The sequence below is a fragment of the Hemicordylus capensis genome, chromosome 4 (assembly GCF_027244095.1).
Source record: "Hemicordylus capensis ecotype Gifberg chromosome 4, rHemCap1.1.pri, whole genome shotgun sequence".
Taxonomy (NCBI): Eukaryota; Metazoa; Chordata; class Lepidosauria; order Squamata; family Cordylidae; genus Hemicordylus; species Hemicordylus capensis.
The window spans coordinates 2,129,565-2,201,221 of NC_069660.1; the positions used below are offsets into that span (position 1 = coordinate 2,129,565).

At 48.4% G+C, this 71,657-nt stretch overlaps 1 protein-coding gene across 1 annotated transcript; it reads right to left on the reverse strand.

Annotated features, from left to right (window-relative positions):
- Positions 1-22,325: 22,325 nt before the first annotated feature.
- On the reverse strand, positions 22,326-30,178 carry LOC128322499 (protease inhibitor-like). The gene is made up of 3 exons (XM_053243858.1): positions 30,048-30,178; positions 28,406-28,573; positions 22,326-22,460 (listed from the first exon to the last, which is right to left on the reverse strand). The coding sequence occupies exons 1-3, from the start codon at positions 30,118-30,120 to the stop codon at positions 22,441-22,443; spliced, it is 261 nt and encodes an 86-aa protein (XP_053099833.1). The 5' UTR covers positions 30,121-30,178; the 3' UTR covers positions 22,326-22,440.
- Between the last annotated feature and the right edge of the window lie 41,479 nt (positions 30,179-71,657).

The window sequence follows — 71,657 nt, forward strand, 5'->3', positions numbered from 1 at the left end:
AAGTAGAGGATAAGAACAGGTTATATCTGCATATACTCAAAAGGAAAGGACTCTGAATTTAAAATGACCTCCTGATTTCTAATATACACACACAACTTGAAAAAACAACCCCTAGTCTTGGATTCACGTAAACATAACATTGGTCTTCTTCCTTCCTGTGAGCAGCAGGAACAGAGTCTTTCCAAGAGAAAAAGAGACCTGAATCCTAGGAATGTGTGAATCAATTCAAATTCAAATAGATTCACCTCAATTCTGAGCAGTTTGAAGAATTTGAATTGAATTACCCCAGAAAGAGCAAATCTATTCAAATTTTATAAATTAGAATCAATTCAAGTTTGATTTGAAAATTGTTTGGCTCCTTTTAAAACCATTCAGGGACCCTGATAGATTAAAAGCTAAAACAGGGTCGAATCGATTCAAATTTGAATCAAATTTTCAGAATATGATTTGAATTGAATTTAAAAACTCAATTCATGCACATCTCTACTGAATCCAGACTTTGCCTGCTAACCAACACTATAGCCCTTTTACCTAGCAGGTTTAGTCTTCTACATCCACCAATCAAAAAGAAATCATCACCAGTCTTACAAACCTTTCTGCAGACTCCATGAAACTGCTGTCGATGTGTAAGTCAACTGCAAATTTGAAGTTAATAAAGTTCAGTTTAAAACCTTGTTAGATGTTTGCCTTCTCAAGTAAAGCTATCCGAAATCATTTGATATTCTATTCAGGGAGAGAGAATCTTTGCTTACTTGCTTGCTCATCCGCCCGCGAACACGCACCCTCCTTAAGTCCTCTTCCTCAGTTCAGGCTGGCTGACAGGACTGTGTGACTGAGAAGATCCCTATCAGATGCAGAGATCATCCACATGCCTCTGTGATGCTAGCGGCAACATTGTGCAAGATCAAAGCCAATTCCAGAACAATGAAGGATCGTTTGGCAGCGAGGCAGAATTGTGCTGGGAATGCTGTAGGAAAAGGGGGTCTGGTCATGGGAAACCGTTCCTCCTCTCACTCTGCAGGGGAACAGCAATTGCCTGGGACAGAGACCTTCAGGGAGAGCAGGGAGCCCTTGAGCGAACAGCTTGCCCAGTACTCTAGAGAATGTTGCCCACTCTGATGGAAGTGAACCTTGGTGCTGCTGGGGGAGCTGTATTTTGCATCTCTCCCCGCCCACAGTATTTTTCACTATATTAAGATTTCCAGGAGGAAATCACCTGCAGAGGTTAGGTCATGTTGTGGGTAATTACTTAGGGAGCAGAGTATTTCGGGAGATCACTCACTAATTGCAGCAGAAGTTAATAGGGTCTCAGGGACAACAGCCTCTAAATGATAAGCATGGAGATTCATGTAAGGTTGAACTAATCTACTTTATTCAGAAGCATGTAATGATAGGAAAGACCTATATCTAACTTCTGGCTACATGTGGTTCGGAGAGAGACCTTTAGAAGCATGGTGCTCAGAGAGAGAGCGAGAGAGCTAGAAGCATTCTGAGAAGGAGGAGGCGGAAGAGGAGGTCACTCCCAGGAATTTCGAGAGTACATCTATCAATTGAGGGGTCATAGAGGCAGAGGTAGACAGGAAGGAGAAGGAGACCCAGCTGATTACCTCTGCTCCCAGTGCCCCTAGTGGGCATTAGGGTTACTGGTTCAAATGGCTGATGCCATCTGGAGTTGGATCTCCAACAAGTCGGACTGCATTCAATAGGCTTTACTCCCTAGAAAGCACTTTTAGGATTGTAGCCCTAGTATTTGCCTATTGTAAATATGTTGGCACAGCTGACCCGACGGGATTTATGGTCCCTTCAGTCCACTTCTGTGAGTCAAGATAGAAATTCTGTAGATAAGAAAGTAGCAGCTTAGCTGCACGGACGGAAGTGAAGGATGACTCTCAAAAACCAAGTAGTAGAAACAAAATAATGTCCCCTTGAAACTAAACTAGGTACCCCGCTCTATGATATCTGAGCAATAACTGAAATAAAGGAGAAAGGAACGAACAGAACAAGGACAGGCTGAAACAAGAAAGGTTGAACAATTATAAGCATGAGGAACACTGTCTGGGGTACGCAACTTTGCTGACAGTACCGTCTCAAGAACAGCGTTTGCTTGATATAGGGCTCGAGATAACCGGCAGCCAATCAGGCTGTCCTGACTCAGCATTTCTATTCCCTCTCCCACGAGATCTTATGCCTGCGTGTCTCCCACTGAGCCTTTCTCTTGAGAAGTCTTCTTAACACAGGTGAAATTCCAGCTTCCTCCTAATCAGTCTCCTCAGCCCTCATCTCTGCCAGCTGTCCAGATTCCCCTGTCTGCTGGGATGGGGGTGCATGTGTGTATGTGCTGCTGTTTCAGTCACAATAGTCCTCATGGGAGGAAAAAACAAGCAAAGCACTATAAGCAAAGTCTCATATAACAACAGACAAAGTTGTAGACAATTGATAGTAAGCCAAGCCAGAACAGAGAAATGCATGAACAACAAATCAGAATCAGAATCACATTATTGCATTGAAAAATACATCAAACATTTTGAATTCGGCATCAATTCACAATAGTTGGTTAAAAAGCAATTCTTTGGGAACAAGCCCAGGCAAGCAAGCAAAGCAAACCCTCTCTGTGACAGTGTCCCACCCCCATGTTTGTGTGTGTGTATGTAATGATCCACATATGTGAGCACATGCCATTGTACAGCGCACATAGCCTCCCAGAAACGTCCCTGGCTGTGTCCCCTGCACACGCAGCAGGAGCCTGCCTCTGTGATGGATGGTGTCTTCCAGCCCTCAGGACCAGGCAAGTGGGTGCTCCCGGAAAAGGGAGGGATCCACCACAGATTTTTGCTGCTGAGACAGTGACTACAGCTCCCATTGTCCCTAGACTCAATTTTGGCCAGCCGTCGCAACAATGGGGAATGGGAGTTGTAGTCTCTCTCAGCAACATCTGTGAGAACCCCTCCCTGATGCAGGGAGCACTCACTTGCCCTAGCCCTGATTGCCAGCACAGAAGCAGTCCACCATCTCGGGCTGGCAGTGCAGCGGTGCCTGTGTCTGCATGTCTGGATGTGCCAGCAGCACTAAGGGGCAGGGAGGGATGGACTGTGACACTTCTTTTGGCCGGGATGTAGTGCTGTGGCGTGGGAGGTGCTCCATGGGGGGGTGACACGAGTCACTCGCCCTCCACGGCCAGCTCGGGGTAGCCCAGCAGGGGGAGGTTCGCCTTCAAGAAGACAAGCTACTCGACCAACTCAGCATTCAGGCGTGAGTGCAGATAGTGCATATAATAAAAATGAGTTAAAATATTTAGCTAAACATATAAAAACAATCTGATATTAAAATACATGATATACAAACACAGAAAAACTATACATGGATAAAAGCACACAGAATCAGCAATAGAAAAATCATGTAAAGGCCTGGATAAAAAGCCAAGATTTAACCAGCTTTCTAAAAACTGTGATGGAGTCTGAGGAGCGAAAGGCCACTGGGAGAGCATTCCAAAGCCTGGGGGCAGCAACAGAGAAGGCCCTGACCCGAGTGTACGACAACCGAGCCTCCCTCATTGTCGGCACCTGGAGCAGAGCCCCCTCATATGATCTCGTCAAGCGGGCAGAAACCCTTGGGAGCAGGAGGTCCCTCAGGTATCCCAGGCATAAACCATTAAGAGCTTTAAAGGTAAAAAACAGCACCTTGAATTGGACCCGGAAACACACTGGTAACCAGTGCAGCTCTTTCAGAATAGGTGTGATGTGATTGCACTGGGCAGCTCCAGATAGAACCCTAGCTGCCGCATTTTGCACTAGCTGCAGTTTCTGGATATTCTTCCAGGGCAGCCCCACATAAAGCGCATTGCAGTAGTCCAGCTGTGACGTGACTAAGGCATGGATAACTGTGGCCAGATCTATCTTCTCGAGAAAGGGATGCAGCTGGCACACTAGCTGAAGCTGTGCAAAAGAACTGTTGGCCACCGCCTCCACCTGAGCTTCCAAAAGCAGAGCCGGGTCCAGTAGTACCCCCAAGCTGCGTACTTGCTCCTTCAAGGGGAGAGCAACTCCATCCAGAACTGGTAAAATCTCCTCATCTCGATTGGCTCTCCTACTGACCAGCATTACCTCCATCTTGTCTGGATTCAGTCTCAGTTTATTAGCCTACATCCAGCCCATCACAGTCTCCAATCCCCAATTCAGGACATCCACTGCCTCCCAAGGATTAGGTGACAAGGAGAGATAGAGCTGAGTGTCATCCGCATATTCCTGACAATTCAGTCCAAGTCTCCGGATGACCTCTCCCAGCGGCTTCATGTAGATGTTAAACAGCATGGGGGACAAGACCAAACCCTGCGGGACCCCACAGGCCAATGGCCACAGGGCCAAGCAGTAGTCCCCCAGCACCACCTTCTGGACCCTCCCCCTATGAAAGGAACGGAGCCACTCCAACACAGTACCTCCAATTCCCATACTCAAGAGGTGGTCCAGAAGGATACCATGGTTGATAGTATCGAAGGCCACTGAGAGGTCCAGCAGAACCAACAGGGATGCAATCTCCCTGTCTAGCTCCCGGCAAAGGTCATCCACTAGAGCGACCAAGGCAGTTTCAGTCTTATATCCAGGGTGGAAGCCAAATTGAAAAGTTTCCAGATAATCCGTACCATCCAAGACCCTCTCCATCCGGGATGCCACCACATGCTCTATCACCTTGCCCAAAAAGGGAAGGTTAGATACAGGTTTATAGTTGTCCAGGTTGGAGGGATCAAAGGAGGGCTTTTTAAATAATGGTCTTGCCATTGCCTCCTTGAGGCACAATGGCATCATGCCTTCCCTTAATGAAGCATTAATGATCACCTCCAACCATCTGCCGGTACCCTCCCTGGCAGTTTTTATTAGCCATGAAGGGCAAGTGTGATGTATGTTTTACTTTAAATGGAATTGTTGGGAGGTGTGCTCTTCTAGCACACCTGAAGCTCATGAAAGTGAGTCTCCTTGGAAAATACCTCTTCTAATGCTAACCTCTCCAAGTGTCTCGCCATTGATTGTTAACTGTGTACTCCACATGCTCATTGCTTTTTAAAATACTGAATGTTTTTGCTAACACCAGTTGTTTCTAAACGTTTTAGTATCCATGTGTGAGGCAATGAGTCGAAGGTTTTCTTGTAGTCTATCCATGCAACGCTTAGATTTGTTTTTCTTCTCTTAAAATTTTCTAAAATCATTTTGTCAATCAGCAGCTGGTCTTTTGTGCCTCTGGTGTTTGGGCAATTTCCTTTCTGTTCATCTGGAAGCTGTTTGTTCATTAATAAGTGTTGCATCACTTCATCTGCTATTATTCCAGTTAATAATTTGAACATGGTTGGCAGGCAAGTTATCGGTCTATAATTACTTGGAATTGCACCTTTTACTGGGTCTTTCATGATGAGATGGGTTTTCCCAGTTGTTAGTCATTGTTCAATATCACCTCCTTGCAAAATGTGATTGAACTGGTTTGATAGTTGTTTATGAAGGCTTGTTAGGTGTTTAAGCCAAAAGCCATGCAGTTCATCGTCACCTGGTGCAGTCCAATTTTTAATTTTCTTTGCTCTTTCACTTATTAATTCTGGTGTTATTATTAGGTCTTGCGTTCATTGGTTATATTTTTTGACCTCTTTCATCCAGCCTGTTTTTTTATTATAATCTATTGGATTGTCCCATAATTTCCCCCAGAATTGCACTGTTTCTTCTTTATTTGGTGTTTCTATGTTCTTGCAGTTTCTCCTTCTATGCTTTGGTAGAAACGTCTCTGATTTGACTGGAATTGGAGATTCTGCCTGTGTTGTGTGATTCTGGCTTCGTATCTGTTCATCTTCTTTGACACTGCTGTTATTTGCTTCTTTATTATTTCCAGGACTTCTCTAATTTTCCTTGAATCTAGGTGGTATTTTTGGATCAGGTACTGTTTGGTGTTTTCATTCTTCAGCTTCTTGTCTTTCATATTTTTCAATTTACTAGCATCTGATCTAAGCCTGGAGATTTTATTTTCTAATCTAATCTTCCATTTAGGTGATGTACTACTTTCTTTTTTTACAGGTCCACTGATCTTATATCCGAGCTCTTGTGTTGTTGTTGTTGCTGCACTGTACATTAGTTGGTTTGTTTCTTGCAAATTATTGGTTGTTATTTCTGCAAGTGCAGCATTGACATATTTTAAAGCCTGAGCAAGTTGTTTTTTGGCAACTGTTTTTAGAGCGGGAAGTCGAACCCTGGTGGTTGTTTGGTTCATGTGCTCAGTTATTTTTTGCTTTAGTTCTTGTTGCTTTTCTGTTAAACGGCATTTGGGTTTTTGAGGTGAAGGCAAAGGGATGGTTGTCTGGTTTTGATTTTGAAACAGTTCAGCAACAGTGGCATAGGGATGTGCATTTCGTTTCGGGCACAGATCGTTCTATGCCCGAAACAACGAATTTCGGGTGATTCGGAGCTGATCCGAATCACCCCGGAGGACCTCCGAAATGTTCTGTGCCCGATCCTAATCACCCCTATTGCGTGAAAAAAAATTCGGGTGATTCGGACCTCCGTGGGCATGTCTGCAGCCTCCATTTTGTGGCTGCAGAATTGCCTTCTTCTTCCCCCTCCATTTTCATTCTGACAGCTCTTTGAATTTCCCGCCTTTTTTTCTCCATTGACTTCAATGCAAAAAAATTTTCCCATTCACCTCCATTGAAAATAAAAGTTCCTACCTGCAGAGGAAAATGACCAAATAAGGTTTGGATAGTAAATCACACCCTCCCATTGGCCAGGTACAGGTGGAGGTAGGGTCAAGGGTGGGGGTGATTTTTGGAGGGCTTTGCAGGAGGGTATTTAAGGGGCCCCCAGTAGCTATTTTCTTCCTTTCTGCTGCCTTGCATGGGAGAAGAGACACAAGAGAGAGATCTGCTGCCTTGCTTAGTAAGTCTTGCCTCCATTTTGATTTTGGATTTTTGTGGGTGCTGTTTTTCTGCATTTACACCAGTGCTCTGCCTTGTTGGTTGGTTTTCTGCTTTATTTAAGCAATTTTTAAAATAAAGAGAGAAGGGGGTGGAAATTTTTTTTTAAGAAACCTCTGCCTTGCAGAGGTTTCCCACTGCTCATTTTTAAATCCTTGTTGGGGCTAGAAGAGGGGGAGAATATTTTTTTTTTTTTTTTTAAGGAAACCTCTTCCTTTCAGGGGCAAACCACTTTTCAATTTTTAATCCATTTTTGGATTAAAAGAGGGTGAGATTATTTTTTTTTAAAGAAACCTCTGCCTTGCTGAGGCAAACCCTCTGCTCATTTTTTAATCCTTGTTGGGGCTAGAAGAGGGGGAGAATTTTTTTAAGGAAAGGAAACCTCTTCCTTGCAGAGCAAACCTCTTCCCATTTTTTAATCCACTTTTTGGATTAAAAGAGGGTGAGATTTTTTTTTAAAAAAGAAACCTCTGCCTTGCAGAGGCAAACCCTCTGCTCATTTTTTAATCCTTGTTGGGGCTAGAAGAGGGGGAGATGTTTTTTAAGGAAAGGAAACCTCTTCCTTGCAGAGCAAACCTCTTCTCATTTTTTTAAAATCCTTTTTTGTGAAGAGGAATAGATTTTAGATTTTTTTTTTAAACATCTGACTGGCTGCAAGCATTGCCAGCCTGCAGCCCTTGGTGGGAAAGGAGGGGTTTTTTCTCTCCTTTTGAATCCCCCCACCCTATTTTTTGCCAAACCACTTTTTTGGCAATTTTTTTCTGCGGAGAGTCACTGCTGCCTGTCCCTGCCTGCCTGCCTGCCTGCCTGCCTGCACTCCAGGCCCGCCTGTGTGACCACCAGACCAGACCCTCAGAGGTGGACGCCAGAGACCCGGCGTTGGAGAAGCCTACACCTGAGTGAGATTGGCCCAGCCATTTATATTTTACACATGCACACAACACACAGACATACGCACGTCACACACGGCGTTCTAATCTGTAGTGTTCTATTCTTTAACTGTGCGTTTGGGGTTTATTAATTTTTCCCTGTTTTTAGGTTTTGGGGGTTTTCACTTTTCTCTATAAGTGTTGTGTGATAGTTGTAAGATTGGGTTTTAAATAAATAGTGTTTTAAATAAATAGGGTTTTAAAGTGTTGTGATAGTTGTAAGATTGGGTTTTAAATAAATAGGGTTTTAAATAACTAGGGTTTGTGTGTAACCTTCCCCGGTAGCTAGCTATTAGGAGGAGGTTCAACTGTAGAGTAGCAGTAGACTGTAAGAGTGGCCTGGCCTAGTAGTGCTGCAACTTTATATTTCTGTTGCTGCTTTCGTGTATTTTGCAGAAATATTTTTTAAGGGCCTAGTCTGCCCACAGTTACTTTTCCATCTTGTTTGCCTGTGAAATTGACACAGAGATAATTTTTTGAAACATTTTTGTAACTGTGTGTTACTTTCAGACCACAGAGAGAGTAACTTTCCCCTGTGGTGGAGTGCGTTCGATACATTAGTAACAACAGCACAAGTTACTTGCAACAAATAAATTCTCCAGTCCATTCCATTCAAAGTGACCAACAGTCAGAGAAAGATAATATAACTAAACTTACTTTCACTTCTACTGACTAAGTGGCGTGCACTGCACACTGTGTGCGCAAGGCTCCAGCCTTAAATAACTCCTCCTGCACCTGTGCACTGCACAGCAGCTGAGCTAGTATTTTAATTTTTAATTTTTATATTTTTTTGTTGCACAGCCTGCTTCTGTTGTATCGCGCATCAAGTAACTCCCACTGTCTCCCAGTCCCTCTGTGACTGGCTGTGTCGTGATACATTCACGGCAACTTCTGACTGGGATCTTGCAGCAACAGCATTTGTGCCAACAACAACAAGCCTTAAGCAAGGAGGCATTGTAAAGTCACCGGCGCCGCTGCACATCCACTGTTTTTCTGGCCCTCTAGTATACCTGCTGCCCCCTGAGACAACTACCCCTTCTTCACATTTTGAAATTTTAAAAAAGTTTTAAAAAGCAATGGTTGGGAGGACAGCAGGAAAAGGGAGGGCGCAAGTAAGTGGGAGGCTTGTCTTCCCTACAGCTGGTCGTGGCAGGGGGCGGCAAGAGGGGCCTACTCCCCAAGTCACCCCCGGCCCTGCTTCGGCGCGCAGGCTTGACTTCTTCTCGGGTCAGCCTGGCCCTATGCCAGGGCCTGCGGCCAGGCAGGATTGGGGGGGGGGGCTCCCAGATTGCCAAGGAAGAAGATCTTCCTGTGGCAGCTGAGGAGGTGGTGCTGGTGGAGGTGGTTGGCAGTCCAGCCAGATCCACCTTGCGGACCCCCCAAACGGTCACTATGGGGGTTGGTGGGGGGCTCAGTCTGGCATCTGAGGGGGCTCAGGAGGAGGGAAGATCTTCTCCTGCCCCTGGGCCTTCCCATGCCAGCACTGAGGGCATTGGTGGTGGTATGCCCAAGAAGGAACCAGCAAAACTTCCACCAACAAAGCGACCTCGTGTCGCTGGGGAGTCTGGCAGTGTGGTCTGGGATCACTTTGAGCTTAGCCCTGGTGTTCCCACCCATGCTGTGTGCACCCACTGCAAGGCACTGGTCAGCAGAGGCAAGGACCCTATGCACTTCACAACCTCGGGGCTGTGGTCGCACATGCGTCGGCGGCACCCAGGTGTGGAGACCTCTGCTGGCACTGGCAGTAGGCCCGGTGCCTCACCTGGTAGCAGAAGCAGTAGTAGTGGCAGCAGTAGCAAGCGGCCAGCGGCTCCTGCCCACAGGCAGGAAAAGCTGACCGATCATCAGTGGGTGCAATCTCTTGGGAAGCGGTCTGATCGTCCAAAGCCTTATCTCGTGACTCGGGCCATTGGTGAGATGATCGCTCTTGATGACCAGCCGTTCTCCATTGTCGACAATGTCGGCTTCCGGCGTCTGCTCCAGCTGCTTTCTCCGGAGTACAAGATCCCCTCAAGGACCACCTTCAGCAGGAGGGTGGTCCCCTCCTTGTACCGTGCATGCAGGGGGGCCGTGTTGGCCAAGTTGCGTGCAGCTGGGCCAAACACCAGTGTGCATTTCACTGCGGATATCTGGACTAGCCGCAGTGGGCTGCACACTGCCTTCATGTCCCTGACAGCCCATTGGTGGGGGCATGGGGGTGAGGGGACATCTGGCGCTGCTGGTGCTGTATCCAGCTCCTTCCATGCATGCACGCCTTCTTGGGAAGTGTTGCATGTGGAGGCGATGGACACAGACCACACTTCAGATGAGTTGGCTGCCGTCATGGAGCGGCAGGTGGGGGCGTGGCTGGCCGGGGAGCCAACCCTCCGCCGGGGCTTCATGGTGACGGACAACGCAGCCAACATCACCAAGGCTGCTAGGCGGGTTTACGGTGTGAACATCGCTTGCGCTGCGCACACCTTGAACCTCGTAGTGAAGGGTGCGCTTGGCCTCAAGGAGGCGCCGAAGAAGGCCAAGGAGCACCAGCGTGTTGGGGGCTCTTCCAGTAGTTTAGGTCAGGATCCTGCTGCTCCCGTGGCCGCCCTGGTGGAGCGTTGCCGCCAGGTAGCGGGCCACTTCCACCGGAGTGAAAAGGCAAGGCACCAGCTCAAGGCCAGACAGATCGAGCTGGGCCTGCCCGAACACCAAATCCCCCAGGATGTTCCTACCCGGTGGAACTCCACCTTTCTCTTGCTCCGGCGCATGCATGAGCAAGAGGGAGCACTCAACAGCCTGGGGACGCGTGGTTGCTTGGATCTGTGCAAGTCTCTCTATGATGACTGGCCGGTGATCCGCGAGCTGGTCTTAGTACTAGAGCCGTTCTATTCTGCAATGAACGACTTGTGTACTCAGACCGCCACGCTGAGCCTGGCTTTGCCCACTGCTATTCTCCTGGAGAAGGCAATGAGCGATCTCCAGACCACTCTGACCACTGGGGTTGCGATTGCCCTGGCAGGTCGGTTGAGGACTGGGGTAGTTGAGCGGCTCAAGACACCATGGGCTGCATCTGCATGGCATGTCCTGGCATGCATTTGTGACCCAAGGATGAAGGGCAGTGCTGTGCCTCCTGGTGAGCTGCCCAGGTGGAGGGGCCTCCTGGTCGAACACGTGAAGCGTGAAGAGGAAAGGAGGCTAGGGATAGATGCAGCAGACGACCAGGAGGAGGGGTCTTGGTCGCAGGCTGGCACTGCGCATCCCACCCCCAGCAGCAGCAGCAGCAGCAGCACTGCCACCACCCCCACTTCTTCCCAGTCCAGCGGCATGGTTTCTCCGGCAGTGGGACCAGCAGAGCAGCCAGTGCGACCTTGAACCACCACCCGGTGGCTCAGGGGCTATGCTAGTCTCATGCCGGGGAGACGGGAGGAGCCTGTCCCTCGCCCCAGCCGTGCTGAGCAGACTGTTCTGCAGTACCTGGAGGAGGCGACGGAAGACGAGGAGAGTGAGCCGTTCCCCTTTTGGGCAACGCGTCGCAAAGTCTGGCCGGACTTGGCGTCCGTTGCTGTCCGGTTTCTCTCTTGCCCGCCAACCAGCGTCTCGAGCGAGAGGTTGTTCTCCATGGCCGGGGACGTGGTGACTCCTCTGCGCTCACGCCTGGATGCTGAGTTGGTCGAGCAGCTCGTCTTCTTGAAGGCCAACCTCCCCCTGCTGGGCTACCCCGAACTGGCCGTGGAGGGCGAGTGACTCGCGTCACCCCCCCCCATGCAGTGCCTCCCACGCCACGGCAGTTCATCCCGGCCAGAAGATGTGTCACAGTCCATCCCTCTAAGCCCCCCCTGCCACTAAAACATGCCCCGTGCTGCTGGCACATCCAGACACGCATGCATACACAGGCACCGCTGCACTGTCAGCCTGGGATGGTGGACTGCCAGGTGAGTGCTCCCAGCATGAGGGAGGGGTTACCACAGATGTGGCAGAGAGAGACTACAACTCCCATTTCCCACTGTCCCGATGGCTGGCCACCATCAAGACTAGGGACAATGGGAGCTGTAGTCGCTGTCTCTGCAGAAGAAATCTGTGGTGCCCCCCCCCCTGATGCTGGGAGCACCCACTTGCCCAGTGCTGAAGGCTGGGCCGTAGGGCAGCGCACCATCCATCCACAACCTCAGAGACAGGCTGCTGCGTGTGCGTGTATGGGGGGCACAGTCAGGATTGGAAGGGACATCCCTGGGGGAGAGTAGTGGCTCTGTGCAATGGGCCTGTGCCTCCTGGCGAGGGGGGCACACACACTTTCACTGAGTGGGCTTGCCGCTAATTGCTAGCCTGCTTGCCTGCTAAAACTGTCATCATTGCTTCCTCCCATGAACAATTGCATTGAAGCTGAAATCTAAAAAAGGTCTGTCTGCTGCGTTTCTCAATGTGATGTAATTATTTCTGATTTCGGCTTGCTTTTCAGGTGATGTTTACTTCTTTCTTAATCTTCATGCTCTCCTCTGTTCAAATCCAAATATGTGGTTTGCCTTGGTCTACTGAACTATTAGGTTGTCGCCGCCGCCGCTGAGTGAGATGGTCTGCTCTGCTGCTGCCTGCTTTTTCTGGCCACAATGGGAGTAGTACTACTGCTGTGCCTGAAGCGGCACACACACACACACATGCACCCACCCTCCCCTCCCCTCCCCCCAAAAAGCTGTGACGCCAATGATGAGCTTGATGCTGGTGCAGCCCTCACACAAATGTCTGTCTCACGCAGACAGAGAGAGCACACATTGCAACCTGAGGTGACACAGCCCTTTTCAGCCCTAACCCTCTTGCAGAGTGAGTGACTTGAGCAGCAAACCCGCACAGTGCACACACACAGGGGAATAAAGGCATCTTCTAGACTCCGAACTAGTGGTAATGTCGTATCATGTGATTGCACACAGTCTTTCTGCCCAGTATCTGCGGCATGCATTGGGATGCAATCCGAAAAAGCCTGCAAAAATTCTAGCTTGCTTTGTTGCAGAGACCTCTTCGTGGTGTGTGGTGTTGTTGTGTGATGTGGTGTGGAGTGGTGTGGCCGTGTGGGGCCCGGTAAAGGACAGGACAGGTGCAATTCACTGTGCCTGTGCATGTGTGTGGGGAGATGCATCATTGCATTATGTTTCCAAATGAAGATCGGGTCATGTTTGCGAGTTGATTGACAGCATTTTATTTGAAGATTGTGCTTGCCCATACATAGATGCGGCGATCTCATGCCACAGAGTCAGACAGGAAAAGAAATGTCCAGAGACACGTGCGTGCTGCCATTCTCTTCTTATCTGCCATCATCATCCGTTACTCTTCAAAGCTGTGTGGGCGAGGAGGGGGCAACAACAACATGCAAAGCCTTGCTGCTCCACTTGCGGAGTGTTGTTGTCTTGCGTGCGTCCTCCACATGCTATGCGTGTTCCCTCCTGGCTGTGCCTGTCTGTTTACTGTAGTGGGCGAAAAAAGTTTGGATGAGGTGAGGTTCAGGGCAGGGCACTGTTGCTGGACTTGGAGTGGGATATGGGGCAGCAGAGTGGGGTGGGGTGGGGTGGTAGTGCCTAATGGGTGTAGGCTACCACCCCAATTTCAGGGGGGTGGGAGGGACAGAGGGCTGATTTTTTGTGAATTTCTGAAGTTTTTGTGTCTTTGGGGCAGATGGGGGGGCAGAAAGTGTATCTGCCCCAAAAGAGTGGGGTGGGGTGGTAGTGCCTAATGGGTGTAGGCTGCCACCCCAATTTCAGGGGGGTGGGAGGGACAGAGGGCTGATTTTTTGTGAATTTCTGAAGTTTTTGTGTCTTTGGGGCAGATGGGGGGCAGAAAGTGTATCTGCCCCAAAAGAGTGGGGTGGGGTGGTAGTGCCTAATGGGTGTAGGCTGCCACACCAATTTCAGGGGGATGGGACAGAGGGCTGATTTTTTGTGAATTTCTGAAGTTTTTGTGTCTTTGGGGCAGATGGGGGGGCAGAAAGTGTATCTGCCCCAAAAGAGTGGGATGGGGTGGTAGTGCCTAATGGGTGTAGGCTGCCACCAAAATTTCAGGGGGGTGGGACAGAGGGCTGATTTTTTGTGAATTTCTGAGTGTTTTCTTGGGTGCAGCAGAGCAGAGTGCTAGATTGATTCATTCCCATACTCGTCATAGTAATTAAGGAGAGAGTGAGAGAAAAGTGAGAGTGTTAGGGTCATTTAGAGTTGAGAGTACTATATGTTGCATGAATGAATGAATCAATCACTCTGCTGCACCCAAGAAAATCCCCAGAAATTCACAAAAAATCAGCCCTCTGTCCCACCCCCCTGAAATTGGGGTGGCAGCCTACACCCATTAGGCACTACCACCCCACCCCACTCTTTTGGGGCAGATCCACTTTCTGCCCCCCCATCTGCCCCAAAGACACAAAAACTTCAGAAATTCACAAAAAATCAGCCCTCTGTCCCACCCCCCTGAAATTGGGGTGGCAGCCTACACCCATTAGGCACTACCACCCCACCCCACTCTTTTGGGGCAGATACACTTTCTACCCCCAATCTGCCCCAAAGACACAAAAACTTCAAAAAATCACAAAAAATCATCCCTTTGTCCCATCCCCCTGAAATTTGGGTGGTAGCCTACACCCATTAGGCACTACTTCCCCACCCCACTCTTTTGGCTCCAGGGTCCTTCTTGCTGATCTGAATCGATTCGGATTCGGATTCGGATTAAATCCGAATCCGAAACGAATCGGGGGTGATTTGGGTCAGCAAAATTCGGACACAGAACAGAACAAAGGTGATTCGGCTCGGGTCCTGAGCCGAATCACCGAAAACCCGAAATGCACAGCCCTATTAATAAATACCTTTTATATTGATTTGAAACTAGCAGTTGGCTCCAAGTTACTTTACTCTTAGCACACATGCATGCATAACTAAATCCGCTGTGTTTGTGCCTCTGTGCACTCTGCTATATTGAAAAAGGGATTCTCTCACCACAGAGAATTTCCAACAGGTTATGGGCCCAGCAAGTTATGGGAGCAGTATTTTGAGCTGCGTGTGCTGCAACTAGAGAGTTAGGTTTGTTCCAGGAGATCCATTGAGATCTAGCGTGGACACTTTGAATTGCTAATCTACAGCAACTGCCTTTTGGAGCCAGTGACGATGGCTGCAACCTGGAGGGAAAACTCAGGCTTACCATCCTGGAAGCGGATAATTACTTGGAATGGAAGACTCGACTGAGGATTGCACTGAAAGCAGAGGGACTCCACCAAATTACTGAGGAAGACCCCCCGCCAGATGGAACCACAAATGCTGAGAAAGCCCTGAAAGAGAAATGGGTGCGCCAAGACCAGAAAGCTGGAGCGATGATTGCAGCTTCCGTGAGTAAAACTTTCCTTTATGCTATTTGTGATCTTGGAACCTCAAAGGAGATGCTAAACAAGCTAGATTCTATGAATATGAGGAAAGGATGGGCATACACGTTTAATTTACGCCGAAAATTGCAAGATCTTCAGTATAAAGAAGGGGACTGTTTCTCTACTTTTATTGGGACTTTAGAAGATTTCTTTTTTCAATTTAGACAAGCAGGAGAGGAATTTACACAGAGTCAAAAGCTGGAGACTCTGTTCCTATGTATGCCTGCCAGCTATAGCACTATAATTGGGCAATTGGAAACCCACACCAATCTAAACTTTGAAAAGGCTGTAGAAACATTGTCTTCGGAGGCAAACCGAAGAAACCTTTTAAACTCACGCTATGAAAGTGAACTGGCTAGCAACTTTGCTCTTAAAGCTACAGTGGGTCATTCCAGACGTAACCCGAGATGGGGAGGGAATGCTGGAGGAAATGCTGCAAGAGGGAACCGCATGGGCACCTCACATTTGCATACAAAGAGAGCCGATTACACCAGAGAAACTCAGCCCAGAGAGAGAGGTCACATGACCGCCAGTGCTGAAATGAGGTCCTTTAGGTGTTTCCTATGTAACGAATTTGGCCACTGGGTGGCACATTGTCCCAAGAATCAGAGCAGGAGGTCTGGGAATATCAGTCAAACAAAGGAGAATGAAAATCATGATTCCAAGTATACAGACAGACATTTCAAGAAGAACTATAGTGTTAATTTAATGAAAAATAATGAAAAGCTGATTTTAGATTCTGGGTCATCTGTCCATATTTCTAAAAATCTAAGTTTCTATACTGAACTGTTTGATATTCCTGAAGAGACTGTTTATTTGGGCAATAATACTACAATTAAAGCAAAGAAAAAGGGCGAAGGAATTTTATATTGCAAATTGCTGGATGGATCTGTTAAACCATTTTTTTCTGAGAGATGTTTTGTATATCCCTGAATTCTCAAGCTCTTTGATTTCAATATCCAAGCTAGAGCAACAAGGCTGTGAATTGTATATTAAAGATGGACAATGTGTTGTTACCCAGAATGGAGAAGTTTGCCTTGTGGGCTCGGAATTTCAAGGTCTTTATTGTGTGGAAGAGCATTCTACAGACAGAGAAAGACCTGAGGCATACCAGCCTAATGTAGTGAACCTAGCCAAGTTGTGTCAGCATGGAAACTGCTTACAATTATGGCACAGAAGACTAGGACACAGAAGTTTTGAATCAATTCAAAACATGAAGGAACAGGGATTAGCTAATGGCATTGATTTTGTACCATGTGACACTGTAACTAACTGTGTTTCTTGTCTCGAGTTCAAAGCTGTAAACAAGCCATTCCCAAAGCAGAGTGAAAGGAAGATGAAAGGACACTTGGATCTGATCCACAGTGACATATCTGGACCACTACCAGCAACCATAGGTAATCATAAATATTTTCTAACTATAACAGATGATTTCTCACGATACACGTGTGTTTATTTACTGAAGGAAAAATCTGAGATGCTGGAGAAATTAAAACAGTATGTGGCGATGGCAAGCAACAAATTTGGCTGGAAGCCAAAGATCCTGTGCACAGACAATGGAGGAGAATACATGTCCAATGCTACACAGCAGTTCTTGAGAGAACATGGAATCGTGCATCAAACTACGGTGCCTTACTGCCCGCCCCAAAATGGAATCACAGAAAGAATGAACAGAACTCTACTGGACATGGTAAGATGCATGCTTGCTGACGCACACCTCCCACAGAAATTCTGGGGAGAAGGCATCATGACTGCTACATACATACACAACAGAATGAATACAAAACCTATTGAAACAACACCTTATGAACTTTGGCATGGTCATAAGCCATCCCTGACGCACCTGCGTGTCTTTGGAAGCACGGCTTACTCATACATCCCAAAAGAAAAAAGGACTAAGTTAGGGGCTAGGGCCACAAAAGGGATTTTTGTAGGCTACGCAGCACAATCCAAAGCCTACAGAATTCTGGATCCTGACACCAACAGGATAACCATAAGCAGAGCAGTGTGTTTTGAAGAGGATGAAAGAGCTACACCTTCAGAGGGGGCCTACACTGAAGCAAGCAACCAGACCAAGCACCCTGATGACTGGATTATGCTTCCTGATCTCAGAGGAACTGAGGAGGAAGAGACAGCAGATCCAGATCCAACCACACTTGACACAGAGACCTCCAGCGATCCACCAGACACACCTGAGGTGATAGAAGGGACCACAGAGGGTGAGGTGAGGCGATCAACGCGCTCAAACAGAGGTGTTCCAGCTCCGAGGTTGTCCTACCTCGCAAGAACAGCGGAACAACCAGAACCTTCCTCATGGGAGGAAATATCCCAGCTACCACAACCAGAAGCCCAGAAGTGGAAACAAGCTGCAATTGAAGAGCTTGAGGCTCTACAGAAAAACAAAACCTGGACTCTTACTAAGTTACCACAAGGAAGAAAAGTTATTGGCTGCAAATGGGTTTTCAAACTCAAACATGATGCTGATGGTGAGATTCAGCGCTACAAAGCCAGATTAGTAGCAAAAGGATATTCACAGAAATATGGAGAAGATTATGATGAAACTTTTGCACCAGTGGTTAAACATACCACAGTAAGGACTCTGTTAAGTATTGCTGCTAGCAAAGGAATGCATGTTGAGCACCTAGACGTGAAAACTGCATTCTTGCATGGTGAACTAGAAGAGGACATTTACATGCAACAACCACCAGGTTTCTTACAGGAAGGCAAAGAGGACTATGTATGCAAACTGCAAAAGAGCATTTATGGTTTAAAACAAGCTGCCAGAGCATGGAATATAAAACTGAATGATATGCTGCTTCAAGCAAACTTCAAAAGAAGTGAAGCTGATCCCTGCCTGTACATGAGATGCAGAGATGGGAAATGGACTTACATTTTGGCGTATGTTGATGATTTGATTTTTGCCTATGAAAATCCAGATGACAGCAAGGAAATAATAGATCATCTGAACAAAGAAGTGGAAGTCAAGCAACTTGGCAACATTGCACACTACTTGGGCATTCAAGTACAAAGAGAGAAAGATGGAAGTTTCCTGATCAACCAAGAACAGAAAATTAAAGACTTGATAAACTTGCTCAGGCTGGAAAATGCAAATCCTACACCAACTCCAATGGAAGTGAACTACATAAAGCAAGAAGATCAAACTGAGCCACTATCTGACAACCATAGATATCGTGAAGCATTGGGTAAGCTTTTATACATTAGTACGCTCACTAGGCCAGATATTAGTACAGCAGTTGGCTTACTTTGTAGAAAGACTGCATCACCAACAGTCAAGGACTGGAATGCAATGAAAAGACTTGTTAGGTACCTAAAGGGTACTGCACACTTTAAGCTCAAGCTGCCAGCTAATAGTCAACCAAAACTAGAAGCATATGTAGATGCAGACTGGGGTGGAGATATAACAGACAGGAAATCCACCAGTGGTTACATAATTTTCTATGGAGATGGAGCGATAAGCTGGTCAAGTAGAAAACAAGACATAGTAGCATCATCAACCACTGAAGCGGAATATGTATCAGCTGCACAGGGCTGTCACGAGATACAATGGCTGTGTCAACTACTGAAGGACCTAGGTACAGAGGTACCACAGCCCATACCAGTGTATGAAGACAACCAAAGCTGCATTCAACTCTCCAAACAAGAAGATGTAAAGAGGAGTACCAGACATATTGATGTGAAGTACCATGTAGTGAGAAGTCTGCAGAAAGATGGACTAATGAAGTTGCTCTACTGCCCGACAAATGAAATGCTTGCAGACATACTCACTAAGCCACTACCAAGACCCTGCTTTGAAAAGCTGAGAGAGAAAATGAATATTGTGAACTGAGTCACGAGACAACGAGAGGGGGTGTTGGAAGTAAAGGACTTTGCGCTGTCTCTTTGCCTCAGACAGTGGAGGACAGAATAGTAAGTCAGAGGGCTAGAAGGTCAAAGACATTTGGTCATCACTTCCCGCTGCTCTGATGCTATCCCTTTGAAATGTAGATTGCTAATCTTAGGGGATTCAACTTCCTTCCTCCTTCTCTCTCTTGCTACCTGGCTGTTGACCTTGCAACATGGCAAGTCTCTTGCCCTGCACCATATGTGCAGAGAAGATGGTGAATCCATCTGCATCCATTTAGATAGATAGATTAGAGATCCTAAATCCTCACTTTCCTATCTAGAATGGAGTTCCTTAATAAATACCTTTTATATTGATTTGAAACTAGCAGTTGGCTCCAAGTTACTTTACTCTTAGCACACATGCATGCATAACTAAATCCGCTGTGTTTGTGCCTCTGTGCACTCTGCTATATTGAAAAAGGGATTCTCTCACCACAGAGAATTTCCAACAGTGGCATCCCAGCTGCAGAGCGTCTTGGATGATACGGATTATCTGGACCCTTTTCAATCTGGCTTCCGCCCCGGGTATGGGACTGGGACTGCTGTGGTCGCTCTAGTGGATGACCTATGCCATTCTGCTGGACCTCTTGGCAGCGTTTGATACCATCGACCCTAGTATCCTTCTGGGCCGCCTCTCGAGTATGGGAATTGGTGGTACTGCATTGCAGTGGTTCCGGTCCTTTCTTGGGGGAAGGGTCCAGAAGGTGGTGATGGGGGACTACTGCTCGGATCTGTGGCCATTGGCCTGTTGGGTCCTGCAGGGTTCGGTCTTGTCCCCCATCCTGTTTAACATCTACATGAAACCGCTGGAAGAGGTCATCCGGGGACTTGGACTGAGTTGTCAGCAATATGCGGAAGACACTCAGCTCTATCTCTCCTTGTCACCTGATCCTAGGGAGGCAGTGGATGTCCTGAATCGGGGGCTGCAAGCTGTGATGGGTTGGATGTGGACTAATAAACTGAAATTGAGTACAGACAAGACGGAGGTAATGTTGGCCAGTAGGAGAGCCAATCGGGATGAGGATATTTGACCGGTTCTGGATGGGGTTGCTCTCCCCTTGAAGGAGCAAGTACGCAGCTTGGGGGTACTATTGGACCCGGCTCTGCTTTTGGAAGCTCCGGTGGAGGCGGTGGCCAGGGGTACCCTTGCACGGCTTCAGCTAGTGCGTCAGCTGTGTCCCTTTCTCGAGAAGACAGATCTGTCCACAGTTGCCCATGCCTTAGTCACATCATGGCTGTATTACTGTAACACGCTCTACGTGGGGCTGCCCTTGAAGAATATCCGGAAACTGCAGCTAGAGCAAAATGCAGCAGCTAGGGTTCTATCTGGAGCTGCCCAGTGGGAGCACATCACACCCATTTCGAAAGAGCTGCACTGGCTACCAGTTTGTTTCCGGGTCCAAATCAACGTGCTGGTTTTGACCTTTAAAGCTCTTAATGGTTTGGGCCCAGGATACCTGAGGGACCGCCTGCTCCCAAGGGTTACTGCCCACTTGACAAAGTCATCTGAGGGGGCTCTGCTCCGGGTGCCAACAATGAGGGAGACTCGGTTGTTGTGTACGCGGGACAGGGCTTTCTCTGTTGCTGCCCCCAGACTCTGGAATGCTCTCCCGGTGGCTATTCACTCATCGGTCTCCATCACAGCTTTTAGAAAGAGTGTAAAATCTTGGCTTTTTGCCAAGGCATTTATTTGCTTCTCTGCTGCTGCTCTTTGTACTCTGTATTGCTTTTATGCTTTTGTTTTAAATTTTTAATCAGATTGGTTTAATATTTTTCACTTAATATTTTAATTGTCTTTCTTAACATCTTGTTTTTAAATTTTGCTGTAAACCACCTCGGGATTGTTTTAATGAAAGGCGGTATATAAATTTAACAATCAATCGATCAATCAATGAGAGAATTTCTCAAGAAACCCAAAAATCAGCTGGTGGCAGCTTCTTTGTGAGCAGAAAATGGGCTAAACAACTTTTAAAATATGTTTTTTAAAAATGGCATGGGCAGGTGGGCATTTGGGCAGAAGATGCCCCCTCCAGGAACCACAACCACACAAACACATAATCTCACTGCCACATGGAACTCTGGAGAGCTCTGATTGTTTCTTCTAAAGACGTCCGGCCCAAAGTGGGCTGGTCAAGTTTGGGTTCTGACTCTCTTTGAACCTTTCCAATTTCAATAAAATTGGACCATATCCGAATTTACCAATCTGACTTTTCACAGGCCTAAGGGACAGTGACGAAGGATCTCCCTCTATTCCCACCTCTCTCAGCTTGGACTTACTATGACTGATCTTCTCAGGGCCTATCTCTCTGCCTTTCTTGCTCCCAGACAACCTTGAGTCTTTGCTTCATTCTCCATTACCCATGCGGTCTCACTCCCTCTCCCTCTTCCTTTCCCTCTCTACTTTGCTCTATGAAGATGCAGGCCTTCTACCCAAATATGTATTTCCCACCAGAAACATTGGCTTATTTTTCAACCTTAATGCCTGTCTGAAGTCTTTCTTTGTTGGGCTAATCTCTTCTCGCTCATGCTGGCCCTGTTACAAATTTCGGTGAATTAATTAACCTCTCCCCTTCAACAGGAAATACATACAGAGAAAGGAAGGGTACTAATGCATAGGCAAATCAGAGCTCCTAGAACTCCTGGGTCTGTGTGCCCTCCTGCTGAAGGCCTCTGGGGGCTGAAGCCTTCCATGATTTCACCAGCAATGAATGGCCCCTACTACCTGTTTAAGCTTTCCTTTGCAATGTAAGGGCTAGAACAGGGTTTCTTAACCTTGGGCCCCCAGTTGCTGTTGGACTACAACTCCCATCATCCCCAGACATGGCCTTTTGGCTTAGGATGATGGGAGTTGTAGTCCAAAAACATCTGGGGGCCCAAGGTTAAGAAACCTTGGGCTAGAATGTTCATCCTTGCATCCTTTCCAGATGGGAGCATTTACCCAGCTAAAACCTCTAGCCTTTGATCAATGGACTCAGTGCTTTGGGTGCTGCCCTCTCTCCCCTTCCCACACAGTCCGCCCCAGACCTACAGATGCAGCATTGTTCAGGGGCTCCAGCACTTGATCTCCTCCTATGGGACCAGTGGGGGAAAGGAGGCTCCTGCCTGCAGCTCAAGAATGAAGACACAGAGCGAGGATGCGGGGAAAGTCAGCTCTTTATTGTGAAGGGAAGACAATTCCATCAGCCTCCTCAAAGATGCAGAGAGACTGGAGGCATGGGGCAAGAGGGGCTTAGTGGCATGTGGGCGTCCACTCCTGGGTCTGTGGGGCTGGATGGTGGGGCCGGACCCCAGGGATAGTCAGCGACTCACTGTACAGTGGACATTTCTGCAGGAAGAGAAGAGGAGGAGTTACATCGGCAGCAGGGGATGCCGCTCTAGTCAAGGTGCTGAGATGCTCACCCCGCTCCCTGCCTTTCCCAGGAGAGATCTGGAAGCAGGAGGCTGCAGGCATCTGCCAAGGACCCTGCGCTGCCCACAGGAGCTGTTTCCTGCATGAGTTCTTCCCGGGGAAGGATTCTGAGCAGGTCGCCTCAAAGAGCACAGAAATCTCTCCGCTTTCCCCTGGCACCAGCACTGCAGTTGCTTCCCGAACTTCAAGAAAAACCCATGGCGGGGGGGCGGTCAGCCCTCCCAGTCCCAGACTGAACTTTGGGACCTGATTGTGACTGAAGCTTCACACCATTGGAGCTGCCCCCGGTCCTCTTTGCTTTTCTCCCTCTTCCACTCTCCACCCGCCTCCTGATCCCAAATGGCTTCTTCCATACAAAGCAAGATGTAGATCCTGCAAAAAACAGACCTCAGCAAAACATAAAATTCCTCATCCATTAGCTTCCAAACAAGTACGGAAAGCAAATAACTTAATGTCAGTCAGGATATGACAATATTTATTTCCATGCCTCTCAACACAGAGCCTCAGGCTCAGGTTGAGGCTGTGTCCAGGAATGCTTTTTACCAGCTGCAATTGATCTGATAACTCGGCCCGTTACTTGAGGAGAAAACAGCAGTACACCAGCTGGCAACTTCCAGCAGGTCCGACTATTGCAATGCGCTCTATGTAGGGCTGCCTTTGTACATAGTCTGGAAATGTCACTTAGTTCAAAATGCAGCACCCAGATTGGTCTCTGGGGTATCCCGGAAAGATGACATTGTGCCTGTACTTAAACAGTTGCACTGGCTGCCAATACACTTCCGGGCAAGGTACAAAGTGTTGGTTATTTACTTTTAAGGTCCTGAATGGCTGAGGTCCTGGTTACCTGAGAGACCACCTTTCTCTACAAGATCTCCACTGCTCATTAGAATTATCAGGAGAGGTCTGTCTTCAGGTGCCAGCAGTTCATCTGGTGGCGACCTGGGATAGGACCCTCTCAGGTGTCACCCCTTGGTTGTGGAACATGCTCCCCGTGGATTGAAGATGAATATCTTCCTTGGAGGCCTTCAGGAAAGCCTTAAAGACCCATCTTTTTTGCCAGGCTTTTAATGATATCGAGTTTTAGTTTTAATTCTAATCTGGTTTACATTTTTATTTTTTTTTTATCGTTTTATTATGTGTTTTTTATTTTAATGTAAATTGCCCTCAGCGACTTTCGGAAAGGTCATATATACATCTAACAAACAAACAAAATAACTTTGCTAGTTGCAAATTTTGTTATCCGCTGTGCCAGTTTGCAAACAGAATGTGCATCACCCTGATGTTTGACCTTCTGCAATCTTGTTATATCACCGTGGAACCCTCCATTTTAAAAAGCAAGGACGTTCAGTGAAAGAAAAGACCTTGGGTTACATGGGTTGGTTACTGGTGTGGCAGCTCCAAAACGTGACCAAATGTGATGTCCCATGATGTTTGTGCCATGAGGGCTCGAGATCTGATGTCCAGTCTGTGCTATTGTACCGGCCCACAACATCCTAACTGGGGGAACACCATTTGGCCAGGTCCTCCATGCTCCTATGCCCTACCAGCGTAGGCTGGCGGCAACAGCAAAAGCTGGGGATTAGTGTTACAGCTATGTGGAAGAAGAACGTGGTAAGATGTGTCTCTGAGCAGATGATGTGTGCTGTTACACAGAGCCCCGGGGTTGGGGCAAGCAAGTCATACTTCCTCTATAAGAATTACTCTGCTTCCGTAAGCCCCCACCCCCATCTCTGTATCCCTTTGTTGGATGGGGAATGAGTTGGATTATTATTTGGCCCTTGCGGGCCATTCAGGGTTGCCACCATTCTGTTGCTTGAGTAAGGGAGACAATTGGGGGGGGGGTAGGATGAAGGGCAGGATCCTGAATAGCAATGCTGTATGTGTTATCTCTTGATCACAAGTATAACACATTTGCAAGGGGGGAGCCCACCAAGCGCCAAGCCACACACAGCTGCCAGATCACTAATAAACATAAACATTGTGGGGTGGGGGTGAGGGTGGGGGGAGCCTACAGGTTTCCAGACCTTTAGTAGGCGGGAGTGGAGAGCAGCAGCAGCAGCAGCAGCAGAAGCAGAACTGTCCCTTCAACAGAGCAAAGAGGACAAGGCACCAGTTAGACAGCAAGAACCGCAGCATGCATGCGGCAGTGGCAGCATTAGTGAGGCACTGGCTGGCAGGCACACACACACACACACACACAGTACCATGCTCTCTTCCTCTGCCTCTTGTGAGCTGAGCCAGCAAAGGCAGCAGTCTACTGGCTGCCCACACAGGGGAAAGCTTCTGAGAGTGATTCTGTGTAGCTAAGTAGGCACAGGGTTGGGCACGCTGCAAGTATTTCTCCTTGCAGTGTGCTTGATTGCTGGGAAATCTAGAACCAACAAACGGAAGTACTGTTTCACACAACGCATCATCCACTTGTGGAATTCTCTGCCATGAGTTGTGGTAACAGCCAGAAACCTGGATGGCTTTAAGAAGGGTTTGGATAACTACATGGAGGAGAGGTCTATCAATGGCTGCTAGTTGGAGGGCCACCTCCAGCCTCAAAGGCACGATGCCTCTGAGTACCAGATGCAGGGGAATAACAGCAGGAGAGAGGGCATGTCTTCAACTCCTGCCTTTGGGCTCCGCGGTGGCATCTGGTGGGCCACTGTGTGAAACAGGATGCTGGACTGGATGGGCTTCCTTGGGCCTGATCCAGCAGGGCTGTTCTTATGTTCTCCTGTCTACCCACAAAAGCCCAGTAGGGGGTGCCAAAGTGCCACCCACCAATTGCCTTGCCCTCAGTCAGCAGTAGGCACTCTGTGCAAAGGGAACATATACCTTAGGGCACTTTCCAGATTAGACCCTGCAACGGGGTCACAACGTATCTCCAAAGTGTGCTTCTCCACTTCCTGTGTTGTGACAAAATTTAATTGCTGAGATTTATTGCTATGACATTGTATGTCTGATGTAAAAACGTTGCTGTATTTTCCGGTTGTTAGTTTCCGCAAGACTGCTCACCATGCTGGGTGCTTTGCTATTTACGTTTTGAAAGCAATTTGCCTGCACCGAAGCATTTTGCCACTACTGAGGGGTTAATCTGGAAAGCACATCTAGTAGAGGTGTGCAGAACTGGTCTGAATTGAATTGGGTTCAATTTGAACCTGCCTGGTCTGACCGGTTCTAGCTGAAATGGGACAGGCCCCCGCCAAAAGGGGGGCCGATCCAAGCAGAAGCAGAGCCTGACCGCCAGCAGCCTGACAACTCTTGAACTTGGATCCAGGGGTGGAGCCACCATTGCGCCAACGGGTTCGTTGAAGCCTCTGGATCCAAGTTCAAGAGTTGTTTCGGCATGCTTGCAAGGGGCAAAGCAGTAAGAAACCCCTTGAGAAGCAAAGGGGGAACCCTATGGGGTTGGAAAGGGCGGGCAGGAGATCTTATGTGCCATGGTTCCTTGGCAGTAGTGGACCCACACTCTCCCTCCCTCCACAGATGGGGTGAGCGCCAGCAGGACCTAGGGAAACTGCTTCTGCCCCACTGCCTCTGAGGAGCCACAGCACGTAAGATGACCTCTCACCCACTCCCCACCCACCCTTTTCAACCCCATAGGGTTCCCCCTTTGCTTCTAAAGGGGGGTCCTTACTGGTTTGCCTTTGCAAGCATGCCGAACCAGGTTGAACTGGTTCATTTTGGTTCTAGTGCAGAAATTGAACCACTGGCCGGTTGCAGACTGGTGGTTTGGTTCATACTCAGTTTGAATTTGAATTGAACCGCTTGGAGCGGTTCCTTGTACACTCCTAGCAGCTAGGTAATTTCAAGGTCTGGACCTAATGGTATTGTGGGGGGCCCTGTGTTTATGGGACCAGGGCAGTCGTGAGGGCTTGTGTGCTGCTGCTTCTATTAAGAAATCTTTGTATATGTGCAGAGGCTTCTTTGTATATGTGCAGAGTAGACCCCTCTCAGCTTATTCATGAGTAGACCCCGGGTCATGCTTACTACCACAAGACCAGCTCTCCTCTCCCAAACATAAGAACCTAAGAACAGCCCTGCTGGATCAGGCCCAAGGAAGCCCATCTAGTCCAGCATCCTGTTTCGCACAGTGGCCAGCCAGATGCCGCTGGAAGCCCACAGGCATGAGCTGAGGGCATGCCCTCTCTCCTGCTGTTACTCCCCTGCAACTGGTACTCAGAGGCATCCTGCCTTGGAGGCTGGAGGTGGCCTATAGCCACCAGACTAGTAACTGTTGATAGACCATGACGTTATCAAAACCCCTCATAAAGCCGTCCGGGTTGTTGGCTGTCACCACATCATGTGGCAGATAATTCCACAAGTGGATTATGTGTTGTATGAAAAAGTACTTCCGTTTGTTGGTCCTAGATTTCCCGGCAATCAGTTTCATGGGATGACCCCTGGTTCTAGCGTGATGTGAGAGGGAGAAGAATCTCTCTCTCTCCACTTTCTCCACACCATGCATGATTTTATAGACCTCTATCATGTCTCCCCGCAGTCGTCTTTTTTCTAAACTAAAAAGCCCCAGGTGTTGTAGCCTTGCCTCATCAGAAAGGTGCTCTATGCCCCTGATCCGTCTTGGTTGCCCTCTTCTGCACCTTTTCCAGTTCTACAATGTCCTTTTTTGATGTGGTGACCAGAATTGAACACAGTACTCCAAGTGTGGCTGCACCATCGTTTTGGCTTAAATCTAGATAAGATGACTTCGTGCGGGAAGCAGCTAGAAAACAGGAGGCCAGGGCAGGCAGAAAGACTGGGGGACTGGAGACAGCCCTTATAAGAACATAGACATCAGAACAGCCCTGCTGGATCAGGCCCAAGGCCCTTTTAGTCCAGCATCCTTTTCCCCACCGTGGCCCAACAGATGCCTCTGGCAAGCCCACAGGCAAGGGATATGTGCATGTCCACTCTCCTGCTCCTGTGGCTCCCCTGAAACTGGTATTAAGAGGCATCTTGCTTCTGATGGTGGCTTACAGCCACCAGACAAGTAGTCATCGATAGACTTGTCCTCCGTGAATTTGTCCAAGCCCTTTTCAAAGCGGACCAAGCTGGTGACTGTCACCAAATGCCATGGGCATATAATTCCATAGATTAATTATGCACTGTATAAAGAAATACTTCCATTTGTCAGTCCTAAATTTCCCAACCTTCAGTTTCATGGGATGACCCCAGGTTCTAATGTTGTGAGAGAGGGAGAAAAAATTCTCTTTATCAACTTTCTCCACACCATGCATTATTTTGTAGACCTCTATCATGTCTCTTCTCAGTCACCGTCTTTCTAAACCAGGCAGCCCCAAATGCAGCCCTCCTACAGACATTGGCCTACAACTCCCATAATCCCTGGCTACTGGCCATTATGGCTGGGGATTATGGGAGTTGTAGTCCAAAAACAGCTGGGAGGCCAAAGTTGAGCAGGCCTGTTCTAAACTAAAAAGCCCCAGGTGTTGTAGCCATGCTTGGTAAGGAAGGTGCTCGAGGCCCCTGATCATCTTGGTTGCCCACTTCTGCACCTTTTCCAGTTCTACAATCTCCTTCTTAAGATACAGTGAACAGAACTGCACACACTACTCCAGATGTGGCTGTACCAAAGATGTGTATAAGGGAATTATAACTCCTGCCTGCAGACTCCTGCCTGCAACCTTGGAGCTGCTGGCCGTCAGTGTAGGCAGTAGTACTGAGCGACATGGCCCAATGGCCCAACCCTAATGGTGAATGGGAGCACCCCCATCATTAGGCTGGAACATGAGTAGGAAAGGCTGATGCCACCATGCAGCTGATCAAGGTTTCTGTATCACGCAGTAACCTGTACATCCCCTCCAACAAACAAAGTCAAGCCAGTTTCATATTCATGGACATTTCTTGCCTCTTACCTGTTTCTCCACAGACTCTCAAGCATTCCTGCTTGGTGAGAAATCTGTTGTCATTGCCCCCGCAGCCCCCATAGTGAAACATCTCACAAGTCTTGGTGGTTGAGTCGTAGTAGTAGAAATGAAAGGAACCCCTACATGGTCCTATTTTCGCAGGCAGCCTGCAAAACTCTGTGACCACAGGAGGGGGAGAGAGAAGCAGAAGCAAGTAAGTTGGCTGAAAAAGAGAAATGCTAAGCAGGTCTGCTTTTCCTTATGGAAGCTATTCTGAATGGACCCCGGGACGTAATAAGAACATAGGAACCAATGGGAGAGGAGAACTGGTCTTGTGGTAGCAAGCATGACTTGTCCCCTTAGCTAAGCAGGGTCTGCCCTGGTTGCATATGAATGGGAGACTTGATGTGTAAGCAGAGACGTATCTAGGGAAAATAGCGCCTAGGGCAAGCACTGAAATTGCACCCTGTCCAAACAGGAATGATGGGACTTGTAGTCAACAATATCTGGAAATCCCTGTTAAAAGGAACACTGTACCATCTAGACATAGTTGTTCATCTGTAAAAGACTTAAAACAACAGCCAGGAGTTATGTGAGGATTCCAAATGTCATTTTTTCTTTCTCATCTCATGCTTTTTTAAAAAACATGACTTTGTCCTAAACTAGAGGATCACCTGCCCAAATAGCCACTAGCAAAATAGGGGAAGAAGAAGGTGGCGGGGGTGTTTGTGTGTCTATAAACCAGTGAATGATTCCTGCCAGCCTTTGTCTTGTGATGACTGTTGGCTCATGATGGGGTATATGTGCATTCACCATTCTAAGAGTTACTGCCCGCTTGACAAAGTCATCTGAGGAGGCTGTGCTCTGGGTGCTGACAATGAGGGAGGCTCGGTTGTTGTCCACGCAGGACAGGGCCTTCTCTGTGGCTGCCCCCAGACTCTGGAATGCTCTCCCGGTGGCTATTCACTCATCGGTCTCCATCACAGCTTTTAGAACGAGTGTAAAATCTTGGCTTTTTGCCCAGGCATTTATATGATTCTCTGCTGCTGCTCTTTTTATGCTTTTATGCTTTTATTTTAAATTTTTAATCAGATTGGTTTAATATTTTTTACTTAATATTTTAAGTTTATTTTATCTTTCTTACCATCTTGTTTTTGAAATTTTGCTGAAAACCACCTTGGGATTGTTTTAATGAAAGGCGGTATATAAATTTAACTATCAATCAATCAATTAATGAGATAATTTCTCAAGAAACCCAAAAATCAGCTGGTGGCAGCTGCTTTGTGAGTGGAAAATGGGCTAAACAACTTTTTAAGTGTGTATATATATATATATATATATATATATATATATATATATATATATATATAAATGCATGGGCACATGGGCAGAAGATGCCCCCTCCAGGATCCACAACCACACAAACACATAATCTCACTGCCACATGGATCTCTGGAGAGCTCTGATTGTTTCTTCTAAAGACGTCCGGCCCAAAGTGGACTGGTCAAGTTTGGGTTCAGACTCGCTTTGAACCTTTCCAATTTCAGTAAAATTGGACCATATCCAAATTTACCAATCTGAGGTTTCACAGGCCTAAGGGACAGTGATGAAGGATCTTCCTCTACTCCCACCTCTCTCAGCTTTGACTTACTATGACTGATATTCTCAGGGCCGATCTCTCTGCCTTTCTTGCTCCCAGACAACCTTGAGTCTTCATTACCCATACCTTCTCTCTCCCTTTCCCTCTCTGCTTTGCTCTATGAAGACTCAGGCCTTCTATCCAAATATGTACTTCCCACCATAAACCTTTGCTTATTTTTGATCCTTAATGCCTGTCTGAAGCCTTTCTTTGCTGGGCTAATCTCTTCTCGCTCATGCTGGCCCTGTTACAAATTTGGGTGAATTAATTAACCTCTCCCCTTCAACAGGAAATGCATGCAGAGAAAGGACGGGTACTAATGCATAGGCAAATCAGAGCTCCTAGAACTCCTGGGTCTGTGTGCCCTCCTGCTGAAGGCCTCTGGGGGTTGAAGCCTTCCATGATTTCACCAGCAATGAATGGCCCCTACTACCTGTTTAAGTTTTCCTTTGCAATGTAAGGGCTAGAACAGGGTTTCTTAACCTTGGGCCCCCAGATGTTGTTGCACTACAACTCCCATCATCCCCAGACATGGCCTTTGTGGCTGAGGATGATGGGAGTTTGTGGCTGAGGACATCTGGGGGCCCAAGGTTAAGAAACCCTGGGCTAGAATGTTCTTCCTTGCATCCTTTCCAGATGGGAGCAGTTACCCAGCTAAAACCTCTAGCCTTTCACCAACAGACTCGGTGCTATCGGTGCTGCCCTCTCTCCCCTTCCCACACAGTCCACACCAGACCTACAGATGCAGCATTGCTCAGGGGCTCCAGCACTTGATCTCCTCCTGTGGGGTCAGTGGGGGAAAGGAGGCTCCTGCCTGCAGCTCAAGAATGAAGACACAGAGCAAGGATGCGGGGAAATTCAGCTCTTTATTCTGAAGAGGGAAGACGATTCCACCAGCCTCCCCAAAGATGCAGAGAGCCTGGAGGCATGGGGCAAGAGGGGCTTAGTGGCATGTGAGCATACACTCCTGGGTCTGTGGGGCTGGATGGTGAGGCTGGACCCTGGGAATAGTCAGCCACTCACTGTACAGTGGACATTTCTACAGAAAGAGAAGAGGAGGAGTTACTGTTGGAAAGTTAAAGGACTTTGCGCTGTCTCTTGCCTCAGACAATGGAGGACAGACTAGTAAGTCAGAGGGCTAGAGGGTCAAGATATTTGTCATCCCTTTTCCACTGCTCTGATGCTATCCCTTTGATATGTAGATTGCTAATCTCAGGGATCAACTTCCTCTCTCTCTCTTCCCTACCTGCCCTTCTACCTTGCAACATGGCAAGTTTCTCTCCCTGCACCATATGTGCAGAGAAGATGCAGAATCCATCTGCATCCAGCTAGATAGATAGATTAGAGATCCTAACTCCTCACTTTCCTATCTAGAATGGAGTTCCTTAATAAATGCCTTATATATTGATTTGAAACTATGAATTGGCTCCAAGTTACTTTACTCTCAGCACACACGCATGCCGAACTAATCTACCGCTGTGTTGTGCCTCTGTGCACTCTGCTATATTGAGAAAGGGATTCTTTCACCACAGAGAATTTCCAACAGTTACATCGGCAGCAGGGGATGCCGCTCTAGTCAAGGTGCCGAGATGCTCACCCCACTCCCTGCCTTTCCCAGGAGAGATCTGGAAGCAGGAAGCAGCAGACCAAGGACCCTGCGCTGCCCACAGGAGCTGTTTCCTGCATGAGTTCTTCCCAGGGAAGGATTCTGAGCAGGTCACATCAATGAGCGCAGAAATCTCTCCACTTTCACCTGGCACCCGCACTGCAGTTGCTTCCCGAGCTTCAAGAAAAACCCACGGGGGGGGGGAGGGCAGTCAGCCCTCCCAGTCCCAGACTGAACTTTGGGACCTGCTTGTGACTGAAGCTTCACACCATTGGAGCTGCCCCCGGTCCTCTTTGCTCTTCTCCCTCTTCCACTCTCCACCCGCCTCCTGATCCCAAATGGCTTCTTCCATACAAAGCAAGATGTAGATCCTGCAAAAAACAGACCTCAGCAAAACATAACATTCCTCATCCATCAGCTTCCAAACAAGTACGGAAAGCAAATCACTTAATGTCAGTCAGGATATGACAATATTTATTTCCATGCCTCTCAATACAGAACCTCAGGCTCAGGTTGAGGCTGTGGCCAGGAATGCTTTTTACCAGCTGCAATTGATCTGATAACTCTGGCAACTTCCAGCGGGTTGGACTACTGCAATGCGCTCTATGTAGGGCTGCCTTTGTACATAGTCTGGAAATGTCAGTTAGTTCAAGATGCAGCACCCAGATTGGTCTCTGGGGTATCCCAAAAAGATGACATTGTGCCTGTTCTTAAACAGTTGCACTGGCTGCCAATAGGTTTCTGGGCAAGGTACAAAGTGCTGGTTATTTACCTTTAAGGCCCTGAATGGCTGAGGTCTTGGTTACCTGAGAGACCGCCTGTCTCTACAAGATCCCCACCACTCATTAGAATTATCAGGAGAGGTCTGTCTTCAGGTGCCAGCAGTTCATCCGGTGGCAACCTGGGATAGGACCCTCTCAGGTGTCACCCCTTGGTTGTGGAACATGCTCCCCATGGATAGGAAAGGAATCTCTTTCTTGGAGGCCTCCAGGGAAGCCTTAAAGACCCATCTTTTTAGCCTGGCTTTTGATGATATCGAGTTTTAGTTTTAATTCTAATCTGGTTTACATTTTGTTAATTTTTTTATTGTTTTATTATGTGTTTTTTATTTTAATGTAAACCACCCTGAGCCACTTTGGGAAAGGTAATATATACATCTAACTAACAAACAAACAAAAAACAAAATACCTTTGCTAGTTGCAAATTTTGTTATCCTCTGTGTCAGTTTGCAAACAGAATGTGTATCACCCTGATGTTTGACCTTCTGCAATCTTGTTATATCACCATGGAACCCTCCATTTTAAAAAGCAAGGACGTTCAGTGAAAGAAAAGACCTTGGGTTACATGGGTTGGTTACTGGTGTGGCAGCTCCAAAACGTGACCAAATGTGATGTCCCGTGATGTTTGTGAGATGAGGGCTCGAGATCTGATGTCCAGTCTGTGCTATTGTACTGGCCCACAACATCCTAACTGGGGGAACACCATTTGGCCAGGTCCTCCATGCTCCTATGCCCTACTAGCGTAGGCTGGCGGCAACAGCAAAAGCTGGGGATTAGTGTTACAGCTATGTGGAAGAAGAACATGGTAAGATGTGTCTCTGAGCATATGATGTGTGCTGTTACACAGAGCCCCAGGGTTGGGGCAAGCAAGTCATACTTCCTCTATACGAATTAGCATGCTTCCGTAACACCCCCCCCCCGCCCCCATCTCTGTATCCCTTTGTTGGGTGGGGAATGAGTTGGATTATTATTTGGCCCTTGAGGGCCATTCAGGGTTGCCACCATTCTGTTGCTTGAGTAAGCGAGACAATTGGGGGGGGGTAGGATGAAGGGCAGGATCCTGAATAGCAATGCTGTATGTGTTATCTCTTGCTCACAAGTATAACACATTTACAAGGGGGGAGCCCACCCAGCGCCAAGCCACACACAGCTGCCAGATCACTAATAAACATGAACATTGTGGGGTGGGGGGGAGGGTGGGGGGAGCCTACAGGTTTCCAGACCTTTAGTAGGCGGGAGTGGAGAGCAGCAGCAGCAGCAGCAGCAGAAGCAGAACTGTCCCTTCAACAGAGCAAAGAGGACAAGGCACCAGTTAGACAGCAACAGCCGCAGCATGCATGCGGCAGTGGCAGCATTAGTGAGGCACTGGCTGGCAGGCACACACACACACACACACACACACACACACACACACACACACACTACCATGCTCTCTTCCTCTGCCTCTTGTGAGCTGAGCCAGCAAAGGCAGCAGTCTACTGGCTGCCCACACAGGGGAAAGCTTCTGAGAGTGATTCTGTGTAGCCAAGTAGGCACAGGGTTGGGCACGCTGCAAGTATTTCTCCTTGCAGTGTGCTTGATTGCCGGGAAATCTAGGACCAACAAACGGAAGTACTGTTTCACACAACGCATCATCCACTTGTGGAATTCTCTGCCATGAGTTGTGGTGACAGCCAGAAACCTGGATGGCTTTAAGAAGGGTTTGGATAACTACATGGAGGAGAGGTCTATCAATGGCTGCTAGTTGGAGGGCCACCTCCAGCCTCAAAGGCACGATGCCTCTGAGTACCAGATGCAGGGGAATAACAGCAGGAGAGAGGGCATGTCTTCAACTCCTGCCTTTGGGCTCCGCGGTGGCATCTGGTGGGCCACTGTGTGAAACAGGATGCTGGACTGGATGGGCTTCCTTGGGCCTGATCCAGCAGGGCTGTTCTTATGTTCTCCTGTCTACCCACAAAAGCCCAGTAGGGGGTGCCAAAGTGCCACCCACCAATTGCCTTGCCCTCAGTCAGCAGTAGGCACTCTGTGCAAAGGGAACATATACCTTAGGGCACTTTCCAGATTAGACCCTGCAACGGGGTCACAACGTATCTCCAAAGTGTGCTTCTCCACTTCCTGTGTTGTGACAAAATTTAATTGCTGAGATTTATTGCTATGACATTGTATGTCTGATGTAAAAACGTTGCTGTATTTTCCAGTTGTTAGTTTCCGCAAGACTGCTCACCCTGCTGGGTGCTTTGCTATTTACGTTTTGAAAGCAATTTGCCTGCACCGAAGCATTTTGCCACTACTGAGGGGTTAATCTGGAAAGCACATCTAGTAGAGGTGTGCAGAACTGGTCTGAATTGAATTGGGTTCAATTTGAACCTGCCTGGTCTGACCGGTTCTAGCTGAAATGGGACAGGCCCCCGGCAAAAGGGGGGCCGATCCAAGCAGAAGCAGAGCCTGACCGCCAGCAGCCTGACAACTCTTGAACTTGGATCCAGGGGTGGAGCCACCATTGCCCCAACGGGTTCGTTGAAGCCTCTGGATCCAAGTTCAAGAGTTGTTTCGGCATGCTTGCAAGGGGCAAAGCAGTAAGGACTCCCCTTTAGAAGCAAAGGGGGAACCCTATGGGGTTGGAAAGGGCAGGCAGGAGATCTTATGTGCCATGGTTCCTTGGCAGTAGTGGACCCACACTCTCCCTCCCTCCACAGATGGGGTGAGCGCCAGCAGGACCTAGGGAAACTGCTTCTGCCCCACTGCCTCTGAGGAGCCACAGCACGTAAGATGACCTCTCACCCACTCCCCACCCACCCTTTTCAACCCCATAGGGTTCCCCCTTTGCTTCTAAAGGGGGGTCCTTACTGGTTTGCCTTTGCAAGCATGCCGAACCAGGTTGAACTGGTTCATTTTGGTTCTAGTGCAGAAATTGAACCACTGGCCGGTTGCAGACTGGTGGTTTGGTTCATACTCAGTTTGAATTTGAATTGAACCGCTTGGAGCGGTTCCTTGTACACTCCTAGCAGCTAGGTAATTTCAAGGTCTGGACCTAATGGTATTGTGGGGGGCCCTGTGTTTATGGGACCAGGGCAGTCGTGAGGGCTTGTGTGCTGCTGCTTCTATTAAGAAATCTTTGTATATGTGCAGAGGCTTCTTTGTATATGTGCAGAGTAGACCCCTCTCAGCTTATTCATGAGTAGACCCCGGGTCATGCTTACTACCACAAGACCAGCTCTCCTCTCCCAAACATAAGAATCTAAGAACAGCCCTGCTGGATCAGGCCCAAGGAAGCCCATCTAGTCCAGCATCCTGTTTCGCACAGTGGCCAGCCAGATGCCGCTGGAAGCCCACAGGCATGAGCTGAGGGCATGCCCTCTCTCCTGCTGTTACTCCCCTGCAACTGGTACTCAGAGGCATCCTGCCTTGGAGGCTGGAGGTGGCCTATAGCCACCAGACTAGTAACTGTTGATAGACCATGACGTTATCAAAACCCCTCATAAAGCCGTCCGGGTTGTTGGCTGTCACCACATCATGTGGCAGATAATTCCACAAGTGGATTATGTGTTGTATGAAAAAGTACTTCCGTTTGTTGGTCCTAGATTTCCCGGCAATCAGTTTCATGGGATGACCCCTGGTTCTAGCGTGATGTGAGAGGGAGAAGAATCTCTCTCTCTCCACTTTCTCCACACCATGCATGATTTTATAGACCTCTATCATGTCTCCCCGCAGTCGTCTTTTTTCTAAACTAAAAAGCCCCAGGTGTTGTAGCCTTGCCTCATCAGAAAGGTGCTCTATGCCCCTGATCCATCTTGGTTGCCCTCTTCTGCACCTTTTCCAGTTCTACAATGTCCTTTTTTGATGTGGTGACCAGAATTGAACACAGTACTCCAAGTGTGGCTGCACCATCGTTTTGGCTTAAATCTAGATAAGATGACTTCGTGCGGGAAGCAGCTAGAAAACAGGAGGCCAGGGCAGGCAGAAAGACTGGGGGACTGGAGACAGCCCTTATAAGAACATAGACATCAGAACAGCCCTGCTGGATCAGGCCCAAGGCCCTTTTAGTCCAGCATCCTTTTCCCCACCGTGGCCCAACAGATGCCTCTGGCAAGCCCACAGGCAAGGGATATGTGCATGTCCACTCTCCTGCTCCTGTGGCTCCCCTGAAACTGGTATTAAGAGGCATCTTGCTTCTGATGGTGGCTTACAGCCACCAGACAAGTAGTCATCGATAGACTTGTCCTCCGTGAATTTGTCCAAGCCCTTTTCAAAGCGGACCAAGCTGGTGACTGTCACCAAATGCCATAGGCATATAATTCCATAGATTAATTATGCACTGTATAAAGAAATACTTCCATTTGTCAGTCCTAAATTTCCCAACCTTCAGTTTCATGGGATGACCCCAGGTTCTAATGTTGTGAGAGAGGGAGAAAAAATTCTCTTTATCAACTTTCTCCACACCATGCATTATTTTGTAGACCTCTATCATGTCTCTTCTCAGTCACCGTCTTTCTAAACCAGGCAGCCCCAAATGCAGCCCTCCTACAGACATTGGCCTACAACTCCCATAATCCCTGGCTACTGGCCATTATGGCTGGGGATTATGGGAGTTGTAGTCCAAAAACAGCTGGGAGGCCAAAGTTGAGCAGGCCTGTTCTAAACTAAAAAGCCCCAGGTGTTGTAGCCATGCTTGGTAAGGAAGGTGCTTGAGGCCCCTGATCATCTTGGTTGCCCGCTTCTGCACCTTTTCCAGTTCTACAATCTCCTTCTTAAGATACAGTGAACAGAACTGCACACACTACTCCAGATGTGGCTGTACCAAAGATGTGTATAAGGGAATTATAACTCCTGCCTGCAGACTCCTGCCTGCAACCTTGGAGCTGCTGCTGGCCGTCAGTGTAGGCAGTAGTACTGAGCGACATGGCCCAATGGCCCAACCCTAATGGTGAATGGGAGCACCCCCATCATTAGGCTGGAACGTTAGTAGGAAAGGCTGATGCCACCATGCAGCTGATCAAGGTTTCTGTATCACGCAGTAACCTGTACATCCCCTCCAACAAACAAAGTCAAGCCAGTTTCATATTCATGGACATTTCTTGCCTCTTACCTGTTTCTCCACAGACTCTCACGCATTCCTGCTTGGTGAGAAATCTGTTGTCATTGCCCCCGCAGCCCCCATAGAGAAACATCTCACAAGTCTTGGTGGTTGAGTCGTAGTAGTAGACAGGAAAGTAACCGAAGCATGGTCCTATTTTCACAGGCAGCCTGCAAAACTCTGTGACCACAGGAGGGGGAGAGAGAAGCAGAAGCAAGTAAGTTGGCTGAAAAAGAGAAATGCTAAGCAGGTCTGCTTTTCCTTATGGAAGCTGTTCTGAAAGGACCCCGGGACGTAATAAGAACATAGGAACCGATGGGAGAGGCGAGCTGGTCTTGTGGTAGCAAGCATGACTTGTCCCCTTAGCTAAGCAGGGTCTGCCCTGGTTGCATATGAATGGGAGACTTGATGTGTAAGCAGAGACGTATCTAGGGAAAATAGCGCCTAGGGCAAGCACTGAAATTGCACCCTGTCCAAACAGGAATGATGGGACTTGTAGTCAACAATATCTGGAAATCCCTGTTAAAAGGAACACTGTACCATCTAGACATAGTTGTTCATCTGTAAAAGACTTAAAACAACAGCCAGGAGTTATGTGAGGATTCCAAATGTCATTTTTTCTTTCTCATCTCATGCTTTTTTAAAAAACATGACTTTGTCCTAAACTAGAGGATCACCTGCCCAAATAGCCACTAGCAAAATAGGGGAAGAAGAAGGTGGCGGGGGTGTTTGTGTGTCTATAAACCAGTGAATGATTCCTGCCAGCCTTTGTCTTGTGATGACTGTTGGCTCATGATGGGGTATATGTGCATTCGCCACACCACCAGTGCTTACTTTGACACCAAGAGGGAGGAGGATACATGAGTTTGCCACACTAGACAGAGGCATTTGCAACAGGACCAGACAGCCAAGTTCTGCCAGGGCCCAAACCAGCCCCTGCCAGACGAAGAAATCATTGTCATTTGCCCCTTCCTGTCACAAGCACTGTGCTGTTCTTTTATTATTGACTCCAAATCTCAGATATCCCAGTCATGGATGGAAAATTCATGGTCAGTTTGCAAAAGACACATTTTCTACATGGAAGTTTCTTCTGTGCATGTGTTGTGCAGAAACCCATGTGTAGTAATCAATACATATGTATCTATTCTGCCAGGGGCATAGCAAGGTTGCAATGGGCCCAGAGACAAGATTTTAAAATGGGCCCCCAGCCCCTCAAAGTCCAGGGCCTCCACACTCCCCAGGCCCCCAAGGATTTAAGTCTGATATTTCAAAATAAGTCTGCTGCCTGGAAATACATTTCACTGAATACACACATGCACACTTCACAGTACTGTATATAGTGATATACATTGAATACTATATATTTGTGCTACTTTTAATGCCTAGAACACACTAGAAACACTATGGCCCCCTCGCTGCAGATTAGCAAAGGAGACTTTCAACCATGCAGAGTGAGCCTGATGTGTTTAGAAAACCAAAGCAACTCCATTTTACTTGGAAAACCTCATTCTAACTTAAAGTAGCCCAAGCCCAAGCTCAGGGACATGATTTGCAACACTGTCTTTAACAATTAACCTCATTACCTCTCTCTAGTTAGAAAGTATCAGTAAAACTGCTAGCACTGAGCTTCCCAGGCGAGAAATGCCGGATCTAACCAAATAAGGGGCAATCACCTGATGGACAATAGAGTCAGGTTTTGCATGCGCATTTGAAAGGGTTAGATCACCAGCTTGTTATCTGTATTGGGCTGGGAGCCTCAGTATCCATGTTGTTGACTGTATAAAAGAGAACCTCAGCTGTAACCAATTTGTATTCAATGTAGAGCAATTAGCCTTGAATACCTTGCTTAACTGCAGTTGCAGTAAAGCCTCTAAATGATTCCCACTGAGTCTGTTTGATTGACTAAGAGGTGGACCCAGGGACGAGCCGAATCCACATCAAGCCTATGTTTCTTTTCTCAGAATTCTGAACAAATTCAGTCAAGTTTGATTCCAGGAGGTGTTTCACATGAGGCTTGTAAAGCCCTTTAACACACATCTCCTCTGCAATGGAGGTGCTGCATTCACATGTTGGCCAGATTGACCCTGAAGTCCCTACGAGTTATTGGGGAGCAGTTCACATACAAGAAAAAGAAAAGAAAAACACAAACACATGCTTCATAGTTCTCACTCAGACCTTCTGGGTTGCAAAACAACTTGAACATAAGTGCATTTATACATGAATGAATGAATATAATAGTGTTTGTTCCAGAAGTTTTTGTAATTTTCTGCCATGAAACAAGCCGCTTATAGGCCTTTTTAGATAGTAAAAAGCCAGAAATTTAAAGCCAGAAATTTTCCAATCTGTTTAAAATTCAATAGCAATAGCAATAGCAATAGCACTTACATTTATATACCGCTCTATAGCTGGAAGCTCTCTAAGCGGTTTACAATGATTTAGCATATTGCCCCCCAACATTCTGGGTATATTCAGAGACTTCTCAGTCTCTCCCCACCCGCCATCAAAGGCCTATGCCAAGCAGATCCCTATATACCGGGGGGTAACCACTAAAAGGAATTCACAGTCTACCCTGCAAAAGCTGTGCTGGATGGTCTGGGCAGAGAGTCTGCTGCAGAGAACTCTGCCTGCCTGCCTGCCTCCTTGCTTGCTTGGGGACTGCCAAGTTCAGGCTTCAGGGAGGCCTCTCTGGAAGCCCCGCCAACCACCGATCAGCTGAGAGGCGGGGAGAGAAGAGCTCTCTGCAGTTTGCAGGTGGCTCTGATCCTAGGCCGGAGCCGGAGGGCAAGGCAAGCAGGATGGCAAGTGGCTGAGGGGCCCTGGGGCTGGGCAGGTGGGCAATGGGGTGGGGTTAGCAGGAACTAGTGTGGCACCCCTCCTCAGTGGCGCCTGGCTGCCCCCCCCCCAGTTCCGCCCATGTGTGTAAGCACTGTAGGTATTCCCCTTAGGAGCCGCACTGGGAAGAGCAGAAGGTTCCAAGTTCCCTCCCTGACAGCATCTCCAAGATAGGGCTGAGAGAGAGATCCCTACTTGCTGCCTTGGAGAAGCTGCTGCCAGTCTGGGTAAACAATATTGAGTGAGATGGACCAAGGGTCTGACTCAGTATATGGCAGCTTCCTATGTTTCTAAGGGTTTATTCAGAAACAACTCCAAGTTCTCATTCTCCTTCCTTTGCTTTTGTGACCCTCTCCCCAGCAAAGACACTCTCTCTCTCCATGGCCCCCCAGTGGAACAAACTTCTCAACAACACACAATGGAGAAGATACTGGATACACTACAATACCTCCTTTCTGTGACTCTGTTCTTCAATCAGCTTCATTTTAACACAGAAACATGAGTAGGGATGTGCGGTTCGGTTCGGATCCGGACCGGTTCGTCCGAACCGGTCCGGATCCGGCGGCTCGATCCCGGACCGAATCGGGCCCTTCCGGGACCGAGCCGGACCGAATTCGAGCCGGTTCGGTACCGAACCGGCTCGGGTTTCCCGAACCGGTTCGGGAATGAAATTGAGTCTCTGGAGTGTCTCTTTAAAGTTCCAAGTCTGTCCTCCATTTTGTGTCTCCTTCCCGAAACTTTTGCTCCTCCTTGCATCCATTTTGTGATGCTATTTCCAGGCATTGTATTGGCTGCGCTATTGATCCTTGATTGGCCAGAATGAGTCCTTTGGTCTGGTAGGCTGCTTGGCTGTTGCACTGTTGAGAGCTGGCACCCTGTTGGCCGTGGGGGGAGTGCAAAGGTGGGGGCTCCCAAAGGAGGGAATTTCAAACCTATATAAACCCAAGCCTCTTCTCTGGAAACTTCTCTTGGCTGCAGTTGTGGGATCATCTCTGAGACCTGCTTGCCCTTTGCTGGCTGCTCTGGTGTCTCTGTGAGTCCTGACTGTGTCCTGTGTCTCTCTGTGTGTGCTCTGTCTAATCCTTTGTCCACCTGCCCTTTTTGACTCTCTGTGTGTCTCCTCTCTCTGTCTGTCTCTTGTCTGTATACTGTGTGTTACTTCACTTTACTTTCTTCTTAATTTCCCCCAATTTTCCCTGTTCCTTGTCTGTCTGCTTTTCTCCCCCCCTTTCCCTTCTCATCCTTTGGGCCTACCCTCCCCCTCCCCCACTCCCACCCACTGCATCCTCATTGCTTTAAATCTTCTTCCATTAATTATTGCTCTTTGTCCTGCCTTGTTGTTGTCCAACTTCTTGATTTTCACATTGCATTCCATTGGTTTCAGTTATATATTGCTTGCTGGTTTTGCTTAAATTGTACCATTTTGTTTGTTTCTGCTGACTGCTGCTGCCCTGCGAGTTGGTTCCCTGAATCCCTCCCCCCCACCCCCAGAGGATTCTGTTGTTGTTTCTTGTTGTCCCATATAATCAGTTTTGGTTCCCTGCTCCAAACTTGCCCCTCCAAGTCCAACCACACCCCACCCCAACCCCACCCCATCCAGCCTTCTCCCAAGTTTGCTGCTGCCAAACCGAGTCCAGTTTTCTTTGCTTGGTTCCACTTATTCATTTGCTATTATTAATTTGCAGCAATTGTTTCATTGTCTCTGTTCACTTAGTGGCCCCCCTCAGAGTCTGTGTTTGGTTCCCCCTCCCCACACCCCCACCCCCAAGTTTTTTCTGCTGGTTATAGTCTTTCTTTAAAATTTTTTTTTTAAACTTCTGGCTTGTGTTCTCTTGATATATATTGCTTTATATATTTTGCTACCCTCCTCCTCCTCCTCCCCCCCCTGCCTGCCCCCCCCACCCTCCCTCCTCCCAGGCCCTACCCTAGCCCAGGCCCAGCTCCTCCCCCAACCACCCCATCCAGCCTAATCGCTGCTGCTGCCCGAGTTGTTCCAGTTTCTCCTTTGCTGTTTGTTGTTGCCCCCTCCCCTTCCCCCCAACACCCCTCTGCCACACACTAGCCCCCAACCACACACACCCTCTCTGCTCCCCCCACCCCACCTCTTTTTCTCCTTGCCCCTGACTCTCTCCACTCACCCCAGGCCCCCTGCCACACACTAGCCCCCAACCACACACACCCTCTCTGCTCCCCCCACCCCACCTCTTTTCCTCCTTGCCCCCGACTCTCTCCACTTACCCCAGGCCCCCTGCCACACACTAGCCCCCAACCACACACACCCTCTCTGCTCCCAGCACCCCACCTCTTTTCCTCCTTGCCCCCGACTCTCTCCACTTACCCCAGGCCCCCTGCCACACACTAGCCCCCAACCAAACACACCCTCTCTGCTCCCCCCACCCCACCTCTTTTCCTCCTTGCCCCCGACTCTCTCCACTTACCCCAGGCCCCCTGCCACACACTAGCCCCCAACCACACACACCCTCTCTGCTCCCCCCACCCCACCTCTTTTCCTCCTTGCCCCTGACTCTCTCCACTTACCCCAGGCCCCCTGCCACACACTAGCCCCAACCACACACACCCTCTCTGCTCCCCCCACCCCACCTCTTTTACTCCTTGCCCCCGACTCTCTCCACTTACCCCAGGCTCCCTGCCACACACTAGCCCCCAACCAATCACACCCTCTCTGCTCCCCCCACCCCACCTCTTTTCCTCCTTGCCCCCGACTCTCTCCACTTACCCCAGGCCCCCTGCCACACACTAGCCCCCAACCACACACACCCTCTCTGCTCCCCCCACCTCTTTGGACCGCTGCTACTGCTGTGTCCTCCCCCCACACCTGAATCCCCCCTCCCTGCTGCGCTGCGCTTCTCCTCTCTCCTCTTTCTCTCTATCCTCTCTATTTCTCCTCTCTCTCTCTTTCTTTTCTCTCTCTCTCCTCTCTTTCTCTTTGTCCCTGCCCCCCCCTCTTTTCTCTCTCTCTTAGTCTTTTCTCTCTCTGCTCCCCTTCACTTTCCACCTCCTCTCCCACAGCTGCAGCCGCACACAGTAGCCTACCCACCTGGCGGCTGCCATCGGGTTTTTTTTTTTCTTTTTATAGTTTTTGGTTGATTTTGTCTCTGCTTGGGGGTGATTTGAGCGACACAAATAGTGTTGTCTCCTCACTTCTGTCCCTCCATCGTTGTTGAACTACCCCGGTTGCCTGTGTGCCTCGTGCGGCCGCCCTGCTGTGTCTCAGCCCAGGGTGGCTGGCTGGCGGCGGCGAATCCGTGACCAGCAGTGAGCGGCAGGAGAAGGACCGGAAGAAGAGGGGTTAGTGCGTGTGCGATTGTGCACCTTTTGTTGCCCCTTTCTCTCCCTAGCTGGCGGTTTTAAATAGGGACACCCCTATTCTGAAATGCATTTGGGTGTGGGGAGGAGGGAGGGAACCTTGGAGAGGAGATGTACTGTTGTAAAACTTGTGTCTTCATGCCCATGCCCAGTAAAGAAATTGCTGCTGTGTGTTGCGTTGCATTGCATGCGTCTTGCAGGTGGTTTTTGAACAGGTGCCTTCCAGAGTGCTTCCTTGCCTCTGGGGCAGTCTGAGTGGGGTCCAGGGTTCTGATGCGATGCTGCCACTACATGCTGGGCCCATGCCATGCCAGAGTGCTTCCTTGCCTCTGGGGCAGTCTGAGTGGGGTCCTGGGTTCTGATGCTGCCACTACATGCTGGGCCAATACACACATATGATGATGATGTTCAATCCATGATGCTGCCATCAGGTGTTTGCTGCTGCTTGCTTGCCATGGTATTGGGCGGGCAGAGTCACAGAGTGGGTGGGTTCAACCTCTGTGTAGGTGTGACTGGGTTCTGGTTTTGGTTGTGTGCAATTTAGAGTCACTAAATAGGCTGCATTGAGTTTGATGCTCCCGCCACAGGAGCATTACTTGAGAACCACCCCCCAGAACCCACACTTTGTGTTCCAGTTCACTAAATAAGGCTTTCCTCCTTTGATCTGCAGGTTCCCAAGCGTTGACTGCGTCCCTCCCCCACCCCCGGTAGGTGCTGTGCCCTCCCCCCATCCACTCTCCCCCCCAAAAAAGTTAAAAACTTGCCACCCACACCACAACTACTCCACCCAACTGCCCGTGCCACCCACACCAGGGGTCCACCCTTTAACCCCCTATTTTTTTAAAAAACCCTCCCAGACCCATCTCCCCAATTGGCTTGGTTGACTCCCGAGTCCCAAATTCTAAAAGGACACCCTCCCCCTCACTTCAATTGGCTTCCCCCCCCCCCCATCAAAAAGTCTTCCTTTCCCCCCCAATTGGCTTCCTTTTTTAAAAACAAACTCCCCCCCCCCGCCGTCTCCAAATCAGCTGCCATTTTTTTGGCCCCTAAGCCCCTCCAAATTATTTTTTTGACCCTGTCTGGCCTTCCTCCTAAAGTCTCCCTCCTTCTGACCTAGCAGCATGTCTGAGCGCCGTGTGGCGGGCAGGGCTCGCTCAAGGCTGGCAGGCAGAGGTGGGAGAGGCCAGGTGCGGGGTGCGCCTGCGGCACGGGGAGGGAGAGGACGCGGGGAGCCTGAGGACACCCCAGTTCTCCCCATCGGAGAATTCTTTGCTCCGGCCCCATCTTTGGTGCGCAGGATTCAGTTCCCCCCGCCTGCTGCCGCCAATCACGGCAGAGGCAGAGGCACCGTTCGGGCTGTGGCGGTTCTCCCTCCCTCTGGGGCCCCTTCCCCCTATCCTTTCGCCGCTCAGTGGGGCCCCCCCTCGTGAAGCCCAACACTCTGGTGGGGAGCGGTCTGGCGAGGTGGTGGAGGAGAGGCCTGCCTCTCCGATGCCAGTTGAGCCGGGCCCTTCCTCCGCTGTGGAGGGCGGAAGGGGCGGGTTGGGTGGCAGCAGTGGGCAGGCAGCGGCGGCCGCCCCCCCCCCTAGGACTGCAGCCACCCTGCGAGAAACGGCCTAGGACGGCGCCCAGGGCGCAGGAGGCCAAGGGCAGTGGTGCATGGGTGCATTTTGAGGTCCCTCAAGATGCCCCATTCCACGCCCGCTGTGTCCACTGCAGGATGCTTGTCAGCCGTGGAAGGGACCCTGCGCACCTGGGTACGACGCCTATGTGGAGACACCTAGAGCGTCACCACCCAGGTCTCAGGGGACAGGCTGGCAGCGCTAGTGCGCCTTGTGCATCTGCCACTAGGGCGGGCAGCGGCAGTGTGCCAGCCAGCAGGCAGGCTACACTGCCCGTCCAGCGGTGGACGCAGTCCTCGGGCAGCCAGCGTATTGTTCGCGTGGACCATCATCACCTCACCCGCCTCATAGGGGAGATGATTTCCACCGATGACCAGCCATTTCAGGTGGTCGAGAACAACGGCTTCCGCCGTATTCTCCAATACCTGGCTCCCGAATACGTCATCCCCTCAAGGACGACGTTCAGCCGGAACGTGGTCCCCTCCCTGTACCGCCGGTGCAGGGAGCTCGTGTCGGCCGAGCTGCGTGCAGCTCCGGCCGGGACAAGCGTGCATTTCACGACTGACCTCTGGACCAGTGTCAGTGGGATGCACGCTTCTTTCCTGGCCCTCACTGCCCACTGGTGGGGACCGGAGAGTGAGGGGACCTCCGCGGGTGATGCTTCCGGGTCCGGCGCGGCTCCCGATGCACTACGGCACAGGTGGGCTGTCCTGCACGTGGAGACGATGGACACGAGGCACACCGCGGAGGAGGTGGCGGCCGTACTCGACCGTCAGATAGAGGAGTGGATTGGCGGGTGTCCACACCTCTCCCGCGGCTTCATTGTCACCGACAATGGAGCCAACGTTACCGCCGCTGTCGAGACAGTCATGGACTGTGTGAACATACGGTGTATGGCACACACGCTCCATCTGACCGTCAGGGACGCCCTTGGCCTTAAGGAGCTGAGGGCGTCCCAGGAGAAGGGGGCCCGCCCCATCGCAGGTGCTGTTGCTGCCACGGCCACGCTTGTGGATAAGTCCCGCAAGCTGGCCGCCCACTTCCACCGCAGCGAGAAGTCCAGGAGACTGCTTCGCCAGAAGCAGGATGACCTTGGCCTTCCTCGCCATCTCATCCCTACGGATGTGGAGACGCGGTGGAACTCCACCTTCCTCCTGTTCCAGCACCTGTTGGAGCAGGAGAGAGCCCTTGTCGCCCTGGTGAGGGACGAGTCCTTGGATGTCTGCGACTTCTCGAACGCAGAGTGGAAGCAGATGTCCGAGGCGGTGTCAGCACTCGAGCCCTTCCAGCTTGCCACGAAGGGCTTGTGTGGCGACACCACTCCCTTGAGCCAGGCGCTGCCCACAGCTGTTGGTCTCGAGAAGCTGATGGGTGGACTCCATATCTCTCTGACCACGCCAGAGGGTCGTGCTCTGGCTGGGAGGCTGAGGTCTGGGGTTGACAAGCGGCTCGTTGATGTGCTGGGAGACAGGGAGGAGTATGTCCTCGCTTGTCTCTGTCACCCAGCCCTCAAGGGCAATGCCGTGAGTGCCGACGACTTGCCCAGGTGGAAGGGCATCCTGGTCGAGAAGGTTAGGGAGGAGGAGGCCGCTAGGGCCCGCAGAGACCAGGGTGTTGGTAGTGGTGCGGGGGCAGCCCTCGCGGCCCAACCCGCACCCAGCAGCAGCATGGGCGGCCAGCCGGCGTCAGCTTCCCCTTCCCCTCCCTCTTCCCAGTCCAGCAGCGCGGCATCCCAGGCGGCGCCATCGCAGCAGCCATTTGCTACCGACTCGAGATCCGCCCAGTGGTTTCAGCGGTTCTGCTATGGCGCCATGCCTGGTATGCGGGAGGCTCGACCTGCCAGGCCCCCCTCCAGTGCTGAGCAATGCGTTGTGCAGTACTTGGAGGAGCCTGTGGAGGGAGACGGCGTGGACTGCGCACAGTTCTGGGCGAGCCGCCGCCAAGTCTGGCCGGACCTGGCGGTGGTGGCTGTGCGCCTCCTCTCCTGCCCCCCAACCAGTGTCCAGAGCGAGCGGGTGTTTTCACGTGCCGGGGACGTGGTGACACCCTCTCTCTCCCGCTTGGACCCTGGTCTGGTGGAGCAGCTGGTCTTCCTTAAGGTGAACCTCCCCCTGTTGGGCTACCCCAAGCTGCAGTTTGAGACGGGCGAGTGATTACCGTGGGTTGCCCCATGGTTGGTCACCTGCCTGGCTCGACCTCTGCTTATCCCTACCCTCCCCCCTTCCACCTCTAGCTGAGCTGACGTGACAGATGCTGAGCCGTGCCAGCCAGTCGCAGCGTGTAGTGTGCCCACACAGAGATGCAGTTGTAGTAGTAGTTGTAGTGCTGCGACTGGCCAGATGTTTACAATGCCCACGCCCACCTAAAAAGAAACCCAATGCTGACCAGCACAGGCCCTTTATCTATCCACCTGTCAGCATTTGGGGACCTGGCGTGGGCACGGCACACCCCCCCAAAGTAGCACAGCCCACGGAGTACTAGACTTAGCGGCAGCGGCGGGTATACGTTCAAAAATGCAGTGTAGATATGTAAATACTGTATGTAAATAAACATGTAAATAATTTTTTCTTTAAAAACCCCATGTCAAAATCAAGCCTCAAAATTATGCAAAAGAAAGAAAAAAAGGTGACAAAGGGAGAACAAAATGATGAATGCCAAATGAATTGATTTTATTGAAAATGTCACCAGAAATCATGTGTGGGGGGCTTGGTTTACATGGAGAAAATGATTGGGTGATTTTTTGAAATGAAACGAATGAATTATTATCATCTTATGTTCATCTTGATTGTGGTCACTGTTGATGTTGGCTGATGGCAAAAAACCCAAAACCATCAGAATAGCAATGAACTGGCTGCCAACACAACATATTGATTGATAACTGTGCAGGGGGGGAATTGGGTCTGTGTGTGTGTGTGTGGTGCAGGCTCAGTCTGTCTCTTCCTGTTGTGTGTCTGACTGTCTGTCTGTCTGTCTGTGTGAATGGATGCCTAGCACTGTCTCTGTGTGTGGATGCTTTCTGTGTGTAGTGTGGTGTGTGTCTGTCTACGTGTTTTTTTTCCTCCCCCCCATGCCTCCCTCCATCCTTCCCCTCTCATCCTCTCCCCTTCCTCTTCACCACCTTCCATCCTCCCTCCCTTCCAGCCCACCACCGCCTCACCTGCCCCCAACCCCGGTCTGGCAGATGATGAGAGTCTGGTCTCTCCCACCGAAGCACACACGTGAGCACGTGTGTGCACAAATATGTGGCTGACCAACTCTGAGCCGGACCCTCCCCCCTTCAATCCCCTCTACATCCCTCTCCCCCTCCCCTTTCCTCCCCCCTGCCTCCCTGCCTCCCTCCCTCCCCCCTCCTAGCTAGCAGCGCACACATACACACACAAAACACCTGTGGTGGCAAACACCACTAGCACACATGCACTCACACTGGTGCCACCACCTCTGCCTTGGGCCTCTGTGTCCTTGAGCAGATATGTGGTGGTGGACCAGAGAAGCATTTCTTTCCAGCAAGGCAAAAGGCATGCACTCACTGCACACACACACACACACACACGAAGAGGTGAAGACGAGAAGAGGCAACTTCTAGAACCAGCAGCAGCAGGTGAGTGTCGTGTAATTGTGTTGCTTCCCAAGGCCACTGCCCATGCTCAATGCTCAGTCTGCTGAAACTAAAGAACTAGCTACAATCACCCTTCCTCACATGCAGCTCAGCTCAGCTCAGCTCAGCTGCACAGCACACTGACTAACTAGACACTACAGCTGGTGGTAGAAAAAACAGAAGTCTAGATTCTAGAAGATGTCCTGGTGGATTTTAAACTTTCAAATCTGTGCTAGGATTGCCTCGCCCGCCGCCTCCTCCTCCTGCCTGTAATTGTGCCCTCTCCCCTTGCAGTTGCGCCGTCGTGATGGGTTGGTGATGTGCGTGCGCCGTCTACTTAGCTCTCTCCTCCTCATGTTGGCTGGGCTTGCCAGGCACTGGCTGGCAGCAGCTGTTGGCTGTGTGCTAGGCTCAGGCTGTGGCGCGCGTGACTGGACTGGGAATGTTATTGTAGCGGCAACACTGGTTGTGGTGGTAGCAGTAGTAGCTGTTGTTGTTGCTGGGCTGGTGGCTGCTGGCCTGTGCTGACTCTGCGCACTTGGTCTGGTCTGGTCTGGTCATTGGGATGCAGATGTAGGGTGTGTGTGCATCATCCATGGGGAGCATCAGAGCAAAGCAGAGCAGGTTGGCTGGCTTCTGTCTGTCGGGCCTAGTCAGTGGCAGGCACTGAGTGAGGCGGTGGTTTCTTTGGGCATCACGTCACCCATCATGCAGAGCGGCAGGTCTGCTGCTCCGCCTCCTGCTTCTTCTCTGTGTGTGCTGCTCTTGTGCTTAGTGTGCTGCTCCGCTGCTGCTGCTGTGCTGGCAGGCAGCACAGCAGTGGCCTTTTTGTTAGATCAGAGAGTGGGTGTTGTCTCTCTGAGTGTCCTCCTCTTACTTGCTTGGATAGGAGTGGTGGTAGTAGGTAGGCATTAAGATGGACTGACTAGGTGTTACGTGTTAGGGCGCCCAGAGAGAGGCGCCAAAAAGATGGGGTGGCAATTGTTGGGTTGCTCCTAGTATTATTGGTGAATTTCTGAAGAAAAATTTTTTTTCCATTGGCTAGAATGGGGGTTCGGGGCTGCCCCAGACCCGCCTCTGTGGGGTGGCAGCACCGCCAAAGTGGGTCCGGGGCCATGGCAAAAATGCCCTCAGTCCCTCCCAGCAATCCCCGTAGAGATAGGAGTGATGGTTCTGTTGTTTTTCTGAGGTGTTCTGAGTGAGTGTGGATTCTGTGATAGCAAATGAGAGTGGATTCATGGTGTCTCATTGGAAATCTCATTAGCTATCATAGAATCTACACTCAGAATACCTCAGAAAAACAACAGAACCATCACTCCTATCTCTACGGGGATTGCTGGGAGGGACTGAGGGCATTTTTGCCATGGCCCCGGACCCACTTTGGGGGTGCTGCCACCCCACAGAGGTGGGTCTGGGGCAGCCCCGAACCCCCATTCTAGCCAATGGAAAAAAAATTTTTCTTCAGAAATTCACCAATAATACTAGGAGCCACCAATTGCCTTGGGATTTTTGGGGTGGAGGACACCCATGGGTGGCTACCACCCACCCCAGCTTTTTTGCCCCTAAGGGCTCCACATTGTGAGTTATGGGCAAAAATTTATTTTTTGAAAAAAATTTGTAAAAAATCAGAGGAAGGTCCAATCGACTTGAAATTTGGGTGGCAGGTAGAACACAATGTCCCCTTCAAAACCAGCCACTTTTTGTGATCCTAACCGGTTCGGTTCGGATCCAAACCGGTTCGAAACCAAACCGGACCGGGGGGGTGGTCTGGCAAAACCAAAACCGAACCACCCCGGTCCGGTCCGGACCCGGTTCGGACCCGAACCGAACCGGGAGAACCGGTTTTATGCACATCCCTAAACATGAGTTTCCGCTCAGGCTGGCTTCAGGGCTGTTAACATAAGAATTCTTATGTTAACAGTCCAAGGCCTATCTAATCCAGCATCCAGATGCCTCTGAGGAGCCCACACGAAAGGGGTAAGGGCATGCTCTCTCTCTGCTGCTGTTGCTCCCCTGCAACTGGTTTTGAGAGGCCTCATGCCTCTGAGACTGGAGGTGGCCCATAGACATCAGTCTAGTAGCCACTGATAGACCTGTCCTCCTTTAATTTTTCAAGCCCTTTAAAAACCATCCAACCACATCCCGTGAGAAAGAATTAAATAGATTGATTATGCACTGTGTGAAAAAGTCCTTCTTTTTGTTGGTCCAACATTTCCTGGCCGTCAGTCTCATAGGATAATACCAAGCTCTAGTGTTGTGAGAGGAGCACAATTTCCCTCTGTCCACTTTCTATACTTTGTGTATAATTCTAGACACCTCCATCATGTCTCCCTGTAGTCGCCTCGCTTCCAAACTAAAAGCCTGAAATGCTGTATCCTTATAAGGAATGAGGATCCAGGCCTCTGATCAACTTGGTTGCCCTTTTCTGCACCTTTTCCAGTTCTACAATCTCCTTCTTGAGATACAGTGACCAGAACTGCACACAGTACTCCCTTAGCCTAATTTTGTATGACTGTGAGAATAGCCTCAATGTCTCTGGAAGCTGAGCTCGCATTTCCTCCTGCAAAAAGACTACGTTAATCCTTTTTAATGATTGCTGTGCTCTGCCCAAAGGGGATAATCCTGTCTCTTTCTCTGAGAGATCCACTAAGTAAAATTAGAAGTATTGTTACATCCAATTGCTGTCTTTAGGAATACTATTTATTTATTTATTTATTTATTTATTTATTTATTTATTTGATTTTTAGAGCGCCCTTACAAAATAGCTCAGGGTGGTTCACAAACATCAAAGACGCTTTAAAACAATTTATGAGCACTAGAAGGCCAGGCTGAACAGGTAGGTCTTTAGGGCTCTCCTAAATTCCAATAAAGAATTCAAATTAAGGATGTCTGCAGGGAGGGCATTCCACAGTCCAGGAGCGGCTACAGAGAAGGCCCGCCTCTGGGTCGCCACCAGACGAGCTGGAGGCAACTGGAGCCGGACCTCCTCAGATGATCTATTGTTGCCTTTAGGAATTCTACTCTAGGTAGATGCACACAAAAGAAAATGATTTACACCTATAGCTGTGATTCTTCTTTGAAAACACCTTTGAACACTTTCTGGGACCAGGCGCCAGAAATCTAGGGACAAGAAAAGATGCCCATTTGCAGCTCAGAGATGCAGATTTGCTTTGGGCAAACAATCTCCTCCCCAAAACAGCAGCTAACAGAAGATGGGATTCTGATCTCCCTGGACTGAGCTAATATCTTGAACTAATATCAACAATTAAAAGACAATATCCAGAGGGTAAGAGCAAGTTGTCACCTTTTGGGGATCCAGGAAGGATGAGGATATTTTGAATAGACTCTATGGAGATCCAAGGAAGAAACAACTATAAAGAATGGAGCTCACTGAACGGAGAGCCAGCAAGCTTGGCCTAACCAGTAGATCTGTGCTCAAGAGCCATCCCGGAGTTTGCTGCTAAAGCCGTGGGGCTAAAAGCAGGAACTCTTTCCATGGACAGGAACTCTCTGTAACTTCTGCAGCACAGTAAGCAGTCAAGACTCCCCAGCCATGGTGCTCTCACTCTCCGCCTCGCTCTGAGCAAACTACCACCAGCCTGCTTGACTGCCTGAAGCTTGCACCCCAGGCTGCTGTTCTCCAGCACCCATGTTTCTCCTCCATCTGAAGCCTGCATCGTTTCCAAGCTCCAGCAATGAACAAGTCCTTTGAAGCCTTCTTCGTGAACCTGGTGAGATGCCTTTTCAACACACACAGCGCAGCCTGTTCCCCACTTCCCTCCTCCCTACTAATCACTGCCATCCCTCTCCGCCCTTCTTCCTTCTTTCTCTGCTTCTCTCTAAACGTTTTATTAACATTTGTTAGATTGTTAGATAGCTGTAATTACTGACTGCACACACATATGTTATTTAGGCACATTGCACTACACCTTGAATTGGAAACATGTTTTTAATTTGGATGAACTGTTTGAATTTTATCCTGATGAGCAACTTTCTATAATAAAGCCCATTGGACTTTCTGAGTGTGTCTCCCTCTATCTCTGTTTGTATGCCCTGATCCTACATGGTCACCATCTCCAAGAACCAATTCACTTTGTGTATGAGGCGACTTTCCCTCTGAGCATATACAGAATGCGAAACCAGGTGTAGTTCACAACACTAGACATGACGTGACATCTGCAAACCTCGCACCACGCAGGCAAGTCACTATGCAGTCTTCACACAGGTCACAAACCCATCTCTATATGCCCCTAATGACCAAATCACCCACTACTAGGAGCCCCACACCCTCTGGAGGACTGTTGTGAGAAGATATGGGCACATCACTAAGGAATGGGTCCCTTCTAGGGAATAATCCCCCTCTTCCTCAGACTGATTTCCTCCTTCCCTAAGACCTTCATTTCCCAAGACCGCAGAGGAGCTGTCAACCTGGGAATGGGATGCTCCCTTCACATCCCTGAGGATCTCACCCACAGAGCTCGTTGCCTCCCTAAGCTTCTCCAGGTCAGCCACCTGGACTTCAAGTGAACAGACTAGTTCCCTGACAGCCAGGAGATCTTTTCACCAAGTACATACCAATGACTTCTTCCGCTCAGGCAGATAGCCCACCACTTGCCCGAGGGCTTCTCAGAGGCATCTGGTGGGCCGTTGTGTGAAACAGGATACTGGACTAGATATTATGGATGTGCACAGATCACTTTTTGCATTCAATTTGAATTTTTCAATTTTTGCAGCCAGATTTGATTCAATCTTGAATCTGATCAAATTTGATTCAAGTTGGAATAGATTAGATTCATACTTGAATTGATTGAACCCACTTTTAAAGGAAAAGGGGGCACCACATTGGGGTGTTGGGTAGGGCCCCATGGGTGCCACTTACCACCCAAACTTCAAGATGGTGGGGCAATCTGTTTATTTTTAATGATTTTGGTAGTCCTTGTAGAAGAGGAGTTATGGAGCAAAGTGTGTGATCAGTATTTTTGAATTGTTTAGACTCTTTGGTGTGTAATGACTTTCCCTCCTAATGAAGCCCTATGAAGATTCACTACACATCAAAGAGTTTAAACAATTCAAAAATTCCTGATCATAGTAGTAGTAGTAGTAGTAGTAGTAGTAGTAGTAGTAGTAAATAAATAAATAAATAAATAAATAAAATAAACACTGCCTTTTGATGGGGGAGGGTAATTGATGGTACCTCATGTGCCAACTATCATCCAAAATGTGCATGCCATTCAATGTTTTCTCTATTTTTTTTTCATTTGTGTGCAGAATGAGTTTTGTTCTGGGTGGCAGACTCAAGGCTGTGTGTGCTCACGTGCATTCAGAGTGGGGCCTTCCTGATTCAACCTGAGTGGGATCTAAAATTAACTGAGCGGACATCCCAAAACTTGATGTATTCCTTAAATATAAACTGAGTACCCCCTAGCTTGCAGGTTTGGGGTAGTAGGAATAATGCAGTGCCACTTCAAGGCAAGGGGGTACTCAGTTTATTTTTTTAAATTAAGTTTTGTGGTGTTTAGATTCTTTGGTGTGTAATATATCTTCATAGGGATTCATCAGGAGGAAAATGCATTACACACCAAAGAGTCTAAACACATCAAAAATAGTGACTGCACATTTTGCTCCATAACTACACGTCTACAAGGGCTAGAGCTTAGCTTTTTTTAAAAAGTGAGAGCTGGGAATCAGGGGGAAGAAAAAAGGGAAATAAAATCTCAAATCAATTTTAATCTAAACTGGAGAGATTTGTTTGGAGGTCAAATGATCAATCAAATCGACCTGATTGCAGATGAATCAATTTGACCTCATATCAGCTTGCACATTCCTACAAGATATCCCTTTGACCTCATTCAGCGGGGTTGCTGTTATGTTCTTACCTCATTATGACTCAGTAGAAGGCAGCTTCCTATGAGGGATGCTAATTTTGCCTCTTGGTAAAATGCCCGCACCCCCTTTTTGCAGGCTTATATGAAGCTGCCATCTAATAGCACTTCAGCACACCATGTCCCAGCATTAAAGTGCTGGAATGTACCATGGGGGGGGGGCAGAATCTGAGACCCAGAACAAAAGTACCTCCTGCCCCTCAATGAGCCTCCTCATACTGTGCAAGAATTGCAGGAAGGTTCAATAAGAAGGGAGATTGCTGGGGAAGTTGAGAGGACCTCTGGAGACAGATATTCTGACCTGCAAGATCGTGGGGAAGAGGCTCCCTGTCTAGTGATGACCTAACACACATGGCAAGCAAGAGGGGGTGATCCAGGGGAGTGGGGGGGGAGAGCCACTGACCTGGAATATTCCGTCCGGACACAGATGGCAGCTCAGCCCAGACGGCAAGGATGAGGATCGTGAGGACAAGATTACCAGACTTCATGGCTAGGCAGGTTTGAGACTCCAGCCTATACACAGGGTGCTTTATACTCCATCTCAAGGCACTGATGCAGCATTTCCTAATCATGCAGCCACACCCAGAACATAAAAACTTCAAAATACAAGAATAAGCAAAGAGTGGATCAGGTCCAAGTCCCATTCACTCAAGTATCCTGGTTCCCACAGTGCCCCGTCAGATGCCTCTGGGAAGGCCACTGGCAAGAGATGAAGGCATGTTCTCTCTCCTCACAAGTGGTATTGAGAGGGATTCTGCCTGAGTCTGGAGCCATCAAGACTAGTAGCCATGGATTGACCCATCCTCCATGAATTTGCCTAAGCCTGTTTAAAAGCCATCCAAGCTGGTGGCCATCATCACGACGGGTCACAGAGAATTCCCTATATTTATTATTTATCTGACTGTGTAAACAAGAAATAATAAATCTATGGAATTTTCTGTGACGGGTCGTGGCAATGGCCACCGGCTTGGATGGCTTTTAAAGGGGCTTAGGCAAATTCATGGAGGACAGGTCAATCAATGGCTACTAGTCTTGATGATGATGATGATGATTTAATTAATTGAATTTAGATACCACCTAGTATAAAAATCTCGAAGCAGTGTACAGAATTAAAACATAAAATATAACACATTTAAAATCCATAAGATAAAAATTAGATAAAAACATGTTAAAAACACATTAAAATTTAGAAAACGAATCTCAGTTGAGGGCCTGGGAAAACAAGTACGTGTTCAGGGTCCTCCAAAAGCAGACAGAGAAGGAGATGCTCTTATTTCAGCAGGGAGCACATTCCAAAGCCCTGGGGCAGCCACAGAAAAGGCCCGGTCCCGAGTTGCCATCAAACAAGGCACCCGTAATCAGACCTCTCTAGATGATCTTAATAGGTTACAAGGTTCACGACAGAGAAAGCACTCTCTTAAATACCCTGGGCCTAAGTTGTTAAGGGCCTTATAGGTAATAACTAGCACTTTGTTCGGAAACCTATCAGCAGCCAGTGTAGTTCTTTTAGAATCGGTGTTAAATTGTCCCTTCAGGTAAACCCAGAGACCAGTCTGGCTGCAGCATTCTGTACCAATTGCAGTTTCTGAACTATGTACAAAGGCAGCCCCACATAGAGTGCATTACCGTAGTCAACCCTAGAGGTTACCAGCAATGTACCACCGTTTTAAGGTAACTTCTCTCCAAGAACAGACCTATCTGGCATAGGAGCGGAACTACTGTAAAACAGTGCCATCCAATCCCACATCCTTCGGGTGACCCAGTAGGATACCATGGTCAGTGGTACTGAAAGCCACCAAGAGATCCAAAAGGATCAGCAGAGTCACGCTCCCTCTGTTTATCGCCAGTTGGAGATCATCCATCAGGCTGACCAAGGCAGTCTCAACCCCATAGCCCACCCGGAAGCCAGTCTGGAAAGGATCTAAATAATCTGTGTCCTCCAAAAATGCCTGGAATATGTGCTGTGTGAAAAATTGCTTCCTTTTGTCAGTTCTAGTATCCCAACTTTAAGTTTCATGGGATGACCCCTGGTTCTAGTGTTGTGAGGGAGAAAAAAATTCTCCACTCTCTCTACTCCCTGCATAATTTTATACCCCTCTATCATGTCTCCCCGTAGTCTGCTCTTTCAAAATTAAGAAGACCCAGATGTTGTAGCCTTGCCTCATAAGGAAGGTGCTGTAGGCCCCTCATCATCTTGCTGGCCCTCTTTTCCAGTTCTACAATGTACTTCTTAAGATAATGGTCACCAGAACGGCACGCAGTACTCCAAATGTGGCACGCAGTACTCCCACACAGCTCATCAGGTTGAGATGTGCAGATGTGTACAAAGGCATGAGAAGACTTTAATTTTCAGTCCCCTTCCTAATGATCCCTCACATGGAATTGACCTTTCCCACGTCTGCCGTGCACGGAGTGGACACTTGGAGAAAGACTGCTGATCTGCCCACAGCCACTTCTGGGGGCAGAAAGGAAGATGATCTAGAGCCAAGGCAGCCCTTTGCAGAGGATGTGAAAGGGAGGTACTGGATGCTTTAAAGGAATGCAAAGCAGTGCAAAGATCTTCTGCTTGCTCTCCCTGGAAACATTTGGGTCCAAATACTGCAGCCTTCTTTGGACACAACAGCAAACCACGGGTCTGTTTGCCTCCATACCCCTCGTGACTCCCAGACAATCACATTCTGAAGTCTGGGAGCCGGCAAAGTGAAGAGGCCTGGATGTGTGGGCTTTCTCCCATCCTGGAAGGAAAGCCTGCCTTTGCCAATGGCCTGCAGCCCTCAGGAGGGGCTTCCTCCCTTGCTTCTGGTTACGGGTGAAATACCACTCTGGATGTAAGAGAGGAAGGAACAGACCCTCCGTTGGGAAATTGGAAGTCACTACAAACCGAGGGTTCAGTTCCAAGTTTGAGGGCAAAATGGGAACAGCGGTTGGGTTGGGGAACTGCGGTTACGATAATTCGAACATTACGGGGGGTGAACAGGAGGTGAGTTCACCACTGGTTTGGCATGACATCTGAAGGCGGTCTGGATGAGAGTGTAGGATTCCTTTCGAGAAACTGGGGAGTGGGGTCAAATTTATTATGTCTATAGATAGTATTATTTTGTGTTCCAACATCGTTAGATGTGAGTTCTGCCCTTGGACTTCTTTAGAGATTTTCTCAGTCTTTGGTACAGTAGGTATGCGGTGATTTCCATTTCAATCAGGAGGCAGAATTCCTCTTTATTTATTTAGTTATTTATTTTCACATTTATATCCCGCTCTTCCTCCAAGGAGCCCAGAGGGGTGATTCCTATCCTTCAGTTGCTTACTTAGTTCGTGTTAGAAAAAACAAGCAGCCAATCATCCTAGCAGCCCATTTCCCAGCTGCCTCCCTCTCAAAGCAGCAGGATTTATTCTCTCTCTGAACCCATTTGGGCAATATTTGGTGGTCCCCCTAACCTGTCACGCCCTCGATCTCCAACAGCGAGGAGGAAGGGGAAGCTGTCAACTTCCAGGCGATGCAGGAGTGTCTGAGGGGCAGAGCCCGGCTGTCAGTGTTCATGAAACAGCTGTGGCTAATGATTCAGAACAGGCGCAACAACCTGAGGCAGCAGAAATCGTGAAAGACCAATCGGAAGAAGAACTATGCAACCAGCCCCCACTGACTCTGCAACAGCGGCGTGTCAGGAGACACAGGGATCAGTTGGAGACTATTAGGAGAAGCAAACGCCTATTGCAGAGGGCTGATAAGCCTTAAATCGTCGGCAGTCGGCTACTCCCTGCTGAAAAACAACATTCATCACTATATGTCGACAGCGTGCGGCCAAGTCCGGTCGAGACCGTGACACAACCCACCAGCCACGATACGGCACCTCTGTGCACCGGTGGAAGGGTGCTGGGAGGACCTGCATGCTCACCGCATACGCTTGTCCTTATTTCACGTGGCAGGCTGGGCGGAGAAAGCATCCTCTGAACCAGCCCCCTCTCACTTTCCTCCCTGGTGGTTCTTTAACCAGCCTCTCAGCACCTCTGGCTGGCTAGTGGCTGTGCAGGGAGGAACCTGACTCTGTCACCCTGTGCAGATATAGCAGTGTCTTGAGAAGGGGAAAGAAGTCCATGCAGTACAATAGCCACGGCTCCTCCTAACGAGGACCAGTAGTAGTAACGAGTAGGGCAGGGGCGCCAAGAGAGGTGCAACTACTTCGAGTTCCTGGCAGCCCAATTTCACCTGTTTATCCCAACCCTGCCTGCCCTACCCCACTTCTGTGTTAATGAGAGCCATGCTGCCTGCAGGCTGGCTGTTCACCAGGTGGAGATGTGCAGGACCACACATGAATGACCAGCCTGCAGGCAGCATGGCTCTTCTGCACATGGGGTGGGAGAAACAGGGGCAATTGGACTTTCAGGACTAGGGGAGCTGCACTTCTTGGGGTGCTCCCTCCCCAGTTTGTTAGGATGAGCCACAGCTGAAGTGAAAATACTTGAAGGTATTCAAACAATCCCGATGACTTTTTTGCTTCCTATCAGCCATCAGAGCAAAGAGTCACATGTAGGTCCTCAAAGAGTCTCATGGAACGCGGGATTGGTGGGTTGCAGCCCTCTGATCTAGGAGATGGGCCTCAGGTCTGGACATGGGGAAGGTGTGACACCCTTACGGAGCCCAAACGCCCCCTATATTTCTTTCACGACAGACAAAAATGTCCAAAGATCCATGCCAGCTTTGGATCCCTTTTGCCTGAATAAGAAGAAGCCTAAGCTTAAAGAACATATGAGGAAGGGGCAATCGAGACTGGGGTAAGCCACTGCCCCCCCCCCACATTTATCAGCAGAAGCAGTTTGGCCCTCAAGGTCACCATGGGAAACTTGGGGAAGACATTTCGTGCTCGTTGACCCCTTGAGGCAATGAGTGTTGGAAAGAATATGCTGGCGACTGAACAAGGTAATCTGTACATGCCTTTCTGGGTTCTTGGCAGTCAATGCCTCCGAATTGCCAAAAGCCTGATAGTTGCCATGAAGAAAACAGCTGGAACGATGTGCCTTTCCCGCAGCAGTGAAGAAGAAGGGCTCTTGAATGTGCCCCCTCCGTCTCGTGGCTGCAGTCCAGGGTGCAGAATGTCCCACGCCATTTCATAGCAGCAACGTGATTTGTGGCCAGTGCTTCTCTATCATTGCCAGCTGCCCCAGGGAGGAGTGCTATTGCAAGACCAGCTGTGGACGGCAATGCCAGCTCCTTCTGGGAGGTAAGGGCAGGGGACGCTCCCTTCCTGGCACTGGTGACACTTGGTCAGCAGATGCTGGAAATGCCGGACCAAGTGAGAGATGGGCAGCAACCCTTCTGTCTCGGCCTCTGGTTTCAGTCTGTCCTTGACAGCCCATCTCTATGAAAGCCTCTTCTCCTTTCCAGATACTCACACGGATGCAGCTCCAAATTCATCTGGAGGGAGGGAGTGGGTTCAGTCTTTGGCTGAGAGCTTGATTCCAAGGATAGAGCATAAACAAAATACAAATAGGGCCAGCAAATATCTTGTTACTTGTAAGCTTCCCCCTTTCCCTGAGCAATGGGACATTCCAGAGGTGCCCTGCTACTTGGATTCTGGGGAGAGATCCCTGAAGGCTTGTGATGTCATTGTAGGGCAGCTAAATGGCCCATGAAGATGCATCTTTCACTTTGGCTTAAAAGCATGTGACTGGGCAGAAATCTTCTCAGATTTGCTTAGTTTTAGAAAGAATGCACCTCCCAAGGCCTCATGTGGTAGGGAGGGTGATTTGTGATTTTTCCCAGCCCCATCCCTAGCACAGACCCTAGAAGACGCCGTATTGGCCAGGGGCCTTGATGGGGGCGGGGCTAGCATGGCTGCTCTAGTAGCTCCCCGCCCCAAACATTCAGTCCAGCATTTGCTTTCATCCAGAGAGGAGCTGGATCGTGTGGCTCCTCCAGTTACCCGGAGGCCTTTGGTGTGATAGCACGCCTGCCTGCAGGATTGTCAGCAGTGTGGAGGAGGCGGTGGCTCAGCAGGGTGGTGGCAGCAGAGATTGGAGGAAGTTCCTTCGATTGGCGTTCCTGCTAGTGGGAGGAGTGTGGTTGCTTCCACACTGGTCAACAGCTGATCAGAGAGGTTAGGGTCAGGAGAACATGCTTGCGTAGGCCGGAGGTGATGCCTTACACCCAGTTTGGGGCATGATGGTAAGCTGTGCTACCGCCATCATCTTGGGGGGCTTCTTGAGGCTGGCATCGGCCAGCCTCAGATGCATATCAGCTAATGACAGCATCGTTGCAAGGTGCTTATTAACAGGGTGAACCTGCTCTCTGCCTTAGCTTGCCCTCGGCCCTTCAAGGGGCTCTGATGCTGCTGCTATTCAATGGGGCAGCTGGGTCCGGGCATTTTCTGTGATATATACATTGAGCTGTGTGGTGCACTCCCTGGCTTGTTGCTGGCCGTTCAAATCCTTCTGTTCCTTTGGCAGGTGCTGGCGGAGCAGGGGTTCTTGTGCAGGTTCTGATCTGTGGCCATGCCGTGGTCTTTGGGGTTCGCAATCTGGCCAGCTCTTCGCAGATGTGCACCCAACTCGGTTTGGGGAAGCATGCCAGCAGGTGCAGGGTGGTCGGCATGATATGTAATCCTTCAGTTCCTTTGGCAGGTGCTGGCGGGACAGTGGCTCCTGCGTGTGTTCTGTTATGCTGCCATTCTATGGCCTCTGGGCTTGCGATCAAGCCAGCACCTCACTGACTGTGTACCCAACTCGGTTTGGGAAAGCGTGCCAGCATTGCTGGTTGGGTAGCTGGAGTATGGCATGGAGTACGTTGCTTCCAGCATTGGTGGTATAGTGAGCAACTAGTGTCCCTCCCAAGAATGTGGTGGTGCACCCGGTGGGTGTTGGCTGGGTAAGTGGACTGGGCTATCCTTGGTTCGACAATCCACAGCCAATCTGGCTTCTTTTCCTTGCTCCAGAGGGGTGTAAGTTGTAGGGAATTGCCCGGCGGCATTGGTTTGTCAATCTCTTGGAGGGGATGGAGGAGGAAGGCCAAGCTAGGCTGACCTCCCTCTGTGGCAGGGACAGTGCGCTCTGGGTGGTAAGGGAAAAGGGATGTGACCTCGGTGAGCACCCTTGGACAGTTAAATGGGTTAACTGGGTAATCGATCCCTTGTGGTTTACGTGCAGCCCAGGGATGATGATTTGCCATGAAACCTTCTTCAGGACTTCACAAATCCTAGGGCTGAGTGGTCTGGGGTGTGTGAAGGTCTAGACGTGTCCAGACCCCTGCTGGGGTTGACTATGAAGGGAAAGGAGCAGGTTTTAACCTGCTTACTTCCAGAGTCAGGGTGTGTCGCCTGCAAGGCACGGGGAAGGCCTGTGAAGTCTGAACCCGGTCATTTCAGGCCTGCACTGTCGGGGTGGGGTGGGGGGTGGAGTGCTTACCCTCCTACAGTCTGCTAACTCAAATTAATATGATTAATAATGTTGTGGCCCTTTATATCCACTATTTGGTTGTCAGTATCTTCTTGGGGCTGGGTTCTGGGGACAAAGAGGAGTAACCCAAAAATTGAAATATGGTGGCAAAAATCAACATATTGTTACGATATTAAATGTGAAAAAAACCCACAATCATTTATGTAGTGATGCAGACCTGAGATTTGGCAGAAATGTTCTCAGATATACATTGTTTTAGAAAGTAATATGGGGCATCCCAAAAACCCAATATGGTTGATAAAAATCTATCATTGTGGCTAAACCACCCTGAGCCATTTTTGGAAGGGCGGTATATAAATCAAATAAACAAACAAACAATAAATAGACATAAACATGGCATTAGTATATTAACTGTTAATATTCATCAGAGTCACAGTGATACAGACCTAAGATTTGGCACAAATGTTGTAAGATTCTTATTGTGCTGCCTCAACAGCCTCACCCGTTTGGTATGCATGCAATTAGCAAGCCAGGTTAATATTCTTGTTGGTATATGTAACTCTAGAAGAATGACTTTTAGATTTGTTTAGATTTGTTAGGCACTGGGATACATTTTGGGGAAAGCAAGGCCAAGAAGAAGATAATTATCAAGGAAGTCTAACACAGACATTTTGAATTTCAGAAGAGGAAACTTCTCCAAAATGAGGAGTGTGGTGAAAAGAAAGCTGAAAGGGAAAATCAGGAGAGTCACTTTGCTCCAGAGTGCATGGAATTTGCTCAAAACCACAATACTAGAAGCCCAGTTAGATTGCATATCCGAAAGGAGGAAAGGTACCACTAAGTCCAGGAGTATGCCAGCAGGCTAAGAGGTAACATCAAGAAAGCCATAAAAGGGAAGAAAACTTCCTTCCAAAATTGGAAGGCCTGTCCAAATGAAGAGAACAGAAAGGAACACAAACTCTGGCAAAAGAAATGCAAGGTGATAATAAGGGAGGCAAAAAGAGAGTTTGAGGAACATTTAGCTAAAAGTATCAAGGGGAATAACAAAAACTTCTTTCAATACATCAGAAGCAGGAAACCTGCCAGGAAGGTGGTTGGACCATTAGACAATGAGGGCGTGAAAAGGATTTTTAAGAAGGATATGCTAAATGAGTTCTTTGCATCTGTCTTCACAGCAGAGGATACTGAGCATACACCTGTTCCTGAACCAGGCTTTTCGGGGATGGAGGCTAAAGAACTGAGTCAGATAGAAGTGACAAGAGACGATGTTCTAAACTGTCTGCAAAAACTGAAAACTAACAAATCGCCAGGGCCGGATGGCAACCATCCAAGGGTCCTCAAAGAACTCCAATGTGAAATGGCCATCCTCCTTGCTAAAATATATAACTTATCCCTGGAATCGGGCTCTGTATCGGATGACTGGAAATTAGAAAATGTAACACCAATTTTCAAAAAGGGATCCAGGTGTAATCTGGGAAATTACAGGCCGGTTAGCTTAATGTCCGTTCCAGACAAATTGATGGAAAGCATCCTCAAGTAGGGACCCACGGAACACCACCCTGATCAGAGTAAAATACCAAATCAAGCGTGTGACCTGAAATATGCTTCAATCCAGAGACCGCTTGGGATAGGCCCATAGTCATCATGCCTGCTATGAAATCCTGAGCTGCCCCGGACAAATTGGTCCAGAAATGAACATTGAAGTACCCCAGCACCAAAAGTCTGGGAAAATCCAACGCACGTTCTGCGACCAAGTTTGAGAGCTCAGTAAGGGATTCCGTTGGGCAGTGGGGCGATCAGTACACCAACAGAACTCCCAATCTATCCCTGGTCCCCAAACTCAAGTACACACATACAATATGGTCCAATACCCTAACAGGGACCCTGGTAAGAGAGATGTTATCCTTATAGACCACAGCCACTCCACCTCCCCGCCCACGTTCCCTCACCTGCTCCTCTACAGAATATCCTGGAGGCAGAAGCTGGGACCAACCACTAGCCTCCCCCAACCAATTCGTGGTAATACACACCAGGTCGGCCCCTTCATCCATGATCAAATCATGGATGAGTTTTGATCTATTTTGGACCAACCTGGCATTGCAGAGGAGCAAGGTAAGGTTATGTGGGAAGTTGGCAGTGCTCCCCGAGGTCAAAGAGCTGGCAAGACAGCCGGAAGGGGAGACAGCTATTAGATTTCTGACCACCCTTCCCCTGGAACAGCCTGCTGACCTGCCAACGTTACTTCTTCTATTCCCCACCACCACTGGAATAGCTGCCCCACATTCAACGAAGGCGTTCCCTGCCTCCCCATCTCCAGACAAACCCACACATATTACAACTTCAAGACAACCTCAGCACAACTTAAAACTGATTGAACAGAAGCCCCACTATTGAATGCCTCCCTCTATACAAATAGTTGGACAAAGTGTCCAGCCCTCGCCCTCGTTTCTCCCTTGAAGTGGCTCCCCCAAAGGGGTGACCCCCTTTGGTGTTGCCCCTTTGGTGTCGACCCCGCTGATGGTGGGCCTGCCGCCACTGGCAGTCTTCCGATATAGGCTAAGCAGCAAGCTCAGCAGGTGGAACCAGGAAAAACTGCCCAGCCACCCTTGCAGCCCCAGTCCTACAAAGCCTCTCCGCAAGCAGTCCTGGGGGGAGGCAGAGGGCAACCAGGGGGGCAGAAGAGAAGAGGCAGCCAGGCAGACACCCCAGTCTCATACCCTGGGGTAGATGGCATCCTCTTCTCCTCCTCTTCAGCAGGCTTTGCCACAAGATGTGGTGACAGCCAACAACCTGGATGGCTTTAAGAGGGGTTTGGATAACTTCATGGAGGAGAGGTCTATCAACGGCTACTAGTCAGAGGGCCGTGGGCCACCTCCAGCCTCAAAGGCAGGATGCCTCTGAGTACCAGTTGCAGGGGAGTAACAGCAGGAGAGAGGGCCTGCCCTCAATGCCCGCCTGTGGCTTCCAGCGGCATCTGGTGGGCCACTGTCTGAAACAGGATGCTGGACTAGATGGGCCTCCTTGGGTCTGATCCAGCATGGCTGTTCTTATGTTCATGGTAGCCCCCACAGCCACAGTCACCCCAATAGCTTCACCCATAAAAACACACCCCAATACGCAATACAACTACATGTTATTTGCATTTTATTTTCATTTCTAATTCAGTTTTATTGTTTGGGGCACAAACATGCAGGCAGTTAAAAACAAACAAACACTCTTCTAAAAATCAACCAGTTCAAAATTGCCCGTTTTCTTCAAAGATTAATGGAGGACATGATAGAGGTCTATACCATTATGCATAGTATGGATAGAGGGGATAGAGATATTTTTATTTCTATTTTCTCACAACACTAGAACCGTCATCCCAGGAAATGGACTGCTAGGAAACGGAGGACTGACAGACGGAAACACTTTCCTACACAGAGCGTAACCAATTTATGGAACTTTCTGCCATGGGATGTAGTGATTGCCACCAGCTTGGATGGCTTTAAGTGGGGCTTAAATAGACACAACTCTATCGTCTCAATGTAATTGCTTCTTTTCCAAACTAAAAAGCCCCAATGCTGTAGCCTTGACTTATAAGGTAGTCCAAAACCAACAAGTTCTTTGGAATTCCAAAAAAGGTAGTCCAAAACCAATCCCATGAGTGTTGATGATGATGATGATTGTCTTACTAATATTATTAGTGTATTTGTTAATAATAACAAGGCCTCTGGCTCATCTGGTGGCTACGCGGGGACAGGCCTTCTCCATTACCGCCCCGCGGCTTTGAAACACACTTCCTGCTGAAATAAGAGCCTCCTCCCCCCAGTCTCTTACAACTTTTAAAAAGGCTGTCAAAACACATTTTTTTCACTCAGGCTTTTAATTAGATAATTGTGTTTTTAAAAGTTTTAATGTTTTAAGTTTTAAATTGTTGTAATGTCATAACCTTTTTATTTGTTGTTTTTATTGTTTTGTTGTAAACTGCCCAGAGACTTGCATTTTGGGTGGAATAAAAATGTATTTAAATAAATAAATAAAACTGACCTCACAGAGTTACATGGTCAACTCTGGGTCTTCCCCAAAGCTAAGAAGAGCTGTGCTGGGTGGAACTATCTACCCAGCATCCTGGTTCCAACTGTTGACAGCTCAATGCTCTGGGAACCCCAAAAGCTAGGCATGAAGAAGACAGCATCCATTTGTCTTTCCTCAAAATAATACTATTCGCATCATCATCATCATCATCATCATCATCATCACCATCATCATCATATAAAAATCAAAACCAGGCAACTGCCCCTTTGCCTTCACCTCAAAAACCCAAATGCCGTTTAACAGAAAAGCAACAAGAACTAAAGCAAAACATAACTGAGCACATGAACCAAACAACCGTCAGGGTTCAACTTCCAGCTCTAAAAACAGTTGCCAAAAAACAACTCGCTCAGGCATTAAAAGATGTCAATGCTGCACTTGCAGAAATAACAACCAATTTGTTTCTTGTTTGCAAGAAACAAACCAACTAATGTAAAGTGCAGCAACAATAACAACACAAGAGCTCGGATATAAGATCAGTGGACCTGTAAAAAAAGAAAGCAGTACATCACCTAAATGGAAGATTAGATTAGAAAATAAAATCGCCAGGCTTAGATCAGATGCTAGTAAATTGAAAGATATGAAAGACAAGAAGCTGAAGAATGAAAACACCAAAAAGTATCTAATCCAAAAATACCACCTAGATTCAAGGAGAATTAGAGAAGTCCTGGAAATAATAAAGCAGCAAATAACAGCAGTGTCAAAGAAGATTAGCAGATACGAAGCCAGAATTACACGGCACAGGCAGAATCTCCAATTCCAGTCAAATCAGAGACGTTTCTACCAAAGCATAGAAGGAGAAACTGCAAGAAACATAGAAACACCAAATAAAGAAGAAACAGTGCAATTCTGGAGGAAATTATGGGACAATCCAAAAGATTATAATCAAAAAGCAGGCTGGATGAAAGAGGTCAAAAAATGTAACCAACAAATGCAAGATCTAATAATAACACCAGAATTAATGAGTGAAAGAGCAAAGAAAAGTGGGATGTGTTCTGAGAGAACTCTCTGGTAAGTGTGAGCATTATTGTAACATGGACTAAGAAACAAAGGAGAAGTGCTGGGGGCAAGCAGTGCAGAGTGTGCTGGGATTATGCTGAGAACCTTGAACAACATACGTGCAGAGGCGTAACTAGGGAAAACGGCGCCCGGGGCAAGCACTGAAATGGCGCCCCCCCACCGTGCCCCCCCCCGCTGCCCCCCCAACATACTACATTATACTTAGGTTTTTCCTCACAAGCGCCCACCGCCGCCAAGCCAGGCCACTGACTGGCTGCCAGGCGCCAGCAAAGCAATGGGGGGGGCCCCGCAGACAGCACGGAAGGGGCTGCTCGTGGGGAAGGGGGCACCGACGTGCTCCCTTGACTGCTGCAGTGCTGCTGCACTGAGCAGGAAACATTTGTATTAACAATTTTTTAAAAAAAAAATTAAAAAAATTGGTCATTGTGGCGCCCCCCACGTGACCAGAAAAGATGGCGCCCAGGGCACGTGCCCCCCCTGCCCCCCTATAGTTACGCCTCTGCATACGTGCTACATTGGGAAAATTAAGTACCAGAAAGTATCTGTGGAATATGTCTCCTATGATTGTGACAAACGGGTGAACATATCCCTTAGCTGATTTTCACAAAGGCTTTTCAAGCTGAAACAGTGGTGGGAATTTGAGAATGTAAGAAGAAAAAGAAATCATGGTCTTGCTGGACAGTGCTGGGAATGTGATGGTGAGTCGTGCCTTGCAGACTTTGTCCAGATAGTCAGTAGAAACATACATTTTAAGAACTGTACCCTGCTTGCTCACAATAGTGATGGATATGATGGCATATCAATCCTCAGAAAACTGGTAAAAGAGAAGCTGGATGTTGAACTGGTCACTCAGGGTGTAAAACTGTTGTATTTCACAAAGACTCAAATATAAAATTTAAATGTTCCCTTTCTCATCTGCCTATGGCCCTAGAGAAACCATTGGATTTCAAAGCTCCAAAGGGTATTTCCCTATTACTTTAATGCCAAAGAAAATCAGAATTATGTGGGGGAGATGCCTGATGTAACAAGTTATGGTGCTGGATCTATGATGCCTGCCGAAAGGACAGAGTTCCTAAAGTGATATGAAGAGAACAAGACAAACACTTTTGACATGCAGAAAGAACTGGCACATTACTGCAAGCAAGATGTTTACATATTTACATACAGGCCTGTACAAGATACAGACATGAGATTCTTGAAATGACCCGGAAGATAGCTACGGTGCTCAAGGGTGATAAGTTTGTCAAGACAGTTGTCGGCACTGAACCATTTCAATACCTCATACGGGCTACAGTGTGCTTAAAGATGTTTCGTTACATGTTTCTTAAAAGATTACCAGATTGCAATACCTGCTCCTGATAATGATTACAGCCAGTGTAAATGATTCTTCACCTCTGCTATTCAGTGGTTGTCATACATAGAGCAGAAAGAAAAGATCCATACTTGGCATGCCCTGAAGGGTGGGTAATTTAAGGTTGCGATCCCACCAGACTTACATGGAGTGGAATCAGAGGCCCAAGAGTGTTATCTGGATGGCTATTCTGTCGTTGGGAAAATGGCTGTTTCTGGCACAGCTGTCTCAGGTGGTGTTCTTGGCATTCAGGCCATCCCATGTTGGACAAAACAAATTTCTTCACAACACTACGGAGAGAAAAGCAGCAGTCCTAAAAAAAACCCTGGGCTTTGAGATCAGATCTATATAGGAGGATGACTGGACAGAAATGTTAAAAAGAAAAAGAAAAAAACTCGACACACAACTACAGCGTTTCCTAGCAGGACAGCAGTTTCCGGAACCTCTGGAATCTAGAGATGCTCTATTTGGGGTAGGAATGCTTGTGTGCACTTTTATTACAAGGTGGAGGAGGGTGAACAGATCTACTATGTGGATTTCAAATCTCTCTACCCTTTCATTATGAAACATAAGAACTGATTTTATTTTTTTATTTAATTAATTTATCTATTTATTTATCTATCATATTTTTATACCACCCAATATATACATCTCTGAGCAGTGTACAGATTTTTATGTTAAAAATCACAAATTAAAATACAGAAAACACAATAAAAACAATATAAAACCAGTTATTAAAATTATTAAAATTAATTCCAATCAAAGCTTGGGAGAACAGGAAGGTCTTGAGGTTCTTCCTGAAAACAAATAGACAAGGAGATGCTCTTATTTCAGCAGGGAGCATATTCCAATGCCCTGGGGCAGCCACAGAGAAAGCCCTGTCCTGGGTTGCCACTAGAAGAACTGGTGGCAACTGTAACCGGACCTCTCCAGAAGATTGCAAAAGTTGTCAAGGTTCATGACAAAGGAGGCGCTCTCTTAAATAGCCTGGACCTAAGCCATTAAGGGCTGTATATGTAATAACTAGCACTTTATATTTCACCCGGAAACATATTGGCAGCCAGTGCACTTCTTTTAAAACCAATGTGATGTGGTCCCTTCATGTTGTCCCAGAGACCAATCTGGCTGCCGCATTCTGTACCAATTGTAGTTTCCGGACTACATGCAAAGGGAGCGCATAGAACTCATTAGAGCCCACATAGTGTGCATTACAATAGTCAAGTCTGTAGGTTACCAGCATATGTACCAATGTTTTAAGGCCATTCACCTCTAGAAATGGACGTAGCTGACGTATCAGCCAAAGCTGATAAAAAGCGCTGCTGACCACCTCCTCCACGTCAGTAACCAGGGAGAGCTTTGGGTCCAGGAGTTCTCCCAAGCTACATATCTGATCTTTCAGGCGGAGTTTAACTCCATCCAGAACAGGCAGATCAAAACCATCTCTTGGGGCCCGACCCCCCATAGTCAGTACCTCCCTCTTATTCGTATTCAGCCTCAGTTTGTTATCCCTCATCCAGCCCATTACCACCTCCAATTATAATTGGAGTTATAACAGTTATAAGTGCTGGTTGTAACCTATAAAGCCCTAAATGGCTTGGGTCCTGGGTATTTAAGAGAACATCTTCTTCATTATGAGCCCCAGCACCCATTGAGGTCATCTGGAGAGGTCCATCTCCAGTTGCCGCCAGCTTGGCTGGTGGCCACACGATGGCGGTCCTTCTCAGTTGCTGCCCTGAGATTGTGGAATGTGCACCCTACTGAAATATGATCCTCTCCATCTCTGACAAATTTTAAAAAGCATTTGAAAACCCACCTCTTCACCCAAGCTTTTTCAGCTTATTGGATTTTTTTTTTTTTATTCTGTGTTTGATTTTAATTATCTAAATTGTTTTAAGTTTTTGTGTACATTTTAAACTTGTTTTTATGTTATTGTTAACCGCCCAGTGATGAACATTTGGGGCAGTGTACAAATCTGACAGATAGATAGATAGATAGATAGATAGATAGATAGATAGATAGATAGATAGATAGATTCTAGATGGTCCTAGCCACTGTGGCAAAAATATTTTTTGTCAAGAAATATGTTGGATAATGCACATTCTGTACTATCTGTGATTCCTGAAAAAATTGAATGGTGTTTTTGCTGTTGGCAGCCTTTGTACAATCAACTTCTCTCTACATACCCCTTTATTACATTTGTACAGGGTTTACTGGGGAAACTTGATGATGATGAACTGTTAACCCCAATAAATCCTGTTTCCTTGTAGTGGGTGTTCTCATGAAAGCTTAATGTGAAAACTCAGAAATAGAAGAAGCCTTCAAACAGTATGTACATCACAAGAACCTGAGTATTTTTTTTAAACTACACAGAATGTATTCTGCAAAGGAAAATCCACACACACCATAAGCCTTAATGATAAATATGTCATTTATTATTATTTTATTTAATGTATTTCTATACTACCCAAACTCATGTCTCTTTTGCTCTTTAAAAATCCTAGGGATAAATGATAGATTGCCACTTTGGCCTGCCAGGTTTTCCCAGGAAATGTCAGATAGTTCATGGAGGCATACAGTGACGCCACTCACAAGGCTTATGGTTATTTGATTGTCGAATTCAATACCACAACCACTGAAACCTACAGGCTAAGAACTGGTCTTTTCCCACCAGACTGGTCTGTGGTGTATACCATGAAAAAAATCACAGGCTGGTTACAAAAGGGTCTGTCTTTAAGGGAATCTAGATATATTGCCCATTACCTCTCTGCATGCCAACGTGTCTAACCATGTAAAGAGAAACCTTGCCCTCTTAAAACTTATTAAGTAGGGTTGCTCATTTTGTATTTTTTCTGTTTCGATTTGTACCAAATCCAAATCAACCCCATTTTGTATTTTGTCCAAAATTAAGCCTTCCAAATCACCCCAGTTTTGTTTTGTATCTAAATTAATCCGAATCTGAATCTGAATTTAAAAATTGGTCACATAGCCAAAAGAGTGGGTGAGGGTTATAGTGCCCAATGAGTGGAAGCTACCACAAAATTTTCAAAGGAATTGGGCAAACGGCTGATATTTGG

Bases quoted from the DNA above. Each gene is read 5' to 3' on its own strand.
- LOC128322499 (XM_053243858.1), bottom strand. From the start codon at position 30,120: ATGGGTAATGAAGACTCAAGGTTGTCTGGGAGCAAGAAAGGCAGAGAG. The intron at 28,574-30,047 runs GTAAGTCAAAGC...CTGTGGTCACAG, and splicing joins CCCTGAGAATATCAGTCATA to AGTTTTGCAGGCTGCCTGCG. The intron at 22,461-28,405 runs GTAAGAGGCAAG...CTCTTCCTGCAG, and splicing joins GAGAGTCTGTGGAGAAACAG to AAATGTCCACTGTACAGTGA.